Raw genomic sequence first — 72,089 nt, 5'->3', positions numbered from 1 at the left:
CGAAGATTCAAAAATATTGGGAAAAAGTTTTGAGTATGGTCCAAAAAATTACGGGAAAGGAGGTGAAAAAAGAGCCATGGTCGGTGCTCTTCCACGGCATTAAGGAAAGTGAGAAACAATATAAAGCCTCGTTGGTGCCTCATTTAATTAATGCAGCAAAAAAAATAATGCCCAAAAATTGGAGAGAAAAAGAATCCCCACAGATTTGGGAGTGGATAAATGCCGTGGAAGAAACCTACACCATGGAGAGGTTTTATGGTAGCAAGGAAGAAGGGGGAGAGGGAAGGAAAGATAAATGGAAGAGTTGGAGAGAGTTTAAAAAAACATGGAGTTACGCTGAGAAAATTAGGTATCAGTAGAGTTATATATGGGAAGAGTATATACACAAGGGGAATAAGGGAGGGGGGGAGATGAATTAGTGTAAACTATTAGGGGAAAAGAGTTATCGAGATAATATAACAAAGGTTGTTTTTTTTTTTTTTTTTTTTTTAGCTTTTCTTTTTTCTAATTTATCTTTTTCTTTCTTTTCTCTTGGTTTTTATACACAAGGGTGGGTAAAGAGAAAGAAGGGAGGGGCCTATATTGAGACAGGAAGAATGCTACATTATGGGAGATCTGTATCGTTCCTACCCCTTCCTTGTTTATTCCAAATTTTATAGTGTGATATGAAAATTAGCCACAGTGATGTGAAGGAAAAGAGAGACGTACATGAATGGAAAAGTTGATGGTTGTCTCACTACTTAAAGTAAGCTGAGTGGCAAAAAGAAAAAAAAGAAAAAAAAAAAAAAAAAAACAGAAAAAAAAAAAAAAAAAGAAGAACTTATAAGCATTTCACATGAGAAAATAACCAAATTTGCATCAACATGGTACAACTGGATAGAATTCAAAAACTCTCAGGCTTATAAAGCAACTATCACTTAAGAACAGAAACCATGCACAATAAATAAATCTCATAGGAATGTCTAAGAAAATACTATAATAACCACAACTTATTTAGTTACTTTCCCCACCCTCTAAATATTTTTTTTTTTTATCCTCACCCCTCCCCATTGTGTTACATTTCACTTCAATATTCATCACCTCTATTTAAGAATGCCTAGAAACATAATTGTATGCATAAACTCAAAAATTTTGGTAATGTTGATAACCATATTGATATCATATTCTACTGTAAAATGTACTACAACCCATATGTCGTATGTAACATGATTACATGACTAAAATCAATATAACAATGTTTTATGTTTTTGTGATCAATCAATAAAAACTTTTTAAACAAAAAAAAAAATGAGTTTGTCAAAAACCTTAAAAGATCAGCAACATTCTCTGTGAGATCCGAATGGAGGACTTCAGCTGCTGAGACAAAATATAAGCAAGTGAGTAACACACTCCCAAACCAAATCCCATAGGGAGAGAGTCCAACATCCTCTTAGGGGCTTCATAAAATATAAGAAAACATTCAGGCAAAGGTTTCTTATTCTACTTTTTCCGCTACATTGTAGACAGTAGGGAGTGTAAACATAAAACCTCAAAACATCTAGTAAGGACTCTCCTATAAGAATGATTTCCTCTGTTACTCTCTGTAGATTCTGCACCCTGTACTTACAAACTACTTCTGATAACACTTTTTACTGTGGCCTTTGCAGTAGCATTTGCCACTGGACATCCAGAAAACATGTCCATACAGACAAAATGCATACTCGTAAGATCCTGACTTGGACATCTGGATATATCTTTTTGTAATCTCTGGAAGGGATGTTCAGTTTTTGGTAACACCTTTGGTAACAGGTAAAACAAGAAGTGGTATGTTATAAAAACAACTGTAGAGAACCCTGGATCTATCCCACGCTCATTTACTAAGGCAGCCATAACTGCTTGTGACTGATGACACGGTCCATGTGTCAAGCTGGAGGGAAAAGAGTGGCTGGCAGACATTAATGATCAACTTTTCCAAAGTCCTTTTTCATAAGAAGCTGCCCCCTGTGGACCAATTGTTCTTCTCATTCTGGGGTCCTTAAAGTTGAATTATTAATCTCAGCTATACTGGTCCAGAACTAGGGTGGAATATGTGAGTTGCACAGACCCAGCAAGTGTCCGGGGCTGTAAATGCAGAATCCTTATGCCCTGTACACACGATCGGACATTGATCGGACATTCCGACAACAAAATCCATGGATTTTTTCCGACGGATGTTGGCTCAAACTTGTCTTGCATACACACGGTCACAGAACGTTGTCGGAAAATCCGATCGTTCTGAACGGGGTGACATAAAACACGTACTTCGGGACTATAAACGGGGCAGTAGCCAATAGCTTTCGTCTCTTAATTTATTCTGAGCATGTGTGGCACTTTGTGCGTCAGATTTGTGTACACACGATGGGAATTTAACCAATCGGATTTTGTTGTCTGAAATTCCAACGGAAAAAGTCTGATGGAGCCCACACACGATCGGAATTTCCGACAACACAATCTGATCACACTTTTTCCGTCCGAAAATCCGACCGTGTGTACAGGGCATTAGAGTCGCCTGGTCTGCTTCCATGTGTGAGTTTTAATGTTAGTATGGCTACCTCAGCAAGAACCTGGAAGGCTGAAAATAGCCAATCAAATTAACTTGGCCTGCTTTATTGGTTTACCTGTCGAAGTAAAAACAAACTTCTGGCCCTTCAAATGGAACCAAAAGCTCTTTATATCTCGACTATCTATATAAATATATATACTCTTTTATAGCTCACAGGCTTTGCTAAAACATGGAGCTCTGCTTCTTGAGCTGGGGGAAATGGATCCAACGACTCTAAATACAGAGTATCCTTCTGGGTGATAAACTGCATACTCAGTATGGGTGCTGCCATCCTCAGTATAAAACCGGGAATAACTCTACAAAAAATGAAATATCTGGGTCTTCAGGGAGTGTGTCCTGCACTGGGCTCACAGCAGCTGATTCTTCCGTCATCAATTTAACATGTGGTTTTCCTTTGTCTCCAGCCTCCTCCAATAGAGGCAATAAGGTGGCTGGATTCAAATGTATGCATTTTTCATTGTTAGATTTGTACATAAACAAACAAACTCATTTTTTAAACCTTTCATTGACAAACATTTATTTAGCTGTATATTTGCTGCGCAGAATGTGGGACCATTAAAAATTAAATATTTGACCAAAATAATGTCTGTAACTTTATCTAATAGCACCTTTCCATAAAAGCTACAGCTCTGATATATCGGGGTGAACCCTGCATTACTGGGTCCAGCTTGCATAAATATATTACAATGGCTTGTTTTCTATCAACGTGTTTGTGTGAGAACTTCAGTTTCATGTTTCAAAAAGGCAACTTTTTCTTGGCAATATTATAAATTCTCATTGCTTGCTCTGTTGTTAGTTTTAGCTAGATAACACAAATCCTTAGTTTCCATTTGACATTATTTTCCTGATGTCATAACATAATAAATGATAACAATACCCTGCGGTCATGCAGAGATGTCCATAAATCCAAAGTATTCTTCTGCTTATACCACTACACTTACAAGGAAAAGGGGCACATCATTTCACAATCCACACATTTTGCTTTGGATTTCAAAAATAAAAATAAATAAAAACCAAAGGACCAACAATCCTTGTGTATATGACAGAACAGAAAGCTCTCAGCCACATCAAAAACTATACAATTGGCTGCAGGTGGGATCTATCCTAACAGGGTGTGTGGACTTGATGTGATGGGTCTGTTATATTTAAATTTTATTTATTATTACTCTCACATTAAGGGTCTGCACATCAAGTTATTATCAGACCTTTAGATTTCATTTCCAACCAAAGGTTGTCTAAACCAGTTACAATATATCTATATTATTAATAAAATTGTTAAACTCATATTAGAAATTAATACTCAAATGATAATTTCAATAACCACACACTAATATATATCCAGAGATATATTTCCTTAAAGGGGGACATATTACTTAATTTTACTTAAATTCCCTTTTTTAAATGCACTGTTTCCACTATCAAAGGATATTCAATTTGTATAATACACGGTTAAATGTAACCTTCATTTTACCATGTTTGGAAAACAGATTCAAAAATAATTGTGATCACATTGTTTATCATTAGATTAGTTAACTAGGCACATTATGTTATAAATGTTTTGTCTAAAAAAATGAAATTGGCATGGTGTCCTTCCAGCTTATCACTGATCACTTATCCAATATCGTCCAAAATTTTTTACATTTTTTTTTTACGATTGTAATTTGGATACATCCGAATTTCCAATTAACGAATATTTTGTCCAAATTTCGAGTCAAAATGAAACAAACATGTCTAGTTTTTTGTCATCTTAACATTTTGTTGAGAAATTGATGAGGTATAATACCAAGCAAAGTCAAAACAATTGCTACATCCCGGTAAATTTACTTTTACCAGTTAAGAACCGCCCTATAGCACATTTACTACTACAGTGCGACCCTCCTGTGTAGAATAATGAATATATATGTGATTCTGCACTTCCGCCTCAGGGGTACATGTGCCATCGGCAGGCTGCATTGATAACTCACAGCAGAAGCCGATCTGCGGGTGTCAGGCACTGGATGTCCGCCGGCACCCGCTGATTGTCGGCGGGGGCGCAGAATGGAGATCTGCCTACGTAAACAAGGCAGATCTCTGTTCTGATAGGGGGAAAGGGATGGATTTGTGCCCCTGCAAAGCAGGGAATAAAATCCATCACTTTCCTGAGTAAAAGCAGCACACATAGTACAATAAAACACTGGCTAGGCACACAGTTAACCCTTTGATCGCCTTAGATGTTTAACCCCTTCCCAGCCAGTGTCATTAGTACATTGATATTTTTAGCACTGATCAATGTATTAGTGTCACTGGTTCCCACAAAGTGTCAGTTAGTGTCCGACTGTCCGCTGAAATATTGCAGTCCCACTATAAGTTGCTGATCGCAGCCATTACTAGTATAAAAAAAAAATTCCATTATATACTATAATTTATAGACGCTATAACTTTTGTGCAAACCAATCAATATACACTTATTGGGATTTTTTTACCCAAAATATGTTGCAGAATACATATTAGCATTAATTGATGAAGTAACTAGATTTTTTTCCCCCTTTGTTTATTTTAAACTTTTTTCATTTGTTTCAAAAGAAAAAACAACAAAGAAAAAGAAAAAAAAACAATTTTCCATAATAGCACAGTCAGCTATAATAAAAATAACATAACATTAATCTCCTGACCAGAGTTATAATCAATTTGCTCACAACTTATCATCTTGTTAGTCAAAATAATTTCCTCACCCCATCATGTACTTAGAAAACCCTGACCCCAAATTCGGTGTCCCTCAGATGCATAGGAACATATGGAAATTCCCATGGAATAAATATTAACCCTCACCCCCCTCCCATGGGGAAAGAAAAAAAGAAAAAAGAAAACACCTCCACACAACATAAGGGTAACAGCCGTAAATGCACGCTATACTCCATCCCGAAATCTCACTGATCGAAGGATCGAATTCCCTCCTTCTTTCAAAAGAAATTTGATTTTGTAGGTTTTTTATTGAATATGTTTTAAAGCAAAAAGTAAAAAATGTTTTGCTTTTTTTTCTAGCGCAAAAAAGTTATTGTTTATAGCGCAAAAAATAAACACATTGGTGATCAAATACCACCAAAAGAAAGCTCTATTTGTGTGAAAAAAAATGACATACATTTTATTTGGGTACAGCACGACCGCGCAATTTTAAGTTAAAGTAACGTAGTGCCGTGTCACAAAAAATGGCCTGGTCATGAAGGGGGGTAAATCTTCCAGAGGTCAAGTCGTTAACTCCTGTGTACCAAATGATGACAGGCATTTAGCAGCTAAATGGATTTTAGTGCCTGATACTGACTGTGGATATTGAGATGCCATAAAGTGGATGGGCAAAGCTTTCTGATAGCTCTGATACCCTATGTCATGGCCTGTATTGTCCTTGCAGTAATCCAGCAATGGTTATACCCTGTATGGTAATAACAGAGGGCAATGCTACATAAAATAAATATTTTATTCTATATAAAGTTTTATAGGTTTGTCACAGTAAACATGCTAATATCTTTCAAAGAAATCATTTTATGGTAGTGATGACTAGTTTTTATTATATAGTAACCAGCCACGCCTTACACAAGAAGCAATACAGAATTCAAATATTTACAGTGGCTTTAAAATACACATAGGTACAGTAGTATTTTTAGTTTCTAAAACAAATTAGTAATCATTTCCTCAGAAAAGAAAATGCCTGTCCAGTATTTACTATGCTTTTAGGTCACTCTATTTTTAGAGGTAATATAAACCCTTCTACTTTTTAGCACCTGCATAATATGTGCATTGTTCGCATAGTTTCATGGTGTTAATTGTTGCCCTGTACGTATAGTAAGCGTAAATATTCACATTCCTTTGTCAAAAGTTTATTTTTGTGTTAAAACATGAGGAATGGCACTGCACAGGCTAAATGCATGGCCTCTGTCTGTAGTCTAAGGACTGACACTTCCTGTGTAGAAACTACATATCCCACAATCCCTGGGTCTCTGTAACGTACCTGGTGATGGAGTCTGAAGCGCAGAGGTAGGCCTCTCTTACAGTTCTGACTCAGAATCCCTGGTAAGGTAACAGGGAATGCCAGAGCACGAGAGGCACGAGTGCCTGTAAAGCAGGGGTCTAAAACTGGGGGCCCTTCAGCTGTTGTGAAACTACCAGTCCCATGAGGCAATGCAAGGCTGACAGTTACAAGCATGACTCCCACTGGCAGAGGCATGATGGGACTTGTAGTTTTGCAACAGCAGGAGGGTTGCCAGTTTGAGACCCCTGCTGTAAAGTCTTCTGCCAGCAGGTGCTGATGTGAGATGACTGGCTGGATGCACACTGGCAGAAGGACCAGAACTGGAGGCAGGCACAGGTCAGCTGATGCACGTACCGGTACGAGAGCCAAGGCAAGGTCAGATAGTCCAGATCAGCAACGTTTGAGCAGATCAAGGTACAGACAGCAAGCAAGGAATAAAGAATCAGGCCAGGGTCGGTAACCGCAAGGCAGATCATCAAGGGAGCAGGCAGAAGAATAGTCCAGAGGCAAGCCACTGGTCGGTACAGGCAGCATTCAGGCAGAGTCAGGTACGGAAGCGGTCAGCAACAGGGAATCAACACAGGAACAGATGCACAGATGCTCAGGAGGGTAATGGACCAAACGGCACTGACACAGAGGACTTAGTGCCGTTTAAATAACCCGCTTGGCACCAATGTGCACTTGTGTATGCGCATGCAAACACAATCATGCTCCCATGACACGGCCACAGGCAGGGTTTCTTAAGCTTATGCTCCTACGTGTATGCAAACGTCTTTCCTGACAGTCTCTCAGTCTAGCACTGGTGCGGGTGAGAACTAAACAGTAATTAGATCTGACACAGACACAAGCAGGCAGTCCAATTAACTGGTGAGAGATCACCATGGCATATTTGGTATCTATTTACTCAATGTAACACTGTCTTTCAAATTTGACCAAACAATTGGGTATTATATTGTTCTTTTGTGTATTACAGTTAAGAAAAATTGCGTTTGAAGAACCGCTGTTCAAATACTATGTGACATAGTTACATAGCTACATAGTTACATAGTAGGTGAGGTTGAAAAAAGACACAAGTCCATCAAGTCCAACCCATGTGTGTGATTATATGTCAGTATTACATTGTATATCCTTGTATGTTGCGGTCATTCAGGTGATTATCTAATAGTTTCTTGAAACTATTGATGCTCCCGCTGAGACCACCGCCTGTGGAAGGGAATTCCACATCCTTGCCACTCTTACAGTAAAGAACCCTCTACATAGTTTAAGGTTAAACCTCTTTTCTTCTAATTTTAATGAGTGGCCACGAGTCTTGTTAAACTCCCTATTGTGGGGTTTACCAGTACGGTATTTGTATATTGAAATCATATCCCCTCTCAAGCGTCTCTTCTCCAGAGAGAATAAGTTCAGTGCTCGCAAACTTTCCTCGTAACTAATATCCTCCAGACCCTTTATCGGCTTTGTTGCCCTTCTTTGTACTCGCTCCATTTCCAGTACATCCTTCCTGAGGACTGGTGCCCAGAACTGGACAGCATACTCCAGGTGCGGCCGGACCAGAGTCTTGTAGAGCGGGAGAATTATCGTTTTATCTCTGGAGTTGATCCCCTTTTTAATGCCAATATTCTGTTTGTTTTGTTAGCAGCAGCTTGGCATTGCATGCCATTGCTGAGCCTATCATTTACTAGGACCCCCAGGTCCTTTTCCATCCTAGATTCCCCCAGAGGTTCTCCCACCAGTGTATAGAATGCATTCATATTTTTGCCACCCAAATGCATTATTTTACATTTTTCTACATTGAACCTAATTTGCCATGTAGTTGCCCACCCCATTCATTGATTCAGATCTTTTTTGCAAGGTTTTCACATCCTGCGAAGAAGTTATTGCCCTGCTTAGCTTAGTATTGTCCGCAAATACAGAGATTGAACTGTTTACCCCATCCTCCAGGACGTTTATGAACTTAAAAAATTTCAACATTTTATTCTCTAGGGCCTCTGCCTTAACAAAAACAATATATACTTCCAGTTCCGGTGTCGTATGAGGAAGGAGTGAGAGAGCATTCAGCTCCGGCCGCCCTGACAAATCTGCCGTGTTAAGCCGCGCCACAGCTCCGGTCCCAGAGCAGACTACATTCCCCTGCTCTCAGGAGCCAAATGGATCATTTTCTGGAGCGCACTGCTCCCCACTCTTCACAAGCTCCCCGGCGGGAGGACGAACCAGAGGCTGACTTAACAGCCAAAATGGCCGCCACTAAACGTTCTGAGGGTGCTGCCGCCGCATCCCCACCTCCTCCAGGGCAGCCAGCGGAGGACACAGACCCTGCTCACATTCGGATCGCCCAGGCTGTGGCTCATCTGCTCTACCCCATGTTAGCTGCAGCAGTGGACAAAGCTATCTAGCAGGGCATGGAGCAGCTGAGACAAAATCTCCGCAGCCAGACACACAGGCTCCAGTAAGCTGAGAAGCGGATCTCAATGGTGGAAGAACAACTACTCCAGGTGCAGATCTCTCCATCTAATCAGCTGGGGGTACCACAATTCTTAATTGACAAGGTGGAAGACCTTGAGAACATGTCCCGCAGGAACAACCTGTGCATTATAGCTCCCTGAGTCTTACAAGTCCCCTTCTCTAATGGAGCTTTGCAGTCACCGCATCCCTGAGGCTCTGGGGCTCCGCTACCCTTGTGTGGTGGAGCATGCACACTGGATGGGTCCCTGACACAACCAGCAATCCAAGCCAGGGCCGGTTATTGAGCACTACTTAAACTATGCTGATAAGCATGTCCCATCGCAGCATTACCACAATGCCAGGGGGCTCTCTGTGGATAACCACAAGTTTTTATTATTTGCCGATTACTCGGTGGAAGTTTCCAAACAGCTCAAATCCTTCGCTCCAGTCTGCTCTCTTCTACACCAACACAATTTAAAATTTTCATTGGCATACCCGGCCGCCCTGCACCTACAATCTCCCCAAGGTGATCAGCTTTCCTTGACATCCCCTATGGAAGCGCACAAGTATGTAGATTCTATGCTGGTGGAGGATATGGCCTCCACGAACTTCATGGATGATGCACCATCTCCTACCTCCCATGTAGTTCCTAATGTAGCCAAGCACCAAACCAGCCCAACAAAATAGCCATCCAAGCATGGGTGATACACCTCTAGCTCTACCTGTTCAGGAATCCGCTGACTGTTCTAGGACTGACACTTCTGGCCTCCTGTGGAGTATGCTAGCCATTAATTTGGCATTCTGATAGGTAACATTCTACATGTTTTCTTCTCTTCACAGGCCTCCTGGCCAGAAAGCTCTGTATTATATAATACATAACTTGTAGTCATTTTTGCCAGCAGTGGCTAGCTTACCTGCCAAGATTCAGAGGGGATTTCTGCTTTTATGCCGGTGTATGATGGTACGCAATAGTGCCACACCAATTTGATGGGGGCTCGGAAGCTAGACTCTCCTGTGTATATTTATTTCTCGTACAGAAAAAAGTGAAGGCATTAGACTTACTCGATTGTTATTTTACTGTGTTTTTTTTTTTTTCTTGTCTTTATTATCTCCGCCACTTACAGGGTTTTTCTCATGTGGTAGTTGTTTGGCATGTAGAACAACTAGAGGCCATAATATCAGAAAGAGAAAAAATGTTGTGGCAATGGCCACAGGGAAGGTTCCGAAACTAAAGGAATTCATAACTTGTTCATCAGATGGGCTGGTGTATATGCTGGAGTGCCCCTGTAAAATTCAGTATGTAGGTCAGACCTCCAGACCCTTACAGGTGAGGATACATGAACATCTAAATACCATTAACAAAGGTAAAAAGGACCATAGTGTTCCCAAACATTTTAGAGAATACCATGGTAGGAATCCTAAATGTTTGAAGTTTTGTGGGATAGAGAAAGTTAAACATCATTGGAGGGGAGGTAATTTTATACGGTACCTAAATCAACGTGAATCTTTGGATTATTGGCATCCCAGTCTTAGTCCGTAGCATTTAATATTAAGTTGACCCACCTTTTGCAGCTATAACAGCTTCAACTCTTCTGGGAAGGCTGTCTATGGGAATGTTTGACCATTCTTCTAGAAGTGCATGTGTGAAGTCAGGCACCAATGTTGGATGAGAAGGCCTGGCTCGCAGGCTCCATTTTAATTTATCCCAAAGGCGTTCTATCCGGGTAAGGTCAGGACTCTGTGCAGGCCAGTCAAGTTCCTCCACCCCAAACTCACTCATCCGTACTTTTGTTAACTTTCTTTGTGCACTGGTCCAAATCATTTGGTGGAGGGGGGGATTATGGTGTGGGGTTGTTTTTCAGGTATTGGGCTTGGCCCCTTAGTTACAGTGAAGGGAACTCTTAAGGCGTCAGCATACCAATACATATTGGACCATTTAATGCTCCCAACTTTGTCAGAACAGTTTGGGGATGACCCCTTCATGTTCCAACATGACTGCGCACCAATGCACAAACCAAGGTCCATAAATACATGGATGAGCGTGTTTGGGGTGGAGGAACTTGAGTGGCCTGCACAGAGTCCTGACCACAACCCGATAGAACACCTTTGGGATGAATTAGAGTGGAGACTGCAAGCCAGGCCCTCTCGACCAACATCAGTGCCTGCCCTCTCAAATACGCTTCTGGAAGAATGATCAGACATTCCTATAGAAACAATCCTAAACCTTGTGGACAGCCTTCCTAGAAGAGGTGAAGCTGTTATAGCTGCAAAGGGTGGGCCAACTCAATATTGAACCCTACGGACCAAGAACGGGATGCCAATTAAAGGTAATGTGCGTGTAAAGGCAGGCGTCTCAATACTTTTGGCAATATAGTGTATTGGGATGCCAGCAAATGGAAGGGCAGAGCTTTGGCAGTTTTGTCTCTTATATAAATTTCCCCAATCACACACCTAGGTACATTTTTTTTTCTTCTTCCTCCTTTTCCTCTTTTGATCATTTGATGGTGTGGTGGTAGTCGCAGAGTTCCTGGTCCTACTATTTGCTAACATTTTTGTTATGGTGGTGTATACATATGGTACAGTTGTGCTCAAAAGTTTACTGGCAGAAATTGTGAAATTTTGGCAGTAGTATTGAAAATATGACTGATCATGCCAAAAAACTGTCTTTTATTTAAGGATAGCAATCGCATGAAGCCATTTATTATCACATCATTTTTTGGATCCTTTTTAAATCATAATGATAACAGAAATCACCCAAATGGCCCTGATAAAAAGTTTACATACCCTGGAATGTTTGGCCTTGGTACAGACACAGAAGGTGGCACACACAGGTTAAAATGGCAATTAAATGTTTATTTCCCACATTTGTAGCTTTTTTAAATCACAATTAGTGTCTGTGTATAAATAGTCAATGAGTTTGTTAGCTCTCACATGGATGCTCTAAGCAGGCTAGACACTGAGCCATGAGGAGGTAGAAAAAAAACAGTCAAAAGACCTGCGTAACAAGGTAATGAAACTTTACAAAGATGGAAAAGGATATAAAAAGATATCCAAAGCCTTGAATATGCCAGTCAGTACTGTTCAATCACTTAATATGATGTGGAAAATTTGGGGATCTCTTGATACCAAGCCAAGGTCAGGTAGATCAAGAAAGATTTCAGCCACAACTGCCACAAGAACTGTTCAAGATACAAAGAAAAAGCCACAGGTAACCTCAGGAGAAATACAGGCTGCTCTGGAAAAAGATGGTGTGGTTGTTTTTATGGAGCACAATACGATGATACTTTAACAAAAAAAAGCTGCATGGTCAAGTTGCCAGAAAGAAGCCTTGAGCCCGTGTTCACACCTATGCGAATTAGATGTGCGTTTCCGCACATCTAATTCGCATAGCAGGAGAATGTGACTGGCTCCCTATGGAGCCGGTTCACATAGCTCCGGGGCAGCTGCGGAGCGCACTGCACAAAAACGCTGTGGGTCTTTGGCTCTGTTTCAGGGCCAAATTCAGGCATAGAATTGGCCCTGGTTCGTCCCTGAAACGGGGAAAGGGACGCACAGCGCTCCTGTACGATCCGCAGCCCGGTATAGTGTGAACCTGGGCTTACTGTACCACAAAAAGTTCCACAAAAAAAGCCTGGTTACAATATGCCCAACAAACCCTGACATGCCTCATTGGCTTTTTTGTGGCATAGTAAAGGCTTCTTTCTGGCAGCTCAACCATGCAGCTTCTTTTTGTTCAAGTATCGTTGAATTGTGCTCCTTAAAAACAACCACACCATCTTTTTGGAGAGCAGCCTGTGGGGTTTTCTTTGTATCCTGAGCAATCTTTCTTGGTCTACCTGACCTTGGCTTGGTATCAAAAGAGCCCCTAATTTTCCAGTTCTTAATAAGTGATTAAACAGTACTGACTAGCATATGCAAGGCTTTGGATATCTTTTTATATCCTTTTCAATCTTTGAAAAGTATCATTACCTTGTTACGCAGGTATTTTGACTGTTCTTTTCTACCTCCTCATGGCTCAGTGTCTAGCTTGCTTAGTGCATCCAACAAACTCATTGACTATTTATACACAGACACTAATTGTGATTTTAAAAGCCACAAATGTGGGAAGTTAACCTTTGATTGCCATTTTAACCTGTGTGTGCCACCTTCTGTGTCTACACCGAGGCCAAACATTCCAGGGTATATAAACTTTTGATCAGGGCCATTTGGGTGATTTCTGTTTATCATTACGATTTAAAAAGAATCCAGAAAACTATGTGATAATAAATGGCTTCATGTGATTGCTATCCTCAAATAAAAGACAGTTTCACAATTTGTGCCAGGGTATGCAAACTTTTGAGCCCAACTGTGAATTACATAAGATGTTTATATACATTTATATACATTTATTTGGTTTTGGTTTATTTGGCCTTAGCATTAGCATTGGGCAACAAGAAAATATTTCCTGCTGAGTAGTTGAGGCTCATAAAGATAAATATTGTTCAAATTCTAATACAGCCAACCTTAACACATTCTACGCATGCAAAACACCAATGACATAAAATGTACCTATGGTACATCTACTAATGCAAATAGAATCCTAACTTTTACCACATTATATGTACTGTATATTCTATGTACTCCTGCATGAAATTATGAAAATCATAAGACTATAAAGTGTCTCTTTCCTTTATTAAACTACATGTATATTTAGTAATATGACCAGCATTTAATTTCCATATCTGTTTCTCCACCCTGTGACTTATTTTATATGAAGCTAATTGGGAATCAATAAGGTTTGCAGTGGTAATATAGCCTTAACGAATCATACAGGCGGTGGAGTATCTTTACAGTAATGTCTGTAGTACAGTTATGTTTTCTACTATCAGTGCTTGCAGGATTCAGTAAGTAAATGTTTTTCTTCTGTCTAGACACCAGTCTATCTAATGTCCTTTTTTCTTCTCTTTTTTCTTTTTAATTTATTTTCTTTTCTTTATTTTCTATTCTTTCATTTCATTTTCTTGAATCCTCTTTTAAATGTTTATTCACTCTCTTTTCTTTCCACTTTTCATATATTTTTTCCCCCATAGTTTATATCTTCTCTCTTTCTTCTTTTGTTTTTTTTTTTTCTTCTATAATTTTCTCTCTTTTTATTTATTTGTTTATCTTTCTATTTTTTATTTGTCTTTCTTTTTGTTTTATTTTTCTCTCAGATTTCCCTCTTTATTTTTTCTTCCTTGTTTTTTTATCATCTCTCTTTCTTCTTTTCTTTCCCTCTATTTTTGCCTTTTTTTAATTTTTAATCTCTTTCCATTTTTTTCCCATTTTTACTTCGTCTTTCTTTTTTTTTTCTTTTTATTTTCTTTTTCCTTCTCTTAATTTTTTTTAAATTTTCCTTTTGCTTTTTTTTTCATTTACTAGCTGTTCTTACATTACAGGTTACTCTATAATATGTAATTATTGTACGACATTTGGTAATACGCCACGCAATTGCACAACAGAGATAAATTGTTCAGATGAATACCGATGTTCAGCCACGGTCACTGAATACTACAAAGGTATCTTTCTAATTTCCCAAAAAATACAAATAGATTGCATGTGGTCTTGATGTAATTATTCTATAAAATAATGTATTTTTTCATAAATACATGATTTGTTTTGTTAACTTGCCTGGGGGTATTTCCTTTGACTATACTATCTGCCTCATTCACTAAAAGGTTCTAGTTCTTGATAAAGCCTTGATCCTTCTCTTCTGGGGTCCCACGCTGGCGATCCTGGCTCCTCCCCCCTGCTGAGTGCCCCCATAACAAACCGCTTGCTATGGGGCATACACATGCAGGCTCACTCTCGAGCCGTGCTGTGCATGTTGACACACACAGCGCAGCTTGGCCCTGCCCCCGCTCCCTCCTCTAAAACCAATGGCTCCCGCTGTTGCCTCTGAGCCAGTGAGGAAAGAAAGAGCAGCGATGTTGCTCTCAAGCACAGTGCTGGATTGACATAGGGCTCAAGTGGGTATAAGTGGGAGCTGAACTCAGAATTTTTTTTTTTTTTTTACCTTAATGCATTGAAATTAAAGTTGCAATTAAAGTAAAACACCTCCTGCCTTTATAACCACTTTAATTGCTAATTCTTAAGGTGAACCAGCACTTAAAGTGTAAATAGCAAAAAGTCTATCTAGGAGCTGCAGACATCACAAGACACCTTATTGCTGTTTTTTCCTGACTTATCTCTACTAATTGCTGTTGCATTGACTAATGAGACTTTCCATACTGGCCATTCAGTTAGTTTTATTGGACAGTAAAAGAGAATTTGTCTGGGCCCAAACTCTGCAGTGTAAAAATAGGTGAGGTCTCATGAAGTGTAAATCACAGAATCTCTCCCCTTGCCCATTCACAGAATGCCTTGTATTCTGTGGATGGTACAGAAGGGGTCTCCAAACTATGGCCCGAGCACCACTTCTGGTCCACTACAAGAATGTGTCTGGCCTGCAGGTTGGGTCAGTGGCATATCCTCAGTGTGCACTGATTACGGATAAGGCTCAGCAAAGTCTGCCTATGTTCTCCGTTTCTGATGTAAGCGGGGGCTTTGTTGGGGACCCTGATGTAAGGAAGGACTCTAGTGGGGAACCTGATGATTATGTGGGACTCTAATAGGGATAATGATGAAAGGTGTCATTTGATGGGGACCCTGATGTAAGCAGGGTCTTTGATGGGGATCCTGATGTAAGGGGGACACTGTGGGGGGCCCTAATGTAAGGGTGACTCTGATGAGGACTTTGATAGGCATCCTGATGTAAGGGGAACTCTCATAAGGACTCTGATGTAGAGGGGACTTTGATGGGGACCTGATGTAAGGCAGTACTTCATATTTCCATCGCACACATTCCTGGATGAGCTCACGAGTATGGGTGCTGCAGCAACAACAGGCTGGATACTGGTTCAAGTCACAATGAAGATATTTGCTAGCACACCATGGAACAACATAGATAGCGTCCAAATGTGTAATTTATTGCATGATCACAACACAAGGAGAGTGCAACGTTTCGGAGTCACGCAGGACCCCTTCGTCAGGCATGTGACCTCACATGCCTGACAAAGGGGACCTGCGTGACTCCGAAACGTTGCACTCTCCTTGTGTTGTGATCATGTAATAAATTACACGTTTGGACGCTATCTATGTCGTTCCATGGTGTGCTGACAAATATCTTCATACTGATGTAAGGCAGTACTCCAATGGGGACACTGATGTAAGGAGGACTCTGATGGGGACACTGATGTAAGGAGGGACTTAGATGGGGGGATTGATTTAAAGGAGACACTGATAGGGATCCAGATGTAAGGGGGACCTTAATGGAGATTTTTTTCTGCCCACAGTCAATTGTAAAATATACAATGTGGCCCTTGTACTGGGAGGTGTGGAGACCTCTGGTTTAGAGAATACCAAGCCTGCTGTGAATGGACAAGGCGAGTGGAAGGGTGAAGAAATGGCATTAAGGCTTCTATGTATGGAAGCCACAGTTCTCACAGTCGGTGCTTCAGAAGTATAGTGAGAACTGTACTATCCAACCTGAACAAGAGTGCAAATGTAAAAAAATGACAGTATATATATATATCTTAGTTGATCTTTGATAATGTTTGGAAAGTAGAAAAAAGTATTTGACATAAATTAAAGCATTTCCAACAATGGTTGCTTTTATATCTGCAGATTTGTCCAATGATAGTAGGCGTTCCGTTATCGATTACTGTGTTCCACTGAGCCAATGTAATGTCTTTGGAAGTTACAGCCTTAAATGGGAAAGAAAATGGATAGCTACCACCTGCTGTAACATCGACAGGTGTTACCCGGATTTACTTGCAGGAAAGTATCTATACTGATTAGCAATTTAGTTTTTTTGTTTTTTAGTAAAAACTTGATTTAAGAGAAACATTGAGAGGTACCTTTGCTGACCCTTTTCTTTAACTTTAATCCTAATCCTAACCCTTTGCTTATCAAAGTCATGTGATTAGAGTGTCATTCACATTTGGGGTTAATGTTAGGGTTCCTCAATATCTAACAGGCTAGAAGGTAGTTAAAAGAAGGTTCCTTAACCCTCAGGAGCAAAATCACAGCTATTTCATCCTTGAAAGCCAACAGAAATTCAACATACATTTTGTTACACTTGGAGAGTATTTTTTTTATTTCAATCATTTTTATTACGTTTTAGAAACACATACAAAGATCAGCAAAATGAAAGCGGAGTTCCACCCAAAAATGGAACTTCCGCTGTCCGGATCCCCCCCCCCCCCGGTGTCACATTTGTCTAATACAGGTATTTGCTCCCACTTCTGGCGAAAGACCGCCGCAGTATCCGTGGCGATCTACGCCATGTCCGGCCCTCCTCCACCCCCCCCCCTGCTGTCTTCTGGGAGACACACAGGTCCCAGTAGACAGCAGGGACCACTCAGAAAGCGCAACGCGACTCGCGCATGCACAGTAGGAGGCAGGCTGTGAAGCCGCAAGGCTTCACTTCCTGATTCCCGAACTTAAGATGTCGGAGCCTCCACCCGGAGCCAAGGGACATGTCCGCTTCGGGTGAGGACATCGCGGGCACCTTGAACAGGTAAGTGTCCTTATTTTAAAAGTCAGCAGCTGCAGTATTTGTAGCTGCTGACCTTTAATTTTTTTTTTGTCGGAACTCCGCTTTAATACATTGACTTAAAGTGATCGTAAAGTCTCGTTTTCTTTTTTTCTTTAAAAATAGAAAACATGTTATACTTACCTTCTCTGTGTAGTGAATTTGCACAGAGCAGCCTAGAATCTCCTCTTCTCAGGTCCCTCTTTGGTGCTCCTGGCCCCTCCCTCCTGTCGAGTGACCCCGCCCCCCGGCAAGCAGCTTGCTATCGGGGCACCCGAGCCAAAGCTCCCTGTGTTCATTCAGACACGAAGCTGCGGTTCGGCCCGTCCCCTCTCTCTCCTGATTGGCTAACTGACTTTGATTAACAGCCATTGGCGCTGCTGCTGTGTCTTAGCCAATCAGGAGGAAGAGGACGGCTGAGACACTCGTGCACATCTCTGGACAGAGATGGGGCTCAGGTACGTATTAGGGGGTCTGAGGGGGGCTGCTACACACAGAAAGCTTTTTATCTTAACACATAGAATGCATTAGAAAAAAAAAACCTTTTGACTTTACAACCACTTTAAATTGACATTAACAGACATCTTAAGAAAGTACAATTCATTGCACAGGCAGAGTACTTTAAGTCCTCAAAATGCAATCTTTTTTTATTGTAAAATCTTTATTTTTTTAATTTTTGCAGAAAAATAAATCAGTATAAACATTCCCAACATATGGGTGTAAACCCAACCATGGTACAAAACCAAAATATGGTATGCAAACCGATAGACTGAAAGAACATCCTGAGATACAGTAGCATCATTAGCAAATGTATTTACGACATTGTAGGAGGCACACCTTAAAACAAAAACCATCTGCAGGGAATATATTTATACAGGGAAGAAGGTGGAAGAGACCCTGGGAGAGGAGAGGAGAGGAGAGGAGAGGAGAGGAGGAGAGGAGAGGAGAGGAGAGGAAAGGAGAGGAAAGGAAAGGTAAGGTTCTGTCAGAATAAACATCTATAGTAGGGATGAGCCGAACATCCCCCGGTTTGGTTTGCACCAGAACCTGCGAACGGACTGAAAGTTTGCACGAACGTTAGAACCCCATTGACGTCTATGGGACTCGAACGTTTGAAATCAAAAGTGCTCATTTTAAAGGCTAATTTGCATGGTATTGTCCTAAAAAGGGTTTGGGGACCCGGGTCCTACCCCAGGGGACATGTATCAATGCAAAAAACTTTTAAAAACGGCCGTTTTTTCGGGAGCAGTGATTTTAATGATGCTTAAAGTAAAAAAAAAAAAGTGAAATATTCCTTTAACCACTTCAGCCCCGGAAGGTTTTACCCCCTTCCTGACCAGAGCACTTTTTACAATTCGGCACTGCGTCGCTTTAACTGCTAATTGCGCGGTCATGCAATGCTGTACCCAAACGAAATTTGCGTCCTTTTCTTCCCACAAATAGAGCTTTCTTTTGATGGTATTTGATCACCTCTGCCATTTTTATTTTTTGCGCTATAAACGGAAAAAGACCGAAAATTTTGAAAAAAAATGATATTTTCTACTTTTTGTTATAAAAAAAATCCAATAAACTCAATTTTAGTCATACATTTAGGCCAAAATGTATTCGGCCACATGTCTTTGGTAAAAAAAATGTCAATAAGCGTATATTTATTGGTTTGCGCAAAAGTTATAGCGTCTACAAACTAGGGTACATTTTCTGGAATTTGCACAGCTTTTAGTTTATGACTGCCTATGTCATTTCTTGAGGTGCTAAAATGGCAGGGCAGTACAAAACCCCCCCAAATGACCCCATTTTGGAAAGTAGACACCCCAAGGAAATTGCTGAGAGGCATGTTGAGCCCGTTGAATATTTATTTTTTTTGTCCCAAGTGATTGAATAATGACAAAAAAAAAAAAAAAATTACAAAAAGTTGTCACTAAATGATATATTGCTCACACAGGCCATGGGCATATGTGGAATTGCACCCCAAAATACATTCAGCTGCTTCTCCTGAGTACGGGGATACCACATGTGTGGGACTTTTTGGGAGCCTAGCCGCGTACGGGGCCCCAAAAATCAAGCACCGCCTTCAGGATTTCTAAGGGCATAAATTTTTGATTTCACTCCTCGCTGCCTATCACAGTTTTGAAGGCCATAAAATGCCATAATGGCACAAACCCCCCCCAAATGACCCCATTTTGGAAAGTAGACACCCCAAGCTATTTGCTAAGAGGCATGGTGAGTATTTTGCAGCTCTCATTTGTTTTTGAAAATGAAGAAAGACCAGAAATTTTTTTTTTTTTTTCTTTTTTCAATTTTCAAAACTTTGTGACAAAAAGTGAGGTCTGCAAAATACTCACTATACCTCTCAGCAAATAGCTTGGGGTGTCTACTTTCCAAAATGGGGTCATTTGGGGGGGTTTTGTGCCACCTGGGCATTCCATGGCCTCCGAAACTGTGATAGGCAGTGAAGAGTGAATTCAAAAATTTAAGCCCTTAGAAAGCCTGAAGGCGGTGCTTGGTTTTCGGGGTCCCGTGCGCGGCTAGGCTCCCAAAAAGTCCTACACATGTGGTATCCCCATACTCAGGAGAAGCAACAGAATTTATTTTGGGGTGTAATTTCACATATTCCCATGGCATGTTTGAGCAATATATCATTTAGTGACAACTTTGTGCAAAAAAAAAAAAAAAAAAATTTGTCTCTTTCCTGCAACTTGTGTCACAATATAAAATATTCCATGGACTCAACATGCCTCTCAGCAAATAGCTTGGGGTGTCTACTTTCCAAAATGGGGTCATTTGGGGGGGTTTTGAACTGTCTTGGCATTTTATGCACAACATTTAGAAGCTTATGTCACACATCACCCACTCTTCTAACCACTTGAAGACAAAGCCCTTTCTGACACTTTTTGATTACATGAAAAAATTATTTTTTTGCAAGAAAATTACTTTGAACCCCCAAACATTATATATTTTTTTAAAGCAAATGCCCTACAGATTAAAATGGTGGGTGTTTCATTTTTTTTTTTCACACAGTATTTGCGCAGCGATTTTTCAAACGCATTTTTTGTGGAAAAAACAGACTTTTTTAAATTTTAATGCACTAAAACACACTATATTGCCCTATATTGTTTGATGAAATAAAAAAGATGATCTTAGGCCGAGTACATGGATACCAAACATGACATGCTTTAAAATTGCGCACAAACGTGCAGTGGCGACAAACTAAATACATTTTTAAAAGCCTTTAAAAGCCTTTACAGGTTACCACTTTAGATTTACAGAGGAGGTCTACTGCTAAAATTACTGCCCTCGATCTGACGTTCGCGGTGACACCTCACATGCATGGTGCAATTGCTGTTTACATTTGACGCCAGACCGACGCTTGCGTTCGCCTTAGCACGAGAGCAGGGGGGACAGGGGTGCTTTTTTTTTTTTTTTTTTTTTCTTTATTATTTTTTTGCTTTTTTATCTTATTTTTAAACTGTTCCTTTCATTTTTTTTTTAATCATTTTTATTGTTATCTCAGGGAATGTAAATATCCCCTATGATAGCAATAGGTAGTGACAGGTACTCTTTTTTGAAAAAATTGGGGTCTATTAGACCCTAGATCTCTCCTCTGCCCTCAAAGCATCTGACCACACCAAGATCGGTGTGAAAAAATGCTTCCCCAATTTCCCAATGGCGCTGTTTACATCCGGTGAAATCTAAGTCATAAAATGCTCGTAGCTTCCGGTTTCTTAGGCCATAGAGATGTTTGGAGCCACTCTGGTCTCTGATCAGCTCTATGGTCAGCTGGCTGAATCACCAGCTGCATTCTCAGGTTCCCTGTTGAGACAGGAGAGCCAGAGAAAAACACGGAAGACGGTGGGGGGGCATTCCCTCCCACTGCTTGTAAAAGCAGTCTAGAGGCTAATTAGCCGCTAGGATTGCTTTTACATGAAAGCCGACCGCTGGCTGAAAAGAATGATACCAAGATGATACCTAAACCTGCAGGCATCATTCTGGTATAACCACTCAAAGTCGTGAATGGCGTACCTGAAGACAAAAAAATGGTTAACAATAAAGCACAGTGAACAGTAAAGTATAAAAAATTGCATACCTGAAAAGCAAACATGATAAAACATAATAACAATAAAACATTGCAGAATAGAATACAGTAAAAAAGAGCAGAACAATAGAGAGAGAGAATAGAGAGAGAGAGAGAACAATAAAACGACAACTATTTATTTTTTTTTATTTTGTTTGTGTTTTTTTTTTTTTTTTACACTTTTTTTTGTAACTGTAACTTTTATAACTGTAACCAGTTCCAGATTCAGGTCTCTCAAAATGCGATGGCATCTTGGGAGACCCTGTGAAAGTGTGCCTAGTCTGTACAATGCTGTACCCTACGCTAATACTCAACTAGTGTATGGTAGCGTTCAAAACATTCACCAATGCAAAGACCAGGATTGTCAGGACAGGAGGGACAATAATAGCGGGTGTCACGCCTATATCCGCGCTTGCTGCAGACACGACATCTTTTTTGGGGGGTTTGTTGGGTAGGGGTACTCGGGAGGACATAAAAATGCCTCTCATGCAGCCGACTGCATTTGGTTGGGGATGTGAATGGGGGAAGTATGGGCGCTGCAGAAGCGGTGAGTTCCCAATTAGGATTGGCGAATGCAGCAGGAAGGGCACTATGGGCACGACGGGCCTGTGTTTGTCTTCTTGGTGGCAGCAGGGACACTACTTGTGCTTGCCACCTCACCAGCTTGAACTGCACTTATGGGACTCGCCACGTCACCAAGTGTTACTGCAGTGCTGGTTTGACTACGACCGGGGCGTACTAGGCCGCTGGCGCTTGCCAGTTCACCAAAACGCTACAAAAAAAAACTGTTAGCGATCGCAGGGATCAGGCCTGACTCTGCGAAGGCTGCAGTTATGCGTTTAGTGTTTTGTAAGTGACAGTGATCGATCGATACTGCACTTGGGTGGGCTGGGATGGGCCGGGCGGAGGGGCAAAACGCAGGTGCTAGCAGGTATCTGGGCTGATCCCGCTAACACTGCGTTTTTGGGAATCCTAAACTGCTGGGGACGCTAGTATAGATCTGATCGGATCAGATATTGATGCGTTCAGATACTTTGCCACTAAGGGAGGTGTACGGTGCGTGGGTGTTAGCGCTACTTGCACTAACCTGACGCTGCCTGGGGCTGGTGCTTGCCATTTCACCAAAACGCTACCAAAAAATCTGTTAGCGATCGCAGGGATCAGGCCTGACTCTGCGAACGCTGCAGTTATGCGTTTAGTGTTTTGTAAGTGACAGTGATCGATCGATACTGCACTTGGGTGGGCTGGGCCGAGCCGGGCGGAGGGGCAAAATGGAGGTGCTAGCAGGTATCTGGGCTAATTCCGCTAACACTGCGTTTTTGGGAACCCTAAACTGCTGGGGACGCTAGTATAGATCTGATCGGATCAGATATTGATCCGTTCAGATACTATACCACTAAGGGAGGCGTATGCTGCGTGCGTGGGTGTTAGCGGTACTGGCGCTAATCTGACGCTGCCTGGGGCGACGCATATCACCGCCGGGCGATCGGGGGGCTAAACCTTTATTCGGTAATAAACGGCGGGTGCCCTGACACTATAAAAAATAAACAAACTAACCAGCGTCACCCGTAACGGTTATACAGTGATCAGTGGTGAAAGGGTTAACTAGGGGGCAATCAAGGGGTTAAAACATTTATTAGGTAGTATATGGGGGTCCCTGTCGCTAAAAAACGCTGACTGCGAACCTAAATATTTACCTCACTAACTAGCGTCACCAGCGACACTAATACAGCGATCAGAAAAATGATCGCTTAGCGACACTGGTGACGGGGGGTGATCAAGGGGTTAAAACTTTATTAGGGGGGGTTAGGGGGGTGCCCTAGACCTAAAGGGGGCTAATACTCACTGCCCTACCACTTCTAACTGTCACAAACTGACACCAATCAGTAATCAGGAAAAAAAAAAAAAAACAGCTTGGTGTCAGTTTGTGACGGGGGGGGGGGGGGGTGATTGGGGGGGGGATCGGGGGGTGATCGGGGGTGTTTAGTGTGCCTGGCATGTTCTACTGTGTGTGTTTGTGTTTTACTCGGATGTCTTCTCTCCTCGGCGTCGGAACGGAAACTGCCAAGCCGAGGAGAGATGACATCACATCCTCTGCCTGTGTATACTATACACAGGCAGGGGATGTTTCTCATTGGCTGGGAGCGATCGCGAGGGGGGGGCCACGATCGGATGGCCTCCCCCTCATCTCTGATCGCTCCTAGACAAATTCCGACCGCCGCTGGCACCGGGGGGGGGTCCGATTGGACCCCCCGCCCGCGGGAAGGCAATCACGTACCAGGTACGTGATTTTGCCTGCCCGTGCCGCTCTGTTCACGTATATATGCGTGAGGCGGTCGGCAAGTGGTTAAATATCGTACCTGGGGGGTGTCTATAGTATGCCTGTAAAGTGGCGCGTGTTTCCCGTGTTTAGAACAGTCCCTGCACCAAATGTTATTTTTAAAGGAAAAAATCTCATTTAAAACTGCTTGCGGGTTTAATGTAATGTCCGGTCCTGGCAATATGGATGAAAATCAGTGAGACAAACGGCATGGGTACCCCCCAGTCCATTACCAGGCCCTTTGGGTCTTGTATGGATATTAAGGGGAACCCCGCACCCAAATTAAAATAAGGAAAGGTGTGGGGCCACCAGGCCCTATATACTCTGAACAGCAGTATACAGGCGGTGCAAACAAGACAGGGACTGTAGGTTTGTTGTTAAGTAGAATCTGTTTGTAATTTTGAACATTTTTAACGTGTTTAGATCCAGCCAAAAAATCTTTTCTAAGCTTTTTGGAAAACATAGGGAAGGGTTATCACCCCTGTGACATTTGTTTTGCTGTCTTTCCTCCTCTTCAGAAGATTTCACCTCACTTTTTTGTCCCAATGAAAAATGATTTTTGAAAATTTGGGTTTTTTTGTGGAACAAGGATTGGAAAGCATCAGTGGAAAGGAGAAATTGTTTTCCCATATTAACTCTTACAGGAGAGAATTTCCCTTCCTAGGGGTAGATTTCATCTCACTTCCTGTTGTCTCCTTCCGTTTGCAAGTAGGAGTCGTTTGTAAGTTAGATGTTTGAAAGTAGGGGCCTGCCCTATATACTCAGCAGAAATTTGGGCCTTAGGTGTTGTTGTTGCCAAAACAACGTAAGCCCTCACAGGGCCCTGCTGTGAAATATTAGATCAAGAATTGTAATTACATGGCCCTGTTGAACAGGGGCAGAAAAACTGGGCCTTTGGTGGTGGTGGTGGTGGTGCTGGTGCCACAACACTGTAAGTCCTCACTCGTTCTTGGTGGGTGCAGAAATGGGCCCTGCTGTGAAATATTAGATCAAGAATTGTAATTACATGCCCCTGTTGAACAGGGGCAGAAAAATTGGGCCTTTGGTGGTGGTGGTGGTGCTGGTGCCACAACACTGCAACCCCTCACAGACACTCTAGTTGGAACCCAGGAACGAGCCCTGCTGCAAAGTATTGCATCAAAAAATTGTAATTACACGCCCCTGTTAAACAGGGGCAGAAAAATTGGGCCTTAGGCACTGGTGGTGGCGCCCAGAACCAAAAATGTTCTTACAAACTATCAGCGTGATGAGGAAGAGGATAATTACTCAGGGATAGTCACTCAGCATCAGCATAGGCAGTCTTTGAAGGGATCTGAGATTTCAAAAAAAATTATTCGGTTACATCAGCATCAGGTGCTTGGTAGCTGGTGGTGATCCAAGACTGATTCATTTTTATGAAGGTCAGTCGATCGACCGAGTCGGTGGACAGACGCACCCTGTGATCGGTTACCACGCCTCCAGCAGCACTGAATGTGCGTTCCGAAAGAACGCTGGATGCAGGACAGGCCAGTAGCTCAATTGCATACTGTGCAAGTTCTGGCCAGTGATCCATCCTCAAGACTCAGTAACCCAGAGGATTTTCGGTGGGAAAGGTGTCCAAGTCTGATCTTGCCCTTAGGTATTCCTGCACCATGTAAAACAGACGCTGGGGATGGTTGCTGGAACCGATCATACCTTGGGGCTACGGACCAAAAAATTGTCTGAACGCATCGGTCAGACGGCCACCTTCTCCACCGCTCCTTCTTTGACTGACCGAAGCCTCAGCAACACGTTGTCCAGAAACAGGAGTTTGTAACCTCCCAGTCTCTGGGAACGCATTGCACAGACCTTTCTGCAAGGCCTCCCGAAGATGTTTCATCCTCTGCTCCCTCTGCGATGGCAAGATAAGGTCCGCAACCTTACCCTTGTAACGTGGATCAAGGAGGGTTGCCAGCCAGTATTGGTCCTTCTCCTTGATACCACGAATACGAGGATCCTTACGCAGACTTTGCAGGATCAGGGAGGCCATGCACCGTAGGTTTGCTGAGGCATTCGGTCCGGAGTCCTCTGGGTCACTAAGGACGACATGGTCCGCAGCCACCTCCTCCCAGCCACGTACAAGTCCATGTGTTTCTTGGGACTGATCCCTTAAAGACTGCTGCTGATGCTGAGTGCCAGCCTCCACCTCCATACTGACACAATCTTCCTCCTCCTCCTCCTCCTCCTCGTCCTCTTCCTGTGTGATCGGCGGGCACGCAGGAACACTGTCTGGATGAAGGGGGCCTTGAGAGCTAAGGAAGTCCTCCTCTTCCTGCCTCTGTTCTGCCTCAAGTGCCCTGTCCATTATTCCACGCAGCGTGTGCTCCAACAGGTGGATAAGGGGGACAGTGTCACTGATGCATGCACTGTCACTGCTCACCATCCTCGTGGCCTCCTCAAATGGTGACAGGACAGTGCATGCATCCCTGATCATGGCCCACTGGCGTGGGGAAAAAAAAACAAGCTCCCCTGACCCTGTCCTGGTGCCATAGTCGCACAGGTACTCATTGATGGCCCTCTGCTGTGTGTGCAGCCGCTGCAGCATGGCCAACGTTGAGTTCCACCTGGTGGGCATGTCACAGATTAGGCGGTTCTTGGGCAGGTTAAACTCCTTTTGGAGGTCCATCAGCCGAGCACTGGCATTATATGACCGGCGGAAATGCACACAGACTTTCCTGGACTGCCTCAGGACATCCTGTAAGCCCGGGTACTTGCCCAAGAACCGCTGCGCCACCAAGTTAAGGACGTGAGCCAAACAGGGCACATGGGTCCTTTGTCCCTGTCGGAGGGCAGAGAGGAGGTTGGTGCCATTGTCGCAAACCACCATTCCTGCCTTAAGTTGGCGTGGCGTCAACCACCTCTGAACCTGCCCCTGCAGAGCTGACAGAACCTCTGCCCCAGTGTGGCTCCTGTCCCCCAAGCACACCAGCTCAAGCACCGCATGGCATATTTTGGCCTGCGTACTTGCGTAGCCCCTTGAACGGCTACGGAGCACCGCTGGTTCCGAGGACAAAGCACAGGAAGAGGCCATGGAGGAAGAAGAAGAGGAGGGGGTGGAGGAGAGAGGTGTGTCACAATCATTAGCATTTTGGAGGCGTGGTGGCGGAACAACCTCCAACACTACTGCACCTTGTCCTGCATCCTTCCCAGCTGCCAGCAGAATCACCCAATGCGCGTGAAACTTAGGTAACATCCCTGTCCATGCCTGCTGGACCATGAGTCAGCGGTGATATGCACCTTACCGCTGACCGCCCTGTCCAGCGAGGCATGGACATTGCCTTCCACATGCCGGTAGAGAGCCGGAATCGCCTTCCGTGAGAAAAAGTGGCGTTTGGGTACCTGCCACTGAGGAACCGCACATTCCACAAACTCACGGAAGGGGGCAGAGTCTACCAACTGAAAAGGCAGCAGTTGAAGTGCTAGCAATTTTGCCAAGCTAGCATTCAACCGCTGGGCATGTGGATGGCTGGGAGCAAACTTCTTTCGGCGGTGCAGCAGCTGGGGCAGGGAAATTTGCCTGGTACAATCTGACGTCGGTGTACCAAAAGCAGATTGCCCACAAGTACTTGGCTGTGACACACCTAATTCTACACCTTCATTCCTCTCAGTGCAGGTCTCAGAGAGGACTGAAGGTATAGTGGGGTTGGAAATCTCAGCTGATGAGGAGCAAGGAGAGGTCCTCTTTGTTCTTTGGTGTGGGTCTTTTAGATACGCTTGCCAAGGAACTGCATGGCAGGTCAACATATGTCTGGTCAAGCATGTGGTACCCAAGCGGGAGATGTTTTGGCCACGCGAGATACGCTTGAGACATATGTTGCAAATAGCAGCGGTGCGATCTGATGCACTTGTCTCAAAAAAGGCCCACACCAAAGAACTTTTTGAATAACGCGCTGAGACTGCAGCGCCCTGCACATGTGGAGCTTTGGGGTGTAATGCAGTCAATGTGCTGCCCTTAGGCTGGCCCCTGGAGGGCATCCTGCCTCGTTGGTGATATATATATATTATAGTTAAAGTCATGCGCTAAGCATGAGCAGTAAGAAGGGGCCTGTGTGGCTGAGCTATTAAAAAGTGAAGAGTTTAGCAAGTAAATAAGTCTCTGTGTCACAGGACAGGTCCGATAACTAGTTTTGAAAGCTGTTCATGGTTTGGACCAGTCATGATTCCTAGAGAGCGATTCCAGGAGGTGGCGTATTTGGAGGTAACGAAATGGTTCAGAGCCTAAAATATCATGTGAGTCCTTATGTTGGGGAATAGAGTGAATGCCCTGAGTGGTCAGCATAGAACAGACTGAAGTGAGACCTGAGCACATATATCTATGTGTGTTTTCAAGACCTGGGGGAAAGAGAGGGCAATTGAGATTCTCCAGGAGAGGTACCGATAAATAAAGCCCAGACAGATAGAGTATGAGTCAGGCCCGGGTTTAAGGGCTAAGGCCAGAGGGGGGAGGAAGCCAAGGTAGGGATGCAAGTGAGACAGGGTCCATGTCCATTTTGTTGATAAAGGTCCAGGTAGGCACAGCCTTGACCATGAATTTTTGAGCCAAATGGGCTATCTGGGCCGCTTTGTAATAATAGGCAATATTGAGAACTCCCAGTCCTCCCTCAGCCTTTTGGCTGTAAACCAAGTGTCTCGTTTAGCCTCAGTTTTTAGGTGGGTCCCAGATGAATTTGAGAACAAGGCGTTGTAGGATGCGCAAGATATGGCATAGCAGGATTGGCAAAAGGGGTAGAGAAGTTTTGGGAGGAAGATCATCTTGATTGCATGAATGCGCCCTGTCCAAGAGATATGGGTCGTGTTCCATGAGTTGAGTAGGCGAGTCAGAGTTTTAACGAGCGTAGGGTAGTTAGCTGCATGCAGAGATTGGTAAGATGGGGTCGGGGTGACTCTTAGGTTTGGGATTGCAGGAGACCAATAAAAAGGGAACTAGGCCTGTATGGAGTGCAGGTAGCTTCCAAAAACATTCAGAGCACATGATTTTGCCTGGTTGACGTGAAGGCCAGAGAGGGAAGCAAAGTCACACAAGCGAGAGAGGAGAAAGGGAAGTGAAGTGTGAGGAAACGTGATGTATAATAGGATATCATTCACAAACATAGCGAGCTTATGATGAACTCCTGCCTATTTAACTCCCTAGATGTTGGAACTTAATCCAATATGTTTGGCTAAGAGCTTTAAATCTATTATAAACAGTAGGGGAGACAAAGTGCCTTGGAAGATTTAGAAGAAGGGGGATTCTTACCCAAGGTATTTCACGGAGGCTGAGGGTCCATTATACGGTTTGTCGATCCAACACAGAAAAGGGTCAACTAAGCTTCAGTGAGCTAGGGTTGTGCGGAGATAAGACCAGGAAAGCATGTCAAAGGCTTTCAGGATGTCCAAGGAAAGCATTATCATCGGTTGTGACCTTCAGTGTGCAGTGTGAACGAGGAGAATTGTGCGACGGATATTAACCTCAGCCTGTTTGAGTGGTAGAAAGCTCACCTGATCTTTGTGGACCAGGCGGTGGAGAATCTTTAAACGTTTTGCGAGTACTTTGTCTAACATTTTTATGTCAATCTTGAGGAGCGAAATAGGGTGGAAGTTTGCCCAGGATTGAGTATCTTTGTTTGGCTTGGGGATCAATACTATAGAAGCCTGTAGCATGTTTGCTGACAAACTGTTGCCCTTTTTGAGATTGTTATGTTTAGGAACTTCTGATTCCCATACATTTTTTGGGAGGTACTAAACTACATAGTGGGATGATGGGATGATTGGATTATTGGCTGCAATACTGAGAACCCTCACTGTCACTAGATGTCAGTGAACTTTATACACATATATATATATATATTGTAATGTTTGGGGGACCAGCTAGATCGCAGGACACAGGCTTTTCACTCAAAAGGAGATTTATTGAACTTAAATAGCTTTACAGCAGCAAAACAAAAGAAAAAGGTTTTAGTCTCACCGACTTGCAAAGTCCAGAACTGCTATCGCAGTTAAACAGTCCTTAATTTCTGTTGCAGCTAGCTTCCCCTGGCAGGAGACTTCCAGGCAGGACACTGCTATTCACTTTTGTTGCTGCACAACAAACACCATCCACCATCCACATTCTCCTTTACACTCCTCCACCATCCACTCCAACTTCCTGTCTTGTTTTAAACCCACTTCCTCTGACAGGTGAGTTAACCCTTTTTGTTCCCTTAAAGGGACCACAGTCCAAACAGAGGGGAAACATAGCGTCCTTCCAGGACCCAGCCACGGCGTCTTGTACATATCCCCCCCCTGTGCCCCAACGCCATGGAGGTGGAGGCAACAGTGGAGCTCAAACAATGGACTCGGGAGAGGGCATCTGCATTTTGATGCAGTCTCCCGGGCCTATGCTCCACTACAAATTTAAATTCCTGGAGTGCCAGGAACCACCGAGTAACCCTGGCATTATTCCCTTTACCCTGTCTCAACCATGTTAAAGGGGCATGGTCAGAAATCAGCCTAAACTTCCTCCCCAAAAGGTAATATCTGAGGGATTCCAGAGCCCACTTAATGGCCAGACACTCTCGTTCAATTATAGCGTAGTTTTTTTCCGCTGGTGTTAACTTCCTACTGAGGAAGACTACCGGGTGCTCCTCTCCATTAATAACCTGTGACAACACCGCTCCCAATCCTACATCAGAAGCATCAGTTTGGACAACAAACTCTTTTGAAAAATTGGGTGCTACCAGGACAGGGTGTTGGCACAGTGCCGACTTGAGCTCCAAAAAGGCCTTCTCAGCGTCTGCATTCCACTCCACCATGACCGATTTCCGACCCTTAGTCAGATCGGTCAATGGAGCCGCCAACGTGGCAAAGTTGGGTACAAACCTCCTGTAGTATCCCACCATGCCCAAGAATGCACGTACCTGCTTTTTTGTGAGGGGACGGGGCCAACTCTGTATAGCCTCTACCTTGCTGACCTGAGGTTTCACCACCCCTCTACCCACGATATAGCCCAGGTATTTCACCTCCTCCATTCCCAAAGCACATTTTTCAGGGTTTATTGTAAACCCCTCCTTCCAAAGAGAGTCCAGCACTGCCTGGACTTTGGGCAAGTGTGATTCCCAGTCTCTGCTAAAAATGACTATGTCGTCCAAGTACACTGAGGCATATTTCTGGTGAGGTCGTAAAATCCTATCCATTGCTCGCTGGAATGTGGCTGGAGCAGTTTGCAATCCAAAAGGCATCCTTTTGTACTGAAAACTCCCCTCTGGGGTAGAAAAAGCAGTTTTCTCTCTAGCAGCCTTAGTCAACGGAATTTGCCAATATCCCTTGGTAAGGTCTAATGTAGTGATATACCTGGCTGGACCTAGTCTTTCAATAAGCTCATCTACCCGGGGCATGGGGTAGGCATCAAACCGTGAAACTTCATTAAGTTTCCGAAAATCATTGCAGAATCGCAGAGTCCCGTTGGGCTTCGGTACCAACACAATCGGGCTTGACCACTCACTCTGCGATTCCTCAATAATCTCCAGGTCTAACATCTTCTTCACTTCCTCTGAAACAGCCTTCCTTTGGGCCTCTGGGATGCGGTAGGGCCGGACAAAAACTTTGACTCCTGGTTCCGTGATGATATCATGCTCTATGGTACTCGTGAGCCCTGGCAAGTCTGAAAATTTTTCTTTATTTCTCTGCAAGAACTCCTTTGCCTGCTGGCTTTGGGTTTTAGACAGGGTATTTGCTACTGGGACACTCTCCACCCCAACCCGAGGCTCCAATCTTGCACTAGCCAGGGAGGTCACTGGTTCCCTCTCTGTCCAGGGCTTTAACAAGTTTACATGATATATTTGATAGGGTTTCCTCTTACCCGGTTGGTGGATTTTATAATTCACCTCTCCCACTTTTTCTACAACTTCAAAGGGGCCTTGCCACCTGGCTAAGAATTTACTTTCCACAGTGGGAATCAACACCGCAACTCGATCCCCCACTTGGAAATTCCTTATTTTAGCAGCCCTATTATAGACTCGTCGTTGAGCCTCCTGAGCTTTTTGTAAATGTTCCTTGACTAGTGGCAACACAGTTCGGATCCTCTCCTGCATTTGGGAAACATATTCAAGAACACTCTTATGCTGACTAGGTTCACTTTCCCATTCCTCCTTAACAAAATCCAGTAGTCCGCGAGGTCTCCGCCCATATACCAACTCGAAGGGCGAAAACCCAGTGGAGGCCTGGGGCACTTCCCGGATAGCAAACAGGAGAGCTGGTAACAGGCAGTCCCAGTCTTTCCCATCCCTTTGTACAACTCTCTTAAGCATAGATTTAAGGGTCTTATTAAAGCGTTCCACTAACCCATCCGTTTGGGGATGGTAGACCGATGTGCGCAGCTGTTTAATCCGGAAGAGCTTACACACGTCGGCCATAACTCTCGACATAAACGGGGTGCCCTGGTCCGTTAGTATTTCCTTGGGAAAACCAGTCCGTGTAAACAACTGGAATAATTCCCGGGCAATAGCCTTAGAGGAGGTATTTCGCAGGGGTAGCGCCTCAGGATATCGGGTGGCATAGTCGAGAATCACCAGTATGTAGGAGTGACCTCGAGCCGACTTCACCAAGGGACCTACTATATCCATGGCTATCCTTTCAAATGGGACCTCAATTATGGGCAGAGGGACCAAAGGATTCCGGAAGTGGGTCACCGGAGCGGTCAACTGACAGGTGGGACAAGAGGTACAGTATCTCCTTACCTCTGCTTTCAGACCTGGCCAGTAAAACCGGTCGGTGATCCGTGCCTCCGTCTTTTCAACTCCCAGGTGTCCCCCTAAAACATCATCATGGGCCAGGTCCAGGACCTTGCGTCTATACTGTTGGGGTACCAATAATTGCTCTACCACATTTTCTCTCACTTTGGTAACCCGATAAAGCAATTCATTACATATTGCAAAGTGTGGCCACCGCTCATTCGCACCTGGCTCTTGGGGAACCCCATTTAATACTACCACCTGTTCCCGTGCATGGGCCAAAGTGGGGTCCTGCATCTGGGCAGTACCAAATGCCCCCTGCGGAACACCCAAATCCGGCAGGGCAGGGGTAACGGCCACTTCCTCATCCTCTTCCCCCAGCATTACCTGAAGTGGGAAAGGTTCCCCCCCCCTCTTCAGTGTTCAGGTAGGTCTGTGAACCACACATCTTGACACCCTTAATAACATCAGCACTACTTTCATCACCATTAACCAAATCATTAGCATTTTCAAGAACATTCGGCATTTCAGGGTTATTTCTCTCAACCGCAGGAACAGAGGGACTAGTTTCTCCCCAGTCTCTGGACCGTTCAGGTAGTTCTCCTTGTCCCCACAGTTTTGCAAATAACGGACAGTCTCGTCCTATGATCACATCATGTACCAAGTTTTTTACCACCCCCACCTCTTGAGTACCAGTGCCACATGCTGCGGAGATGGTCACCGAGATGAGAGGGTACTCTCTAGTGTCCCCGTGAATGCACACCACCCGTAAAGTTTTTCTTACCGGACCGATCTTCCCAATCACTCTAGGATGGATCAGGGTTACCATGCTTCCGGAGTCCAGCAAAGCCCGGGCAGGGAGGTGGTTCACTTGGACTTCACACTCGAATTTCTCTTCTCCAAGATCGATATGTGTTGTACATGCTTTATGGGCATAAAAAGACCCCCTCCGAAGAACCCCGCATTCCATGGGCTCCTCTTGCAGTGGGCAGTGGGCCCGGGTATGGCCCCAGGAATGACATCGCCAACATTGTACATCCCCTCCTCTCCGAACAGGAACAGGTCGCTGAGAAGGTATCGGGAGTGACTCTTGACCTTCTGGGGTGTTGGTTCCAGGGCTCCGGGGAACGTCCTTTCGAAGGGCAGCAGTCGAACGAACAGGCCGTGGCAGACTGGGTCCTTGGCGCTTGGTAGGGCCAAGCAGATCCTCCACCACTGTGTATCGTTCTACCATCTCGACAAGGAGGTTCACTGTTTTGGGGTCTCCATGGCTGACCCACCGTTGAAGGTCGTCTGGCAGTGACCTTAGGTATCGGTCCAGCACGACCCGCTCCACGATTTGGAGGCCAGACAACATTTCGGGCTGCAGCCATTTTTTTACCAGTTGCACCAGGTCATGCATTTGAGACCGTGGTGGACGATCTGGACGATACTTCCATTGGTGCACTCGTTGGGCCCGAACAGCTGTAGTTACCCCCAAACGAGCCAATATTTCTGCCTTTAATTTTTGATAGTCTTTAGCGTGATCTGGTGGCAGGTCGAAGTAGGCTTTTTGCGGATCTCCGGTTAGGAAAGGAGCAATTAGGCCGGCCCACTGGTCCTGGGGCCACCCTTCTCTCTCTGCCGTCCTCTCAAATGTAGCAAGAAATGCCTCTACATCATCACTCAGGGACAATTTCTGCAAAAAATGGCTTGCCCTCACGGTCACCTGGTTGCCAGGGGCAACAGCCGCTTGCTCACGGCCCTGAGAAAGCTGCTGCACTACTTCTTTTAAGGCAGTCACTTGAGCCTGCATAACCTCTTGCTGGGTCGCTTGCTGGGCTGCCAACTGGGCCACCAACAGGCGAGTGTTTTCTTGCTGTACCTCATGGCGAGTCTGCGCTTGTATATTAGCCAAGGACAACTGTTTAATTAGCTCCTCCATTGCTTCAGCTTTCAGGGTTTGTGCGGCTTTAACCCAGGACATAAATCCACTGTACTGTCCCTTTAAATGTCAGTTTTAAGTCCAATACACAAAAAAAAAAAAAAAAAAAAAAACAGCAAGAAAAATGCCTGTTACTCTGTCCTGCCCGCATTCGAGCACCACTTGTAATGTTTGGGGGACCAGCTAGATCGCAGGACACAGGCTTTTCACTCAAAAGGAGATTTATTGAACTTAAATAGCTTTACAGCAGCAAAACAAAAGAAAAAGGTTTTAGTCTCACCGACTTGCAAAGTCCAGAACTGCTATCGCAGTTAAACAGTCCTTAATTTCTGTTGCAGCTAGCTTCCCCTGGCAGGAGACTTCCAGGCAGGACACTGCTATTCACTTTTGTTGCTGCACAACAAACACCATCCACCATCCACATTCTCCTTTACACTCCTCCACCATCCACTCCAACTTCCTGTCTTGTTTTAAACCCACTTCCTCTGACAGGTGAGTTAACCCTTTTTGTTCCCTTAAAGGGACCACAGTCCAAACAGAGGGGAAACATAGCGTCCTTCCAGGACCCAGCCACGGCGTCCTGTACAATATATATATATATATATGGTAATGACTCTGCTGTTTCTCAAAATATGTTATTCTTTCCTGCAGTGCTTGATACAATGTTGCAAGAAGCTGTTGCTAATGTTTAACTGTTCACTTGCTAATGGAAAAATTACATTTGACCTGTTTTTGATGGGAATATGGGTAGAATTATTATTTCTCACGGTGTTTATGGGAGGAATATCATGTTAACACCTGACAATGAACATATTTAACCTATTACTGATAAGAATATGCATATAATTATTTTTCTACATGGGGATGATGGGTGGAATATTGTAGTTAAACATACATAGGAATATATTTAACCCATTACTGATAATAATATGCATATCATTATTTTTCTACATGGGGATGATGCGCGGAATAATGTAGCTAAACATATTCAAACCGTTTCTGATAAGAATATGCAGATAATTAGTTTTCTACATGGGGATTATGGATGGAATATTACAGTTAACCATACATAGGAACATATTTAACCAATTTCTGATAAGAATATACATATAATTATTTTTCTACTTGGGGATTAAGGGTGGAATATTGTAGTTAAAAATACATAGAAATATATTAAACCTATTTCTGATATGAATATGCATGTAATTATTTTTATACATGGGGATTATGGGTGGAATATTGTAGCTAAACATGCATGGGAACATATTAAACCCATTTCTGATAAGAATATGCATATAATTATTTTTCTACATGGGGATTATGGGTGAAATATTACAGTTAACCATACAAAGGAACATATTTAACCAATTTCTGATAAGAATATACATATCATTATTTTTCTACATGGGGATGATGGGTGGAATATTACAGTCAACGATACATAGGAAATTATTTAACCCATTTCTCATAAGAATATACATATAATTATTTTCTACATGGGGATTATGGGTGGAATATTGCAGTTAAACATACATATGAATATCTTTAACCCATTACTGATAATAATAAGCATATCATTTTTTTACATGGGGATGATGGGTGGAATATTGTAGTTAAACATACATAGGAATATATTATACTTGTTTCTGAACTGAATATGCATATCATTATTCTTATACATGGGGATGATAGATGAAATATTGTAGATAAACATGCATAGGAACATATTAAACCCATTTCTGATAACAATATGCATATAATTATTTATCTACATGGAGATTATGGGTGGAATATTGAAGTTAAACATACATAGGAATATATTTAACCCATTACTGATAATAATATGCATATAACAATTTTTCTACATGGGGATTATGGGTGGAATATTGTAGTTAAACATACATAGGAACATATTCAAACCATTTCTGATAAGAATATGCATATAATTATGTTTTCTACATGGGGATTATGGGTGGAATATTACAGTTAACCATACATAGGAACATGTTTAACCAATTTCTGATAAGAATACGCATTTAATTATTTTATACATGGGGATGATGGGTGGAATATTGTCATTAAACATACATATGAATATATTAAACCTATTTCTGATATGAATATGCATGTAATTATTTTTCTACATGGGGATTATGGGTGGAATATTGTAGCTAAACATACATAGGAACATATTTCCCTTATTTCTTTTAAGAATTTGCATATAATTATTTTTCTACATGGGGATGATGGGTGGAATGTTGTAGTTAAACATTCATAGAAATATATTAAACCTATTTCTGATCTGAATATGCCTATCATTATTTTTCTGCATTGGGATTATGGGTGAATATTGTAGTTAAACATAGATAGGAATATATTAAACCTATTTTTGATATGAATATGCACGTAATTATTTTTCTACATGGGGATTATGGGTGGAATATTGTAGTTAAACATACATAGGAACATATTTAACCCATGTCTGATAAGAATATGCATATAATTATTTTTTTACATGGGGATTATGGGTGGAATATTGTAGTTAAACATACATAGGGATATATTAAACCTATTTCTGATCTGAATATGCATATAATTATTTTTTCTACATGGGGATTATGGGTGGAATATTGTAGCGAAACATACATATGAACATATTTAACCCATTTCTGATAAGGATATGTATAAAATCGGTTGAATATGTTCCCATGCATGTTTAGCTACAATATTCCACCCATAATCCCCATGTAGAAAAATAATTATATGCATATTCTTATCAGAAATGGGTTGAATATGTTCCTATGTATGTTTAGCTACAATATTCCATCCATCGTCCCCATGTAGAAAAATAATTATATACATAGCCTTATCAGAAATGGGTTAAATATGTTCCTATGTATGGATAACTGTAATATTCCACCCATAATCCTCATGTAGAAAAATAATGATATGCATATTCTTATCAGAAATGGGTTTAACCACTTGCCGACTGCCTAACGCAGATATACTGAATGGCACGGGCAGGCAAAATCACGTATCTGATACAAGATTTGCCTCCCGCGGGCAGGGGGCGCATCGCATCCCCCCGGTGCCCGGGGCAGTCGGCATCGTTAGGAGAGCGATCCGTGCTGAGGGGGAGGCCACTCATTCGTGGCCACGCCCTTGCAATCGCTCCCAAGGAATGACAATCTTCCTCTGCTGCTCTAATGTAAACAATGGCAGAGGAAGTGATGTGATCTCTTCTCGTGTCAATCTTTTCGTTCAGCCCCCAATCACCCCCCGATCACCCCACCTGCACCCCCTGTCACAGTGACACCAATAGCAGTTTTTTTCTTTTATTGATTACTGCATTGGTGTCATTTGTGACCATTATAAGTGGTGGAGCAGTTAGTGGTAGGCCCCTTTAGGTCTAGGGTACCCCCCTAACCCCCCATAATAAAGGTTTAACCCCATGATCACCCCCGTCGCTAGTGTCACTAAGCGATCATTTTTCTCATCGCTCTATTTAGGTTCCCCGTCAGCGTTTTATAGCGCCAGGGGCCCCCATATACTACCTAGTAAAGGTTTTACCCCCTGATTGACCCCTAGTTAACCCTTTCACCAGTGATCACCGTATAACTGTTACGGGTGATGCTGGTTAGTTAGTTTATTTTTTATAGTGTCAGGGCACCCGCCGTTTGTTACCTAATAAAGGTTTAACCCCCTAATCACCCGGCTGGTGATACAAGTTAGGTTTTAGGGTCAGATAGGGTCTGCATCGCCCCATGCAGCGTCAGGTTAGTGCCAGTACTGCTAACACCCACGCACGCAGCATACACCTCCCTTAGTGGTATAGTATCTGAACGGATCAATATCTGATCTGATCAGATCTATACTAGTGTCCCGAGCAGTTTAGGGTTCCCAAAAACACAGTGTTAGCGGGATCAGCCCAGACACCTGCTAGCACCTGCGTTTTGCCCCTCCGCCCAGCCCACCCAAGTGCAGTATCGATTGATCACTGTCACTTACAAAACACTAAGCACACACAACTGCAGCGGTCACAGAGTCAGGCCTGATTCCTGCAATCGCTAACAGTTTTTTTGGTAGCGTTTTGATACAGTCGCTAACAGTCAGGAGCTTTTTTACCTGTGAGTCTCACTACTGTACAACTAAATTTAGAGCCCAAAATGGCAAATCGAAGGTACACTAGTGAAGAGGCCTACACATTTCTGAGCATGACAGATAGTGAAGAGGAAGTCACTCATCTGTCAGATTTAGGCTCAGAATACGATCCTGTAGACGACAGCGGCTCCATGACAGATAGCTCTGACAACGGAGTTGTGGTCCCTGCCAAGGTCAGGCGTACCAGACCCTGAACTTCTTCTGTCATTGATGTGCAAGAATCGCAGGTCCCTCGTATGGAGCAGAGCAGTACTAGCGCCGCTATTCCTTCTGGTGAACTGGCAAGCACCAACGGCCTAGTACACCCTGGTCGTAGTCAATCCAGCACTGCAGTATCACCTGGTGACTTGGCGAGTCCCATAAGTGCAGTTCAAGCTGGCGAGGTGGCAAGCACAAGTAGTGTCCCACTGCCACCAAGAAGATAAACACAGGCCCGTCGTGCTCATAGTGCCCTTCCTGCTGCATTCGCCAATCCTAATTGGGAACCCACCACTTCTGCAGCACCCGAACTTCTCCCATTCACTGGCCAACCCGGCATTCAGGTGGAAACAGTTGATTTTATGTCTCTTGATTATTATTCGCTGTTTTTCACCGAAGATCTCTATAGATCTATTGTGGACCAAAGCAATTTGTACGCTGGTCAACACATTGCCACTATTCCCCAGTCCTCCCTTGCCAGAGATTGGAGACCAATTACGGTTTCTGAATTTAAGCTCTTTCTGGGCCTTTCCCTTAACATGGGCATAACTAAAAAGAGTGAGTTGCGGTCATATTGGTCCACTGACCCAATTCACCATATGCCCTGGTTCTCTGCCTCCATGACCAGGGCACGATACGAGCAGATTTTGCGGTTCATGCACTTCAATGACAATGAACTCTGTCATCCTCGTGGTGACCCTGGATACGATCGGCTCTACAAAATTCGGCCCCTCGTAAACCACTTCAACCAACATTTTACAGACTTGTTTACTCCCTATCAAGTTGTCTGCGTTGATGAGTCCCTGATTAAGTTTTCTGGCCGCTTGTCATTCAAACAGTACCTTCCCAGCATGCGTGCCAGATATGGGGTCAAGATGTATAAGCTCTGTGACAGGGCCACAGCCTATACATGTAGTTTTATGGTTTACGAGGGAAAAGATAGTCACGTAGAGCCGACAAACTGCCCTCACTACATAGGAAGCGCTGGCAAGATTGTGTGGGACTTGGTGTCACCCTTATTCGGAAAGGGGTACCACTTATATGTGGACAATTATTACAAGAGCGTGCCACTTTTTAGTTTGATCAGCAGATTGGAGCATGTGGCACCGTGCGACCTAATCGCCGGGGCTTTCTCCAGCGGCTTGTAGATTCCCGTCTTAGGCTGGGGGAGAGAGCCTGCCTCAAGTGTAATAATTTGCTCGCTATGAAGTGGAGGGATAATAAGAATGTTTTTGTTCTTACCTCCCTTCATGCAGACACGACCACCCAAATTACTACGGCGACTGGTGTTGTGGAGAAACCCCTCTGTGTCCACGAATATAACCAAAATATGGGAGGGGTGGACCTCAACGACCAGACCATTGTACCTAATTGCCCGTAAGGCCAGACGCTGGTACAAGTAAGTGTCTGTTTATTTATTTCAATTGGCTTTGCTGAATGCTTATGTGCTATACAGAGCTTCAGGATGGACTGGATCCTTCCTTAAATTCCAGGAAGGGATTGTCAGAGCCCTTCTGTTTCCAGATGGTGTTCCACCTCACCATCCCCACCCAAATGCAGTAAGCCGGCTTCATGAGAGGCATTTTCTTTATGTCCTCCCGAGTACCCCTACCCAACGAACCCCCCAAAGAAGATGTCGTGTCTGCAGCAAGCGTGGATATAGGTGTGACCCCCGCTATTATTGTCCCTCCTGTCAATCCTGGTCTTTGCATTGGTGAATGTTTTGAACGCTACCATACACTAGTTGAGTATTAGCGCAGGGTATACAGCATTGCATAGACTAGCCACACTTTCACAGGGTCTCCCAAGATGCCATCGCATTTTGAGAGACCCGAACCTGGAACTGGTTACAGTTACAAAAGTTACAGTTACAAAAAAAGTGTAAAAAAAAAAAAACACAAACAAATATATAAAATAAAAAAAACATAAATAGTTGTTTTATTGTTCTCTCTCTCTCTATTCTCTCTCTATTGTTCTGCTCTTTTTTACTGTATTCTATTCTGCAATGTTTTTTTGTTATTGTATTTTATCATGTTTGCTTTATAGGTATGCAATGTTTTTATACTTTACTGTTTACTGTGTTTTATTGTTAACCATTTTTTTGTTTTCAGGTACGCCATTCAGCTGCAGAGCGTATTTATTTATCTTGACAGCAACAGCGTTTGCTCCGACGATACATAAAGAAGTGACTCCAGCGCTGTCGGAGGTGATTTCACCACCACAGTTAAAAAAAGAGCATATATGCCGAAGCATAGGGGCAGCAGAGGGCAGAGGAGCGATTTGCTCCTAACTTTTGCGGGTGGATGCCCCCATGCTTCGGCATATATATATATTTTAGGCATAGGTAGCGTTAAAAAATGTTTTATTCTTTACTGTTTTTTTTTTTGTATTTGCTTTGCAGGTATGGTAAGTCTTACTGTTATACTGTAATGTTACTTTGTTTTATTGTTAACCATCATTTGCTTAGCAGGTATGCCATTCAGTTGAAGCGCGGATTTACTTATTTTGACGGCAACAGCAACTGCTCCCACGATACATAAAGCCATGACTCCAGCGCTGTAGGAGGTGATTTCACCACCACAATTAAAAAAAAAGAGCATATATGCCGAAGCATGGGGGCAGCAGGGGCGGAGGAGCGATTTGCTCCTACCTTTTGGGGCGGACGCCCCCATACTTTGGCATATATATACAGTGCATGTATGCCCATCATTAGAAGTGGGTGGATGAAGGGAGGTATTCTAATGGTGGGCATACCCACCGATCAATCTCTTTTTTTCGTTCAGCCCACAGGCTGCATGAAAAAAAAGTTTACAATATATGCCCAACAAGGACCAGCAACGTACTGGTATGTTGCTGGACTTTGAGTGGTTATACCAGAATGATGCCTGCAGGTTTAGGTATCATCTTGGTATCATTCTTTTCAGCCAGAGATCAGCTTTCATGTAAAAGCAATCCTAGCGGCTAATTAGCCTCTAGACTGCTTTTACAAGCAGTGGGAGGGAATGCCCCCCCCCCACTGTCTTCCATGTTTTTTCTCTGGCTCTCCTGTCCCAACAGGGAAACTGAGAATGCAGCCGGTGATTCGGCCAGCTGACCATAGAGCTGATCAGAGACCAGAATGGCTCCAATCATCTCTATGGCCTAAGAAACCAGAAGCTAGATTTCGCCGGATGTAAACAACGTCATTGGAAAATTGGGAAAGCATTTTATCACACCGATCTTGGTGTGGTCAGATGCTTTGAGGGCAGAGGAGAGATCTAGGGTCTAATAGACCCCAATTTTTTCAAAAAAGAGTAGCTGTCACTACCTATTGCTATCATAGGGGATATTTACATTCCCTGAGATAACAATAAAAATTATTAAAAAAAAAAAATGAAAGGAACAGTTTAAAAATAAGATAAATAATGAAGAAACTCCTGCGCTGTCAGAAATACCTATGCTAACGGGCACTGCTGCAACACCTAAATGGCTGATCCAAACAGACAAAAGTGGTGTGAATAAAGTAAGTGGTGATTGCGCTGTGATAAAAAGGGGGAAGGAAGGAAGAGGAAGGGGAAGAGGCTAGCTCAAATGTATAGAGAGGTGAATGAAAAATGAAAAAAATATACAAAATATAAAGGTATAATGAGCATGAGGGCTAGTATTATACTAGCACATACAAATTATTGTAAATACTGAAACAGAAGAAAAGAAAAATCTCAGTGCAAAAGGGCTAGTATCATACTAGCACATATGTGGTAACCCAGCAAATACATATCAAAAGAAAAATCTCAGTGCAAAAGGGCTAGTATCATACTAGCACATATGTGGTAACTCAGCAAATACTTAATGGTGACTCCAAGTAAATAAATAAATGGTGAACAGTCCCACCGCCTTGTAGTACAAAGTGCTCAAACAATGAGTCATCAATTCCAAAAGGCAAAATGAAAAAATTATACAAAATATAAAAGTATAAATAAAGTGCAATCTCATGAGCACTAAATCCGAATAAACTGAAGAAACAAAATTGCCTAAAACGTATAAAAAACTATGAAATGAGTGACAAATACAGTGTGGGTGCAAAAAAATAATTGAACCAAATAAAAATATATAAATCAAACAAAGTCCATGTGCATGAGGGCTAGTATCATACTAGCACATAAAAAATATTGTAAATACTGAAACAAAAGAAAAGAAAAAATCTCAGTGCAAAAGGGCTAGTATCATACTAGCACATATGTGGTAACTCAGCAAATTCTTATTAGTGACTCCAAGAAAATAAATAAATGGTGAACAGTCCCACCACCTTGTAGTACAAAGTGCTCAAACAGTGAGTCATCAGTTCCAAATAGGCAAGCCCACAAGCCACAGGGAAGGGAAAAAGGTCTTCAGTGGGTACACCTCTGTGTTCGCAAGCAGCTCACCTTACTGCTGCAAGACAACAGCTTGTAATCCAGTAACAAATAACCAGCAGGCAAGGGTCCCATCCAGTAGTTCAGGCGATTCGGGTGGTGGGTGTGCAGGATAGTATATAAAAAACATAAGCAGACAGTATATAGTATAACTCCGTGGCGGCCACAGTGGAAAAAGGGGACAGGACACAGAAGGGGGATGCACTCACTTTTGTAAAAATAAGTGTGGCCGTCAATCCAACGAACGCCGAGTTCGTATACTTCAAAAGGGTGTCTTCAAACTGTCCCCGTTTCCTCAATGCTCGTCACAATGGGATGAATATATGTGGAGTGTTGGAAGAGAGTGCACATAGCGTGATCCCGTATATAAATCAGTTTATTAGGTTAAAAAGAACATGGTACACTTACAGTTAGAAGAAGGCTATAGTAAAAAACATCCACGAGCGCCGAGCTCGTATCCTATCGACAGTCTGTGACAGTTCCTGTGCTCCAATCTCTGGCTCTCCTGTCCCAACAGGGAAACTGAGAATGTAGCCAGTGATTCGGCCAGCTGACCATAGAGCTGATCAGAGACCAGAATGGCTCCAATCATCTCTATGGCCTAAGAAACCGGAAGCTAGATTTCGCCGGATGTAAACAACATCATTGGGAAATTGGGAAAGCATTTTATCACACCGATCTTGGTGTGGTCAGATGCTTTGAGGGCAGAGGAGAGATCTAGGGTCTAATAGACCCCAATTTTTTCAAAAAAGAGTACCTGTCACTACCTATTGCTATCATAGGGGATATTTACATTCCCTGAGATAACAATAAAAATGATTAAAAAAAAAAAAAATGAAAGGAACAGTTTAAAAATAAGATAAAAAAGCAAAAAAAAAAAAAAAAAAAAAAAAGCACCCTTGTCCGTCCCTGCTCTCGCGCAAAGGCGAACGCAAGCGTCGGTCTGGCGTGAAATGTAAACAGCAATTGCACCATGCATGTGAGGTATCATCGTGAAGGTCAGATCGAGGGAAGTAATTTTAGCAGTAGACCTCCTCTGTAAATCTAAAGTGGTAACCTGTAAAGCCTTTTAAAGGCTTTTAAAAATGTATTTAGTTTGTCGCTACTGCACGTTTGTGCACAATTTTAAAGCATGTCGTGTTTGGTATCTTGTTTGTACTCGGCCTAAGATCATATTTTTTATTGTATCAAACATCTGGGCAATATAGTGTGTTTTAGTGCATTAAAATTTAAAAAAGTGTGTTTTTTTTTCCAAAAACATGTTTGAAAAATCGCTGCCCAAATACTGTGTGAAAAAAAAATGAAACACCCACCATTTTAATCTGTAGGACCTTTGCTTTAAAAAAAATATATAATGTTTGGGGGTTCAAAATAATTTTCTTGCAAAAAAAAAAAAAATGTTTTCATGTAAACAAAAAGTGTCAGAAAGGGCTTTGTCTTTAAGTGGTTAGAAGAGTGGGTGATGTGTGACATAAGCTTCTAAATGTTGTGCATAAAATGCCAGCACAGTTCAAAACCCCCCCAAATGACCCCATTTTGGAAAGTAGACACACCAAGCTATTTGCTGAGAGGCATGTCGAGTCCATGGAATATTTTATATTGTGACACAAGTTCTGGGAAAAAGACAATTTTTTTTTTTTTTGCACAAAGTTGTCACTAAATGATATATTGCTCAAACATGCCATGGGAATATGTGAAATTACACCCCAAAATACATTTTGTTGCTTCTCCTGAGTACAAGGATACCACATGTGTGAGACTTTTTGGGAGCCTAGCCGCGTATGGGACGCCGAAGATCAAGCACCGCCTTCAGGCTTTCTAAGGGTGTAAATTTTTGATTTCCCTCTTCACTGCCTATCACAGTTTTGGAGGCCATGGAATGCCCAGATGGCACAACCCCCCCCCCCCAAATGACCCCATTTTGGAAAGTAGACACCCCAAGCTATTTGCTGAGAGGTATAGTGAGTATTTTGCAGACCTCACTTTTTGTCACAAAGTTTTGAAAATTGAAAAAAGGAAAAAAAAAGTTTATTCTTGTCTTTCTTTTCAAAAACAAATGAGAGCTGCAAAATACTTACCATTACCAGTAAATAGCTTGGGGTGTCTACTTTCCAAAATTGGGTCATTTGGGGGGTTTTGTGCCATCTGGGCATTTTATAGCCTTCAAAACTGTTATAGGTAGTGAGGAGTGAAATCAAAAATTTACGCCCTTAGAAATCCTGAAGGCGGTGCTTGGTTTTCAGGGCCCGTACGCGGCTAGGCTCCCAAAAGGTCCCACACATGTGGTATCCCCGTACTCAGGAGAAGCAGCAGAATATATTTTGGGGTGTAATTATACATATGCCCATGTCCTGTGTGAGCAATATATCATTTAGTGACAACTTTGTGCAAAAAAAAAAAAAGTTTGTAAATTTCCCACAACTTGTGTCAAAATATAAAATATTCCATGGACTCAACATGCCTCTCAGCAAATAGCTTGGGGTGTTTACTTTCCAAAATGGGGTCATTTGGGGGGGGGTTTGCACCATCTTGGCATTTTATGGCCTTCAAAACTGTGATAGGTAGTGAAGAGTGAAATCAAAAATTTACGCCCTTAGAAATCCTGAAGGCGGGGCTTGGTTTTCGGGGCCCCATACGCAGCTATGCTCCCAAAAAGTCCCACACATGTGGTATCCCCGTACTCAAGAGAAGCAGCTAAATGTATTTTGGGGTGCAATTTCACATATAACCATGGCATGTGTGAGCAATATATCATTTAGTGACAACTTTTTGTAAATTTTTTTTTATCATTATTCAATCACTTGGGACAAAAAAAATTAATATTCAATGGGCTCAACATGCCTCTCAGCAATTTCCTTGGGGTGTCTACTTTCCAAAATGGGGTCATTTGGGGGGGGGGTTGTACTGCCCTGCCATTTTAGCACCTCAAGAAATGACACAGGCAGTCATAAACTAAAAGCTGTGTAAATTCCAGAAAATGTACCCTAGTTTGTATACGCTATAACTTTTGCGCAAACCAATAAATATACGCTTATTGACATTTTTTTTCCCAAAGACATGTGGCCGAATACATTTTGGCCTAAATGTGTGACTAAAATTGAGTTTATTGGATTTTTTTTATAACAAAAAGTAGAAAATATAATTTTTTTTCAAAATTTTCGGTCTTTTTCCATTTTATAGCATAAAAAATAAAAACTGCAGAGGTGATCAAATACCATCAAAAGACAGCTCTATTTGTGGGAAAAAAAGGACGCAAATTTTGTTTGGGTACAGCATTGCATAACCGTGCAATTAGCAGTTAAATCGACGCAGTGCCAAATTGTAAAAAGTGCTCTGGTCAGGAAGGGGGTAAATCCTTTTGGGGCTAAAGTGGTTAATATGTTCCTATGCATATTTAGCTACAATATTACCACCCATAATCCCCACGTAGAAAAATAATTTTATGCATATTCTTATCAGAAATGGGTTGAATATGTTCCTATACATGTTTAGCTACAATATTCCACCCATAATCCCCACGTAGAAAAATAATTATATGCATATTCTTATCAGAAACGGATTGAATATGTTCCTATGTATATTTAGCTACAATTTTCCACCCATCATCCCCATGTAGAAAAATAATTATATGCATATTGTTATCAGAAATGGGTTGAATATGTTCCTATGTATGGTTAACTGTAATATTCCACCCATCATCCCCGTGTAGAAAAATAACTATATGCATATTCATATCAGAAATAGGTTTATTATATTCCTATGTATGTTTAACTACAATATTCTACCCATCATCCCCATGTAGAAAAATAATGATATGCATATTCAAATCAGAAAAAGTTTTAATATATAGCTATGTATGTTTAACTACAATATTCCACCCATAATCCCCACGTAGAAAAATAATTATATGCATATTATTATCAGTAATAGGTTAAATATGTTCATTGTCAGGTGTTAACATAATATTTCTCCCATAAACCCCATGAGAAATAATAATTCTACCCATATTCCCATCAAAAACAGGTCAAATGTAATTTTTCCATTAGCAAGTGAACAGTTAAACATTAGCAACTGCTTCTTGCAACATTGTATCAAGCACTGCAGGAAAGAATAACATATTTTGATAAAAAACAGAGTCTTTACCATATATGTGTATATACACTGACATCTAGTGAGAGTTCTCAGTATTGCAGCTAATAATCCAATCATCCCATCATCCCACTATGCAGTTTAGTATGTCCCATTGTTTTTTACCTTAAAGTGGAGGTCCAGCTGAAAAAAAAAAAAATTAAAAGTCAATAAGCACACTTATCTGTCCAGAGAGCCTGCGATGTCGGCCGCCCGAGGCCGATCCGTCCATCGGATTGGGTCCCGGCGCCGCCATTCGAACTAAGGGAAACAGGCAGCGGAGCCTTGCGGCTTCGCTGCACGTTTCCAACTGCGCATGCGTGAGTCTCGCAGCGCTTTGTGAATGGCCGGCTGTGTTCTGGGACACACACAGTTCCCAGAACACAGCGCGCCCCATTCCCCAGAAGACAACGCGAGGAGGAGAAGAATGAAGATCACCGCGAAGTACAAAGTGGCAGATTAGGATGATCTGCCTAGCAACAGCCATTTCTGGTAAGTAAAAAAAATGCTTTTTTTTTTTTCAGATTTTTAGGAGCATTTTTATGTTTTTTTTTTTTTTTTTTAGGGTGGACTTCTGCTTTAAAGTGGAACTAAAGTTCTGCTGTTACATGCAGTGAGCAGACAGGCTTTTTATTGCAGAAGAGACATGCAATGTCAAACAACTCGCTTCCAAAAATTTGCTTGCAGTATTAAATTAGATTTTCATTTAAAGTCAGTAAGATTGTTCACTTCTGGAATATTTATTATACTTAGAATGCAGCCTCTAATAAAATATAATTTTTAAAATAAAATTTGTAGCCACCTAGGAGAGCTATAAGGCTTATTTGTTTTATCTTACAGATATAAAGACAAGCAATGAGCTCACTGGAGTAACATGTCCAATATGCTCTTCTTATGATTCTCTCACTTGTGAACCCGAAGGAACTATGCAATGTCGAGGAGAAGAGTATAACTGCATTATGATAACCACTGAATCAGGTAACACTCCTAGGAGATCTGCCTAGAAGCAGTAAATGGCTTTGATACTGAGAGCAGAAGCAGCTCAGGCAGTGGCGGCAGTGGTGTCTCCAGCTTCCATATTTAGGGGGAGGCACATGGGGGGACAGGGACAAACGTAGGGGGGCAATTATATATATATATATATATATATATATATATATATATATATATATATATATATCCTGGGGCCCTTTACTACAATCCCACAACGGCCTTTTCACATGTTCTGCAGTGAGCTCCCTTCCTACTGTATTGCCCCCCCCCCCAGGGTGGCAGAAAACAAGAAATATATGTCACCAGCATACCAAGAAAATATAAGGGTCCAAAGCAGTGGGAGATCTATCAGGGTTGCAAAGGCTGTCTTGCCACCGGGCCCTGGTGTTCTGCCACTGTGGGGTTCCCCAGCCTCCTCTTGCTGTCCTGCCCCTGCTATTGACAGTCCGGCATCTCTTGGAATTTACAGGCTGGTTCTTCTGTCCTAAGGATGGGAGAAATCAGTCTGTTTTTCCAGTAACAGAGTCCTGGTGGAGTCCTTCCTGCAACTCGTTCTCCCTGCCAATGAGGATGCCGGGGGGATGGAGCAGATCGGGAGGCTGTGGTTGTGTGAGCGCTCGCTTTATGCAGTGTCAGCGAGCAGAGGGAGGGGGGAGGAATCACCCGCAGGAGCTGACTGGGGATGCTCTCCCTCTTAGACATTGCCTTTTTGTAAAAAAAAAAAAATATATAAATATTTTTTTTTTTAATTGGGGGGGGCACATGGTGGGGCACAGCATAATGTTGGGGAGGGGTCAGGGCCCCCTCTGGCCCCCCTAGGGATGCCATTGAGTGGCGGCTGGTGCTCAAAATTTGGGGGGAGTGCAAACAAACTGAAAAATTCTGAAAAAAACCCCCATCAATTACAGCCTCACTGTGCCCATCAAATGCAGGCACTGTACCAAATGCAGCCACTGCACCAAACACAGCCACTGTGCCCATTAAAACGCAGCCACTTTGCCCATCATAGGCAGCCACTGTGCCCATCATAGGCAGCCACTGTGCCCATCAAACGCAGCCACTGTGCCCATCAAACGCAGCCACTGTGCCCATCAAACGCAGCCACTTTGCCCATCAAACGCAGCCACTTTGCCCATCAAACGCAGCCACTTTGCCCATCAAACGCAGCCACTTTGCCCATACAGAGTAAGTATATTAAGACATATAAGTAATACACAGTATGAGGCAAGCTTTATCTCCTGTAAACAACAGAGACCTTTAAATGTAACGGGGCTACTTATAAATTAAAATAGAAAAAAAAAAAACATGAAAACAGAAAAAAGTGTGAGTTGTTGCCCATAATGAACAACAGGTTTCACAATTTATCCTTCATGAAAATCACTCAAGCAATCTTTTTTTAAGTCCTCCAAATTGCACAGATACAGTGTAAAGCAGATACAGGTACATTGCATTTTACTTTCTTTATATGTTTCTCAGTAAATTTTGTGCCACTCACTTTGTGTGTTCCTGTTGCATTCTGAATAATTTAAAATAAAGTGAAAAACCATCAACTGCATAGAGCCTGAGGCTGAGCGCAAGATTTCCCTGTGACTCAGTTGCTTAAAAATAAAGCTGTCCCTGCAAAGAAGACCATAAATACATCTCCTACTGCACATGCTACTGATCTCTGTGCCCCAAGTGCTGCCACTGTGCCCCCCGCCCGGCACTTACCTTGTCTCGAGTGATGGTGACAGCGGTGTCCGGTGTCCTCCATTTGTTCCCCGATGTCTTCTCCCCGCCCGCTCCTCCTCTCATCCTCTGCTATGATTGGACGCCTGATAGGTGTCCAATCACAGTGCCTGTCAGCCAATCAGGGCACAGGTAACACAGACCCATGCACCTGATTGGCTGAGGGGCGGTACAATGTTAGCAAAGTGAATTCCTTCGGTTTGCTAACATACAGCTGAGTGACAAGGAACGCATAGCGTTGCGCCCGCTTCTCACTTTTTTGGACGCCTATTAGAGCCTCTGGCTCTAATCAGGTGCTTCCAAAAAACACCCCACCGCTGTAATTCAGGTGCCTGGTGACCGAAAAGGGGCCGGACACCTGAATAGGGGGTGTCAGCAGTGACCATAGAGAGATTCATGCAATGCATGAATCTCTCTATTAGGGATGAGCTTCGTGTTCGAGTCGAACCCATGTTCGACTCGAACATCGGCTGTTCGATCGTTCGCCGAATTGCGAACGTTATGGGCCGTTCGCGCTAAATTCGTGTGGCGCGTCACGGCCCATAATTCACTGCGGCATCGCAGTGCATTGCTGGCTGATGATTGGCCAAGCATGCACTATGACCCGCATGCTTGGCCAATCACAGCGCTGTCAGTAGAGAGAGCTGTAATTGGCCAAAGCCAGGGTGGCTTTGGCCAATTATGGCTCAGGGGATTTAGTACACACCCCACACTATATAAGGCCGCCTGCACGGCGGCCCTGTGTAGTGTGTGTTCCGGTGTGCTGAGAGATAGAGAGAGAGAGAGACAGTGTCATTTGATTTGAGTTAGATAGATTAGGCAGAACAGTCAGTCAGTTAGCTGCACTTACAGTGTATTGTGTATATATATGCATCCCAGGTGTTGCATATATATATATACACTGTATTCAGTTTAGCTAGATCTGTTCCTGTTATCTTCTATCTAGACTATTTACATTTAATGCAGTGCGTCCTGCTCACAGTGTTCAGCTAGATCCGTTCCTGTTAAATTCCTACTGACCGGCAGGCTTGTCTGGTTACAGTATATAAAGCTACCTGAAGAAAATTACAGGTGTTCTATTTGATCCTATTAGTACCACGGTCAGGCAGCTAGACTATTTACATTTAGTACAGTGCGTCCTGCTCACAGTGTTCAGCTAGATCCGTTCCTGTTATCTTCCTACTGACAGGCAGGCTTGTCTGGTTACAGTATATAAAGCTACCTGAAGAAAATTACAGGTGTTCTATTTGATCCTATTAGTACCACGGTCAGGCAGCTAGACTATTTACATTTAGTACAGTGCGTCCTGCTCACAGTGTACAGCTAGATCCGTTCCTGTTATCTTCCTACTGACAGGCAGGCTTGTCTGGTTACAGTATATAAAGCTACCTGAAGAAAATTACAGGTGTTCTATTTGATCCTATTAGTACCACGGTCAGGCAGCTAGACTATTTACATTTAGTACAGTGCGTCCTGCTCACAGTGTACAGCTAGATCCGTTCCTGTTATCTTCCTACTGACAGGCAGGCTTGTCTGGTTACAGTATATAAAGCTACCTGAAGAAAATTACAGGTGTTCTATTTGATCCTATTAGTACCACGGTCAGGCAGCTAGACTATTTACATTTAGTACAGTGCGTCCTGCTCACAGTGTACAGCTAGATCCGTTCCTGTTATCTTCCTAATGACAGGCAGGCTTGTCTGGTTACAGTATATAAAGCTACCTGAAGAAAATTACAGGTGTTCTATTTGATCCTATTAGTACCACGGTCAGGCAGCTAGACTATTTACATTTAGTACAGTGCGTCCTGCTCACAGTGTTCAGCTAGATCCGTTCCTCTTATCTTCCTACTGACAGGCAGGCTTGTCTGGTTACAGTATATAAAGCTACTTGAAGAAAATTACAGGTGTTCTATCCCAGCTTAGTGCAGCTACAGGCCATTAGTATGTCTGGAAGGCCAAGAAGGAGAGGCAGACAGTCACAAGCCAATAAGAGAGGGCAAGCAGGCTCTGTGTCTAGTGCTGGTCGTGGAGACGGTGCATCCTCATCAGCACGTGGCCATGGGACACGCTTGGCCTTTTTTTCGGCAGCTGGCCATGTTGAGCCGCAACATGCGGAAGACTTGGTCGAGTGGATGACCAAGCCGTCCTCATCCTCCTCATCCTCTCTCACCCATGCCCAGGGTGCTTTGTCTGGCAAAGCAGCGGCCTCTTCCCTCAGCTCAATGTCATCAGTGACTCCTTCCCTAGCTCCACCATGTCCTCATGAGGATTCCCTCGAACTGTTTGACCACAGTGTTGGGTACATGCTCCAGGAGGATGCCCAGCGTTTGGAAGGCTCTGATGACGATACTGAGCTCGATGAAGGCAGTAACATGAGCGCGGACAGAGGGGGTGCCCAAGAAGGACAGCAATCTGGCAGTCATGCTCCCCCTGCTGCAGCATACTGCCAGGTTTGCTCCAGTGATGAGGAGGGAGGGGATGATGAGGTCACTGACTCAACGTGGGTGCCTGATAGGAGAGAGGAGGAGGAGGAGGAGGAGGAGGAGGAGGAGGAGGAGGAGGAGGCGGCAGCACATCACCAACGAGGCAGGATGCCCTCCAGGGGCCAGCCTAAGGGCAGCACATTGACTGCATCACACCCCAAAGCTCCACATGTGCAGGGCGCTGCAGTCTCTGCGCGTTATTCAAAAAGTTCTTTGGTGTGGGCCTTTTTTGAGACGAGTGCATCAGATCGCACCGCTGCTATTTGCAACATATGTCTCAAGCGTATCTCGCGTGGCCAAAATATCTCCCGCTTGGGTACCACATGCTTGACCAGACATATGTTGACCTGCCATGCAGTTCGTTGGCAAGCGTATCTAAAAGACCCACACCAAAGAACAAAGAGGATCTCTCCTTGCTCCTCATCAGCTGAGATTTCCAACCCCACTAGACCTTCAGTCCTCTCTGAGACCTGCAGTGAGAGGAATGAAGGTGTAGAATTAGGTGTGTCACAGCCAAGTACTTGTGGGCAATCTGCTTTTGGTACACCGACGTCAGATTGTACCAGGCAAATTTCCCTGCCCCAGCTGCTGCACCGCCGAAAGAAGTTTGCTCCCAGCCATCCACATGCCCAGCGGTTGAATGCTAGCTTGGCAAAATTGCTAGCACTTCAACTGCTGCCTTTTCAGTTGGTAGACTCTGCCCCCTTCCGTGAGTTTGTGGAATGTGCGGTTCCTCAGTGGCAGGTACCCAAACGCCACTTTTTCTCACGGAAGGCGATTCCGGCTCTCTACCGGCATGTGGAAGGCAATGTCCATGCCTCGCTGGACAGGGCGGTCAGCGGTAAGGTGCATATTACCGCTGACTCATGGTCCAGCAGGCATGGACAGGGACGTTACCTAAGTTTCACGGCGCATTGGGTGACTCTGCTGGCAGCTGGGAAGGATGCAGGACAAGGTGCAGTAGTGTTGGAGGTTGTTCCGCCACCACGCCTCCAAAATGCTGATTGTGACACACCTCTCTCCTCCACCCCCTCCTCTTCTTCTTCCTCCATGGCCTCTTCCTCGGAACCAGCGGTGCTCCGTAGGCGTTCAAGGGGCTACGCAAGTACGCAGGCCAAAAGATGCCATGCGGTGCTTGAGCTGGTGTGCTTGGGGGACAGGAGCCACACTGGGGCAGAGGTTCTGTCAGCTCTGCAGGGGCAGGTTCAGAGGTGGTTGACGCCACGCCAACTTAAGGCAGGAATGGTGGTTTGCGACAATGGCACCAACCTCCTCTCTGCCCTCCGACAGGGACAAATGACCCATGTGCCCTGTTTGGCTCACGTCCTTAACTTGGTGGTGCAGCGGTTCTTGGGCAGGTACCCGGGCTTACAGGATGTCCTGAGGCAGGCCAGGAAAGTCTGTGTGCATTTCCGCCGGTCATATAATGCCAGTGCTCGGCTGACGGACCTCCAAAAGGAGTTTAACCTGCCCAAGAACCGCCTAATCTGTGACATGCCCACCAGGTGGAACTCAACGTTGGCCATGCTGCAGCGGCTGCACACGCAGCAGAGGGCCATAAATGAGTACCTGTGCGACTATGGCACCAGGACAGGGTCAGGGGAGCTTGGTTTTTTTTCCCCACGCCAGTGGGCCATGATCAGGGATGCATGCACTGTCCTGTCACCATTCGAGGAGGCCACGAGGATGGTGAGCAGTGACAGTGCATGCATCAGTGACACTGTCCCCCTTGTCCACCTGTTGGAGCACACGCTGCGTGGAATAATGGACAGGGCACTTGAGGCAGAACAGAGGCAGGAAGAGGAGGACTTCCTTAGCTCTCAAGGCCCCCTTTATCCAGACAGTGTTCCTGCGTGCCCGCCGATCACACAGGAAGAGGACGAGGAGGAAGAGGAGGAGGAGGAAGATTGTGTCAGTATGGAGGTGGAGCCTGGCACTCAGCATCAGCAGCAGTCTTTAAGGGATCAGTCCCAAGAAACACATGGACTTGTACGTGGCTGGGAGGAGGTGGCTGCGGACCATGTCGTTCTTAGTGACCCAGAGGACTCCGGACCGAATGCCTCAGCAAACCTACGCTGCATGGCCTCCCTGATCCTGCAAAGCCTGCGTAAGGATCCTCGTATTCGTGGTATCAAGGAGAAGGACCAATACTGGCTGGCAACCCTCCTTGATCCACGTTACAAGGGTAAGGTTGCGGACCTTATCTTGCCATCGCAGAGGGAGCAGAGGATGAAACATCTTCGGGAGGCCTTGCAGAAAGGTCTGTGCAACGCGTTCCCAGAGACTGGGAGGTTACAAACTCCTGTTTCTGGACAACGTGTTGCTGAGGCTTCGGTCAGTCAAAGAAGGAGCGGTGGAGAAGGTGGCCGTCTGACCGATGCGTTCAGACAATTTTTTGGTCCGCAGCCCCAAGGTATGATCGGTTCCAGCAACCATCGCCAGCGTCTGTTTTACATGGTGCAGGAATACCTAGGGGCAAGATCAGACTTGGACACCTTTCCCACCGAAAATCCTCTGGGTTACTGGGTCTTGAGGATGGATCACTGGCCAGAGCTTGCACAGTATGCAATTGAGCTACTGGCCTGTCCTGCATCCAGCGTTCTTTCGGAACGCACATTCAGTGCTGCTGGAGGCGTGGTAACCGATCACAGGGTGCGTCTGTCCACCGACTCGGTCGATCGGCTGACCTTCATAAAAATGAATGAGTCTTGGATCACCACCAGCTACCAAGCACCTGATGCTGATGTAACCGAATAATTTTTTTTGAAATCTCAGATCCCTTCAAAGACTGCCTATGCTGATGCTGAGTGACTATCCCTGAGTAATTATCCTCTTCCTCCTCAATCATCACGCTGATAGCTTGTTGCAGTGTTGTGGCACCAGCACCAGTGCCTAAGGCCCAATTTTTCTGCCCCTGTCTAACAGGGGCGTGTAATTACAATTTTTGATGCAATACTTTGCAGCAGGGCTCGTTCCTGCGTTCCAACTAGAGTGTCTGTGAGGGGTTGCAGTGTTGTGGCACCAGCACCAGTGCCTAAGGCCCAATTTTTCTGCCCCTGTCTAACAGGGGCGTGTAATTACAATTTTTGAAGCAATAATTTGCAGCAGGGCTCGTTCCTGCGTTCCAACTAGAGTGTCTGTGAGGGGTTGCAGTGTTGTGGCACCAGCACCAGTGCCTAAGGCCTAATTTTTCAGCTCCTGTTCAACAGGGGCATGTAATTACAATTCTTGATCTAATATTTCACAGCAGGGCCCTGTGAGGGCTTACAGTGTTGTGGCCACAGCAACACCTAAGGCCCAAATTTCTGCTGAGTATATAGGGCAGGACCCTACTTTCAAACATCTAACTTACAAACGACTCCTACTTGCAAACGGAAGGAGACAACAGGAAGTGAGATGAAATCTACCCCTAGGAAGGGAAATTCTCTCCTGTAAGAGTTAATATGGGAAAACAAGTTCTCCTTTCCACTGATGCTTTCCAATCCTTGTTCCACAAAAAAACCCAAATTTTCAAAAAACATTTTTCATTGGGACAAAAAAGTGAGGTGAAATCTTCTGAAGAGGAGGAAAGACAGCAAAACAAATGTCACAGGGGTGATAACCCTTCCCTATGTTTTCCAAAAAGCTTAGAAAAGATTTTTTGGCTGGAGCTAAACACGTTAAAAATGTTCAAAATTACAAACAGATTCTACTTAACAACAAACCTACAGTCCCTGTCTTGTTTGCACCGCCTGTATACTGCTGTTCAGAGTATATAGGGCCTGGTGGCCCCACACCTTTCCTTATTTTAATTTGGGTGCGGGGTTCCCCTTAATATCCATACAAGACCCAAAGGGCCTGGTAATGGACTGGGGGGTACCCATGCCGTTTGTCTCACTGATTTTCATCCATATTGCCATGACCCGACATGACATTAAACCCGCAAGCAGTTTTAAATGAGATTTTTTCCTTTAAAAATGACATTTGGTGCAGGGACTGTTCTAAACATGGGAAACACGCGTCACTTTACAGGCATACTATAGACACCCCCCAGGTACGATATTTAAAGGAATATTTCACTTTTTTTTTTTTACTTTAAGCATCATTAAAATCACTGCTCCCGAAAAAACGGCCGTTTTTAAAAGTTTTTTTTGCATTGATACATGTCCCCTGGGGTAGGACCCGGGTCCCCAAACCCTTTTTAGGACAATACCATGCAAATTAGCCTTTAAAATGAGCACTTTTGATTTCGAACGTTCGAGTCCCATAGACGTCAATGGGGTTCTAACGTTCGTGCGAACTTTCGGTCCGTTCGCGGGTTCTGGTGCGAACCGAACCGGGGGGTGTTCGGCTCATCCCTACTCTCTATGATTATTAGAGAGTTAGGGGGGGGGGGGGCGGCGGGTCCCTTTATGGACGCACTGCCACTGAGCTCAGGGAGTAAATTTGGTTACTTCCAGTTTCTGAGCTATTGTTCCCTGGTTACTGTGGCCTAGGGAAGCAGCCAATCAAGTACAATATGTGGTTGATTAGCTCCAATGGAGGGCAGGGGGGACATTAGGCATCTAATAGACCTCCCATGTCTCCATAACTAGGAGACCTGTCACCTGACCATGCTATCAGATAGGGGGTTTGTTTTTTTTATCTCAAAGCAAGGTTTTATTGAAAAAGAAAAAGGGTACAATACATCTTATAATTTGTATCAGAGCAATGCAGGTTGTTATACAATCACACATCTTTTTTCCATACATGGCTTGGGCAATGAGCTCCAACACCTCTATCCAATAAACATGTAACTTGGGACATCGCCACAGAAGGTGTATTAGGTCACCATGGTCCCGCATGCAACGAGTGCACGAGGGATCATCCAGTACTCCCATCCTAGACAGCCTAACAGGAGTATAGTGAACTCGTAATAATATGTATAATTGAGACAGGCGTTGTGCAACATTAAAAGAGTAATGAGAGACCACCAAAAGTGCCTCCTCTCACTGATCCTCTTCAAAGAGCCCAACATCACTCTCCCATTGAACCATCACCTTTCGGGTCAGATCCAGTAGGATCATATTAAGTAACATAGCATAGCTACACGACATGAAGCCCTTATAAGAAGATACCCCTGTGATGTAGTTAAAGATAGAAGTGCTGATTTGAACCCAGGCATCCACCCCTCTTTCGGCTTTTATAGCATGTTGTAATGTAAATAGTAAAATTGCATGGACCCAGGGAGTTGAAATTCCTCCTGGAGAGCGGCAAACGTCCGCAGCTCACCATTACGGAAAATATTTGGGATAGGTAATTTATTCTGTATTGCTGCCATTTTTTGCTATACTTTAATTTCCCTAGCTCTATATAGCGTTTATTTTGCCATATAGGGCTATATGTAGTAAATCCCTCTACCTGTTGTAATGTTCTGACTTTATTCCAAACTTTCTACATTAAATTGTATGTGGGGTATAATTTATTTGATTTACCAAATTGAAGTGCTTCCAACCCCTCTGCCACCCCCCTTCCAATAGTAAATGTAAGACGTGAGGTGGTTGAATCCACCAAATTCAACTCCGAGGCGGGCACCAGGTTAAGTGCCCTGGCTATATGTTGTAGCTGGGAGGCCAGATAGTACAACCACGGGTTTGGCAGCGCCAGTCCACCCATCTCCTTGGGTCTTTGAAGTTGTTCAAATTTCACCCTAGCCATAGAAGAGTGCCATATGAGAGATCTGAACATTGAATTGATGATTCGAAATTGTTTCAAGGGGATCACTAGCGGGGAATTATGCAAGACATATAAAATTTGTGGCATAAGAATCATTTTTATAAGGTTGATCTTACTTACTGGTGACATTTTCAACCTGGACCAGACCTTAATCCTATCACGGATACGATTTAGCAGGGGAGTAAGATTCATCCGAATATAATCCAAAGGGTCAGGGGTGACTAAATATTTAATAGTCCTAGACACTGGTATATCGAGAAGTGTTGACAGTTGCTGGTCTTTGCTCGCATCAAGTAACATGAGCGAGGATTTATTCCAGTTTACTACCAACTCTGAATACAAACCGAAGGTCTGCACCACCTCCATGGCTTCATCCAGTGACTTCCCGGTATCCCCTAAGAGTAGCATGGTGTCATCTGTATATAACATTACCTTCTGTATCCCCCCCGAATCGGAAGCCTTGAATATCAGTGTTGGAACGGATAAGTGCTGCTAGGGGCTCTATGGCTAGAGCGAACAAAAGAGGGGACAGTGGGCACCCCTGTCTAGTACCCCTATGTAACTGGAAGTCCTGTGATACTCTACCCGCCTCTCTAATGGCGGCCCTAGGGGCATGGTACAACAGATTTACCCAGGCAACAAACTCCTCCCCAAACCCAATTTTTTTTCAAGACGGCCCACAAGTATGTCCATTCAGTACTGTCAAACGCCTTGTGGGTGTCTAAGGACAGTAGTGCCCGGTCCCCCCTGTTATGGGCCTCAGTCTGGATATTAAGGAAAAGTCTGCGCAGATTTATTGCTGTAGATTTTTGGGGCATGAAGCCTGCCTGATCCGAATGTATAATAGTGGATATCACTTTGTTTAAACGCATAGCCAGGACTTTTGCTAGAATCTTCACATCATTCTGTAGGAGGGATATGGGTCTGTCAGTGATAGGGGGTTTGTTAACCCCCTTGTGAGAGCAATAAAGTTAAATGCAAGAAAAAAAATGATATTAAATTAAATAAAAATAATTAAAACATTTAAAAGCCCCCCAACTGCCCCTGTGCATACAAATACAACCATATAGGGCATGCAAGTGTATGTAAATATAAATTGTACCACACAAATCACAGTGAGAGCAATATTTCTATGGCCATCATTATCTCTAAACTAGGGATGCACCAACACCATTTTTACTACGAGTACCGATACTTTTATTTTTTCAGTACTCGCCGATACCAATTACTGATACCTACCACAACCGCTTTGTTTACACTTCAGCTGTCAGCAATACACATTGAAAAGTTATTTACAAATGAAATACATTAATTTTGTGGAAATTTTGCGCTTTTTTTAATGTGAAACATGTAAATTTATCTTAAAGGTGTAAAAATATTAACAAATAAAGCAAGCAAAAAAAGTTTTAATTATTATTAGTTTATAAAATAGAAGTAAACAAAAATAATTAGCAGGAAAATAATAGTTAAATGGAGAAGGAGAATAAGGAATTAATTAAGGCTGATTGGAGTAAATTAAGGGTTAATAAGGGTTTAAACAGAGGGACATTTGATAAAAAACTATATATATATATATATATATATATATATATATATATATATATATATATATATATATATATATATATTTTTTTTTTTTTTACTTGACAGGTTGCTTTAAAGCAGAAGTATAGCCAAAGCCCGTTTGTCTGTACTTTTCCTATGGATCACAGGAGTGCAATTCGTTTAACACTCCTGTGACCCATTTTCAGCAGAGAACGGGCTAAAGTCTGCTCTCTGCTTGTGTCACCGATATCAGTCCAGGCACCGCGTCATCCCAACAATGAGAGTCTGGATTCGCCAGATTCCTGGACTGACACCTGTCTCAGGCTCTCAGCAAGCCGCTGAGAGCCTGGGACGGCCACTCCCCGCCCTTCCACAGCTCAGCACTCCAGTGAGCGAGGGGGAATCAGAGCAGAGAGCTGTAAATGATAGTCTGCAGCTCTCTGCTCGGGGGGAGCCCTGAGAACCGAGCCATCGGCTGTGTTCGATCGGTTCTCAATGCAGAGGCGCTGGGGGACAGATGCAGCATTGGACCGATGCTGCATCCACCTAGGTAAGTATGATGCTGAAAAAAAAATTCCTTTACTTCCCTTTTAAACGGACTTCATCCGAAGTTCATCCCTTTGATCTGTAGATGAATAGACAGAAAGATACAGAAAGAAACAATGTTTCTTTTTATCTTTCTGTTTCAGCTGGTGAGCAATGTTGTTGATAAACATTGCCCGACTGCTTTTATTTATTTACTTATTTATTTTTGACAGCTCCAATTGCCGGGACATTTACACTTCAGCTGTCAGCAGGGGAACCCCACTGAATCATCGGTTGTAAAGAACCAGGCAGCCCAGCGCCTTAAAGGGGAGTTCCGGTCACCTGTGGAAAAAATAAAAGTCAGCAGCTCCAAAAACTGTAGCTGCTGACTTTTAAAAAACAAGCCATATACTTTTCCCACAATCCAGCAGTGTGCTCACCCCAGTCGAACTCACCCGCTGTCTTTGGTCCCCAGGATCTTCACTATGAGCACCTGGCTGTAAAAGCTTGTGTGCCCACTGCGCATGTGCAAGCCACGCTGCGTATTGTGAATGGTGGATGCAGTCTTGTGGGACCTGTCAGTGTCCCAGAAGACTACAGGAGGGAGGGAGGAGAACTTCTGTTTCCGACCACCTAGGCAGTCGGAACTGAAGTGGAAAGCGTTTACCTGTCAAAATCGGGTACCCGCCCTCCCGCTCCTCAAAAGTGCCAATTGTTCAAGAGGAGCGGGGAACGAGCCCTTAAAGCGGAACTTCCCCTTTTGGATGGATCTCCGCTTTAACAACCAATAATTGCCAGCTTGTTTTTACATTTCAGCTGTCAGTGAGGGGATCTCGCTGACAGCTGAAAGAACCGAGCCTGAAAGTATCGGTTTCAGGTAGTTGAGATTTTGCACGAGTATCAATACTCATGCAAATGCTTAGTATCGGTGCCGATACTGATATCTGCGCAACCCTACTCTAAACAGATGACCTGCAAAAGTATTCCGCTTGCCGACCAGCCGCCGTCATTATACTGCGGCAGGTTGACATGGCTGTGCGAATTGCCATAGGTGTACGTCGGTCGCTTTAAGAGTGATAGAGGGTGTGCACGCACCCCCGGCACGACACCGGAGCTACTGTGCGTGGCCGTCAGGCGCGATGTCCGCTGGCCACCCGCGATCACTCCACAGAGAGCCAGAATAGGGATCTGTGTATGTAAACAAACAGATCCCCATTCTGACAGCAATCTCTCTCCTCCTCCATTCAGTACACTCCCCCCCACAGTTAGAAACACCTCCCTAGGGAACACATTTAACCCCTTGATTGTCCCCCTTAACCGCTTCCCTGCCTGTGACATTTATACAGTAATCAGTGGCTATTTTTAACTCTGATCGCTGTATAAATGTCACTGGTCCCAAAACAGTGTCAAAAGTGTCTGATTTGTCCGCCGCAATGTCGCAGCCCCACTAAAAATCGCTGATCACCGCCATTACTAGTAAAAAAAAAAAATAATAATAATTAAAATGTCATAAATCTATCCCCTATTTTGTTTTGCGCAAAACAATCAATATATGCTTATTGCGATTTTGTTTTTTTTACCAAAATATGTAGAAGAATACATATTGGCCTAAACTGATGAAGACTTTTTTTTTGGATATTTATTATAGCAAAAAGTAAAAAATATTGTTTTTTTCTCAAAATTGTCGCTCTTTTTTTGTTAATAGCGCGAAAAATAAAAACCACCAAAAGAAAGCTCTATTTGTGGGGGAAAAAAAGGATATAAATTATGTTTGGGTACAATGTCGCACGGCCGCCCAATTGTTAGTTAAAATGACACAGTGCCGTATCACAAAAAAATGGCCTGGTCATTAAGGGGGCAAATCCTTCTGGTCCTTAAATGGTTAAAGTGTCACCTATAGACAAATTTGGGGACCTTCGTTTTTCCCCATTTCATGAGTGTGCACCATTTTAAGACTTAACATGTTTGCTATCTATATACTTGACACAGCCCCACCCTTTATATTTCACCCAACTAGATTATTATATTGTGTTTGTTTGCACTGAAATTAATTATTATTTCTGGCAGAAACTGCAGGTTTTATCATGTGTGCGGAAAATTTAAAATTGGCCTGGTGGGCAGTGGTTAATATAGAGTGCCATACGGTATATGCACCCCAACATAAAAATTTACAATTTTGACTTTAACATCTGGAGCAGTTTTCTTAATCAGGAGTATTTTTTTCTTTATTTTTACAGTGCAACGGTATACCAGACACGTCTATCGCAACGGTTATGATTATAAATATTATTTCACTTCGATATTGAGGAACTGCATGCAAGGTTGTGCCACTGATAACTTTTGTGAACTTGGCAATGAAACAATCTGGGGACTTAATTTCCGAAAGGAGACAAGATACACTTGTACCGGTGGCGCTGAAGAAAGTTCTTCTTTCCCCACTACTCTGATCTTTTGTTGTATTGCTCATATTTTGCTCTATTTGTTCATTTTTTAAAAATTGCACAAATATTTAAAAAAAAAAAAACAAAATCTTGATTTTTAGCATGCCGATTCGTACATGATAAGCAAATTATAAAACTTTATGGTCTTATTTGTTTGAATCTAAACACCAGACTCTCTATTTTTCCTGGTGACTGTAATCAAATACAGTTAACCCCCCGTTCCGACGATTAAATCCTGCGTCTTCAATTTCAAAGCCGCAGGTCAGTGTGACTTCAGGTGCAACTTGGTTGACATCTGTGCGACTTCATGCCGCACCTGAAATTTAAAACAAAATACTGGAAGAACCTTTTTTTTTTTCAAACAGGTGCAGCACCGCAAAGTTGGAGTCGCACTGATTTGAACAGTTTTATTGCCGACAATAGGGTGCGACTTGTGTCATGGAAATTTGGTTGTACGCAGAGCACCCAGCCAAATCTCCTGTTTCTCATAATAATAACAATTTTGTCTAATGATATAAATGCATCTCACCTTTTGATCATATGTCTTTCCTTCTGCCGTAGCTCATCCTCTGGTGTGTGCCCCGTCCTCACAAACACACACAACACATCCTCACGTTATCATTTCAGCAAGACAAGACTCTCTCTGGCCCTCAGCCGTGAGAGCGTCGCTTTATTAACATATCGACAGGAAGTCCCAAAGCTCGAGGGTTGGGCTTCCAACAGCCGAACACCTCTTACAAACCTTGTGACCTCACAAGAAATGAACACAGGATGTGAACGACCATATAAGGATTTAAGACAACAAAATACTTACAACCAAATGACGATGACTAGAGTTCCTCGTGCATGGGAGATTATCTGCAGGTGTACGTCATGGCACCCCAAACATGTTGATCAGGCATACCAGGGGTGACAAGAGCAAACCACCGCTAAACCAATAATGTCTTTGCAGAGCGAACGCATCCCCACCAGACGATTGTTCTGTGCATTGCACAGGGGCCCTTTGCTGGCGGACATGTCCTCTCTCCGCAAACACCTCTCTCCAAACACCAGGAAGTTTTCCACTACCTAACAGGTCTCAACCAGCGTCAGTCTGCCCCAGTCAGCTCTTCAGAGCAGGCTGCGAGAGGACAGACACTGGGAGACTCTTATGACAATACGTTAACATAAAATTTTCCACAACACTTGTCATGCGATTTGGACCTGTTAAATTGCATGAAAAGTCGCACCGGTGTGAACGAGGGGCTAAGTGTGAGAGAAAATCCCAACATTTTGGGTTGTCACCAGAACAGGAATGGAGAAAAAGAAAATATTCCCATGGGGATTCCTTCGCTTTGGAGGGATGTCCTCTGACTTCCTGTTTTGGCTTATGGGACAAGAAGTGAAAAGAATCTTCCCAATGGGACACAGATGATAAAAAAATAAAATTCTTATTCTATCCAAAGTAACAAAAAAAAATAAATTTGCCTTTTAGTTCTACTCTGGGCTTTTTTTTCAGTGGATAGCACTCATCGTGCGCGCATCAGATAGTCCTCTAGTAATGTTGTTTCGTTTGTCACACAATACACACTTATACATGTGTTTATATATACAGTGAGGTTCTTAACTGAATCTATTTTATGTTATTTTACTTTACTTAGTTTTTATCTTTTTATTATTATTCTAGAATCTGAAGGTTTTTAAAAATGTCTGGTATGCTGTATAGCATATACAGTGCCTTGAAAAAGTATTCATACCCCTTGCAATGTTCCACATTTTGTCATGTTACAACCAAAAACGTAAATATAATTTATTTGGGATTTTATGTGATAGACCAACACAAAGTGGCACATAATTGCGAAGTGGAAGAAAAATGATAAATGTTTTTCAAATTTTTTTGCAAATAAATATGTGAAAAGTGTGGGGTACATTTGTATATGGCGCCCCCCTGAGTCAACACTTTGTAGAACCGCCTTTCACTGCAATTACAGCTGCAAGTCTTTTTGGGGATATCTCTCCCAGCTTTGCACATCTAGAGAGGGACATTTTTGCCCATTTTTATTTGCAAAATAGCTCAAGCTCTGTCAGATTGGATGGAGAGCGTCTGTGAACAGCAATTTTCAAGTCTTGCCACAGATTCTCAATTGGATTGAGGTCTGGACTTTGACTGGGCCATTCTAACACATGAATATTTTTTGATCTAAACCATTCCATTGTAGCTCTGGCTGTATGTTTAGGGTCGTTGTCCTGCTGGAAGGTGATCCTCCTCCCCAGTTCTCAAGTCTTTTGCAGACTCTGATGCCGCGTACACATGGTCAAGATTTCCATCAGAAAAAGTCCGATGGGAGCCTTTCATCGTATATTCTGACCGTGTGTATGCCCAATTGGACTTTTTCCGTCGGACTTAGATAGAGAACATGTTCTAGATTTTTCCGACGGAACAAATTACTATCCGAAAAACCGCTCGTCTGTATGCTGTTCCGACGATATTAGCAGAAGGAGCCCAAAGTGTGGTGCACTGGCTACTGAACTTCCTTTTTCTAGTGCCGTTGTACGTGTTGTATGTCACCGCATTCTTGACGGTTGGAATTTGGTGTGACCGTGTGTATGCAAGACAGCTTGAGCGGAATTCCGTCGGAATTTAGTCAGAAAAACCTTCAGAGTTTATTCCGACGGCAAAACCGGTCGTGTGTACGTGGCATAACAGGTTTTCTTCTAAGATTGCCCTGTATTTGGCTCCATTCATCTTCCCATCAACTCTGACCAGCTTCCCTGTCCCTGCTGAAGAAAAGCATCCCCATAACATGATGCTGCCACCACCATGTTTCACAGTGGGGATGGTGTGTTCTGGGTGATGTGCAGTGTTAGTTTTCCTCCACACACAGCGTTTTATTTTTAAGCCAAAAAGTTGAATTTTGGTCTCATCTGACCAGAGCACCTTCTTCCACATGTTTGCTGTGTCCCCCACATGACTTCTTGCCAGCTGCAAACGGGACTTCTTATGACTTTCTTTCATTAATGGCTTTCTTCTTGCCACTCTTCCATAAAGGCCAGATTTGTGGAGTGCACAACTAATAGTTGTCAAAAATTTTGAAAACCATTTATAATTTTCCTTCCACTTCACAATTATGTGCCAATAAAATACATTTATGTTTTTGGTTGTAACATGATAAAATGTGGAAAATTTTAATGGGTATGAATTTTTTTGTCAAGGCACTGTATTTACGATTTTTATGCTGAGGAAAATTCCTTTTAATTAAGTATGGTATATAGGTATAGATATAAGCATCTTTTATATTTTATTCTTTCATTTTTTTCCTTGTCCCAATGTTGAATGATTTAAATGCATATACAATAATGTTGTTTTAAGGGGTTAAGCAACTTTTTTATTTATTCAAGGTTGCCAATACACCACCTCTGTGTCATGTAGTGAGACCTGGCAAGCTTCTGAAGGGTTAATCTTACCCTGGAGCTTTCTTTGCCTATTTAAAGTGGTTGTAAACCCTGTAAAAAAAAATGCCCCCCCCCCCCAAAAAAAAAACTGCAAGACAAAGGCATAATGAGCTAGTATACATAGCATACTAGCTCATTGTAAATTACTAACCTGAGATCGAAGCACCCGCAGCGGTCCTCTTTCACCGCTCCGGCGGCCGACATCTTCCGTTTCCGTTTTCCAGTTACTTCCGGCTATTGCGGCCCTGGCGCTGTGATTGGCCGGAGCTGCCATGACATCACTCCTGCATGCGTGCAGGAGCCACCGGTAACGGCACAGTCCGACTGAAGCAATGGCACTTACATGCCATTGCTTCAGTTTGCTTAAGTGCACATGTGCCGGTGACGTCGGCACATGCAAATACAGGGATATCTCCTAAACCGTGCAGGTTTAGAAGATATCCAGTGTAGCTACAGGTAAGCCTAATTATAGGCTTGCCTGTAGTATAAAGTGGTTGTAAAGGGTTTACACTTGCGTGATGTCAGAGGGAGGACCTGATTGAGGCCACGCCTTCTGAAATGCATTGTCCTGGCAACCCCCCTTGTGTATCCCTCTAGATGCCGGTGTTCTCTCAAAATAGCCAATTCATCGAGATCTCCAATCACGTCACTTCCGGTCACTGTAAAGCATCACTAATTTGAAATTTAGACGAGTTGCTGTTTTGACACAACACCAGCAAGCGTATACACTCCGGTACACGATATTATGAGTTAGTCCGCCCGATAGTAACCAACAACATGGCCGCCTCCGAAGAGCCCACAACTTTTTCCTCATGCGATCGCCACGGCCGGAGTATCTGTGACGACCGAGATGTCAGCTTGGGGCTTGTCGGCGGATCCATGCTGACTCACACACTGAGTTCCCTGCTGTGAAATACTGACAGCTCAGCACAGATCGCTTGCTGCTGAGGGAGACCTGCTTGAGTATTTTATGCCTGATTCTACAATTTTGTATGTTGTTTTGTGAGTGTATCGATTTTACTTATTCTATTTATTCAAATATATTAAAGGTGTTGCACCAAAGCTTGTGCACTCTCTGTCTCTCCTTTGTGTTTTGTCTTTTTTTTTTTTCAGCAGGAATGCGGGGGGAACTGCTGTCTATTGATGCTGGGCTTAGTCTGGGAAAGCTATTGTTGCTGGGGGGTCTATTGTTCTGGAAAGGGTCTATTGCTGCTGTTGATCTACTGTACTGCTTTTCTTGTTGTTAAATTCCATATAAATTACTTATCACCACAAAATTATACTTGGTTCTGTAGTCTCTTAAAGGGATGTTGCTCAGAGGTGGGTAGGGGGTTGAAACCAAGGAATGTTGCTCAGAGCTGGGTAGGGGTGGAACCAAGGGATGTTGCTCAGAGGTGGGTAGGGGGGTGGAACCAAGGGATGTTGCCCAGAGGTGGGTAGGGGGGTGGAACCAAGGGATGTTGCTCAGAGGTGGGTAGGGGGTGGAACCAAGGAATGTTGCTCAGAGGTGGGTAGGGGGGTGGAACCAAGGGATGTTGCTCAGAGGTGGGTAGGGGGTGCAACCAAGGGATGTTGCTCAGAGGTGGGTAGGGGCGTGGAACCAAGATATGTTGCTCAGAGATGGGTAGGGGTGGAACCAAGGGTTGTTGCTCAGAGGTAGGTAGGGGGGTGGAACCAAGGGATGTTGCTCAGAGATGGGTAGGGGTGGAACCAAGGGATGTTGCTCAGAGGTGGGTAGCGGGGTGGAACCAAGGGATGTTGCTCAGAGATGGGTAGGGGTGGAACCAAGGAATGTTGCTCAGAGGTGGGTAGGGGGGTGGAACCAAGGGATGTTGCTCAGAGGTGGGTAGGGGGGGTGGAACCAAGGGATGTTGCTCAGAGGTGGGTAGGGGGGTTGAACCAAGGGATGTTGCTCAGAGGTGGGTAGGGGGTGGAACCAAGGGATGTTGCTCAGAGGTGGGTAGGGGGTGGAACCAAGGGATGTTGCTCAGAGGTGGGTAGGGGGGTGGAACCAAGGGATGTTGCCCAGAGGTGGGTAGGGGGGTGGAACCAAGGGATGTTGCTCAGAGGTGGGTAGGGGGTGGAACCAAGGGATGTTGCTCAGAGGTGGGTAGGGGCGTGGAACCAAGGGATGTTGCTCAGAGGTGGGTAGGGGCGTGGAACCAAGATATGTTGCTCAGAGATGGGTAGGGGTGGAACCAAGGGTTGTTGCTCAGAGGTAGGTAGGGGGGTGGAACCAAGGGATGTTGCTCAGAGATGGGTAGGGGTGGAACCAAGGGATGTTGCTCAGAGGTGGGTAGCAGGGTGGAACCAAGGGATGTTGCTCAGAGATGGGTAGGGGTGGAACCAAGGAATGTTGCTCAGAGGTGGGTAGGGGGGTGGAACCAAGGGATGTTGCTCAGAGGTGGGTAGGGGGGGTGGAACCAAGGGATGTTGCTCAGAGGTGGGTAGGGGGGTTGAACCAAGGGATGTTGCTCAGAGGTGGGTAGGGGGTGGAACCAAGGGATGTTGCTCAGAGGTGGGTATGGGGGGCGGAGACAAGAAGTGATTCAGAAGGGGGAATTCCTGAACCTATTCTCTGAGAAAAAATCACGGTTTCCAAATGTTTGAAAGTTTATATATTAATCTTTTATGTTATCTTTTATGTTATAGCAGCAGATACTCGCTTTGTACTTTCTCTCCCTAACTGAAGCACCATGTGGAGCTATATTAGATAAAGGGAAAGGGATATTTTTATTTCTTATTTTCACTTATCTGTGTGTTTATTCTTTAATAGCAGGGGGTCTAATTCACAATACAGAAATGTCTGAGTGGATGTGCTGGACAACTGACTCAATTGTACCACCTGTTGGATGCATATGGTAAATATCAAAAATTTATAGGAAATGTGAATATTTGCTAAACTCAGAAGAAACAATTAAAACCTCTTGTATTTTATTGTATTGTAACTGTACTGTCTCCCTTTATATTGTAAAGTGCTGCACAAACTGTTGGCCCTATATAAATCCTAGGAAAAAGAGGGATCTAGCCCCAAACCTGAGCAAATGGTTATTAGATGTGAACAAATACTGGTATGTAATATAAAAATGAATTAATAAATTAATTTAAACCGCGCTCTCTGAGATATGCGTCAAACTAGTTGTCAGAATATTGATACTTTCTCATACAAGTACATGGTACAGCAGGCACATATCAGGAATATGAAGTGTTGGGGTAACAAAAGTAGGCAAGTCATTTGCAAAAAAACATTTGCAATACTTATCATTCTCACTGCATTTTACAGGATTGGTGACTGTTTATTCATCTGAGCGAGGCTGCTCCTCTAAAGGTTATCGCAACATGAGGAACACATCTTCTTTCTCTGGTGCTGTACAACAAGAAACCACGTATACCTGCACCAATGGATTTCCCAATGCAGCTACTACTACTACTACTACTACAGCCATTTGCATACTCTTTTTGTTTATTTTAACAATCTCTAATTGCTCTGCCCTCAGCTTCTTCCTGGTAGCAGCACAAGGTAAGGGGGTGCACTGTGATGTAAGGGAGGGACACCTAGTCTTACAGATACAACCGGCCCCCTGAGGGCAACCATAATGGCTATGCAGCCCGCAAAGAAATTGAGTTTGACACCCCTGCCATAAAGGATTATGGGTAATAGTATAAAGTTCATATGCAGCGCTTAAATGGATGTATGAAACCCAAAAGACACCTCTGAAGAAGGCCTTTTGGCTGAAATGCATAAGGTGGTCTGCTGATGCCATAAGCATGCTGCGAACCGTGGTATTTTTGGATTTCTATATGTGATTTTTATGAAGACAGCTGTATTTTGAATTGGATTTTAATAAATCGTCTCATCCCTACATACTTCACCATGAGAGTTTTCTTTTTATGGCGGTGACTCTTTGATCTATCAAGTTTTTTATGATCTGTGAAAAAGCTGGAGTCCTGGAAAGAGGAGGAGGAATCCTGACATCCATCCTGTGGCTGTGTTATCTGCTCTGCATTGGAGGGATACCTTGATGCCTGCCCGTGCAGTTGCATCGTTCTGGTGGATTACTGGAGAAGGATTGAGCTCCCTGTGAGGCCGGACTTAATCAACTTTCTGGTAAGGTCATTTGATATTAGCACGTTGGTGTGGTGTGTGGGGCTCACACACTGAAGTCGGTGCAGGGGACCCTCCTTCTTCCTTCTTTTCCACTTGTCCTTTTGGGTTTCATACATCCATTTAAGCGCTGCCTATGAACTTTCTACTATTACTCATATTGTGATCAACAATTGTTAATGCTGGCTGCTGTGTTTTTTGTCCATCTGACACTGTTTTGCTATGGTCTTAATATAGAAGTTGTGAGCGCGGATATTACTATGCTTTTTCATAAAGGATTATGGTCCTTATGGTCCAAAAACGATGCTAGTAGAGAATGTTAGCGATTTATCCACGTTTCCATTATAGTTGATACGTATAGATTTCATTCATCTATGTCAGGGGTCTCCAAACTTTTTAAACAAAGGGCCAGTTTCTGGTCCTTCAGACTTTGAGGGGACCGGACTGTGGCTAGTGAGAGTAGAAAATGCCCTGGCGTCAATGGGAGTAAACAATGTCCCATCATTGGTATGCATGGGAGGAATATTGTCCCATTGTTGGTATCAAAGGAAGGAATAGTGTCCCTACATTGGTGTCAGTGAGAAAAATAGTGTCCTGCCATGCCATTGTTGTCAGTAGGAGAAATAGTGCCCCATTGTTGGTATCAGTAAAAGGAATTATGCCCTGTTGATGGTGTCAGTGGGAGGAATAGTGCCCCAAGGGTCGGATAAAGGCAAGCAAAGGGCCACAGTTTGAAGACCACTGATCTATGTGAATTAATAAGTTCGATGACAGAAGGTGTCATATAATTACAAAGATGATGTGCTCATTGTGGGTTAAATATTATTTTGCAAGCTTATATGTACTTTTCCTACAGTGCATATAGAGATTGATCTATTCCTGGTTCTTATTGTATTTTTCTTGTGAATATTCTAATCTGAAACTCAATAAAAATATTAAAAAAAAAAAAAAAAGAATAAAAGCAAGGGTCAATTTTAATAACATTCAATTACAATATGGCTTGTGTCACAATTGTACAGTATATGAGTTTTTACCGATTGGGTTTACAGATACTTTAACATAACTAACTAACTACTTTTTAACTAAAAAAAAAGTAGCTTGACCATTTTCCTGTTGTGTCTACAAGACAGGAAGTGGAAGGATATCTCTTAAACAAGATGCTAAGGGCAAAGAACAAAAAAAACTTTTTTAATCCTATCCAAAATGAGAAAAAAAAACCCAAAGTTTTTAGATATATTGTAACCACTTGCTTACTGGGCACTTAAAACCCCTTCCTGCCAAGGCCAATTTTCAGCTTTTAGCGCTGACACTCTTTAAATGATTATTGGTGGTCATGCTACACTGTATCCAAATGAAATTTGTATCATTTTTTTCAAACAAATAGAGTTTTCTTTTGGTGGTATTTAATCACCACTGGGTTTTGTATTTTTTGCTAAAAAAATTTAAAAAGACCGACAATTTTGATTTTTTTTTTTTAATAGTTTTGTTTTTGCAATTTTGCAAACAGGTACTTTTTCTCCTTCATTGATGTGCGCTGATGAGGCTGCACTGATGGGAACTGATAGGCAGCACCCATAGGCACTGATAAGGTGGCACTGATAGATGGCACTGATGGGCACTTAT

This window comes from Aquarana catesbeiana, linkage group LG10 (assembly GCF_042186555.1).
Source record: "Aquarana catesbeiana isolate 2022-GZ linkage group LG10, ASM4218655v1, whole genome shotgun sequence".
In the NCBI taxonomy this organism is placed as follows: Eukaryota; Metazoa; Chordata; class Amphibia; order Anura; family Ranidae; genus Aquarana; species Aquarana catesbeiana.
The sequence above is the reverse complement of the archived record's forward strand: the minus strand, read 5'-3'. Positions refer to the sequence as shown.